General features: G+C 35.4%; 6 protein-coding genes across 6 annotated transcripts in view; 4 read left to right on the forward strand and 2 right to left on the reverse strand.

Moving 5' to 3' along the window:
• Positions 1 to 9,565: 9,565 nt before the first annotated feature.
• Positions 9,566 to 11,585, forward strand: LOC145605972 (uncharacterized). The gene is made up of 4 exons (XM_081662042.1): positions 9,566 to 9,862; positions 9,947 to 10,050; positions 10,144 to 11,185; positions 11,309 to 11,585. The coding sequence occupies exons 1-4, from the start codon at positions 9,767 to 9,769 to the stop codon at positions 11,402 to 11,404; spliced, it is 1,338 nt and encodes a 445-aa protein (XP_081518168.1). The 5' UTR covers positions 9,566 to 9,766; the 3' UTR covers positions 11,405 to 11,585.
• A 729-nt stretch (positions 11,586 to 12,314) lies between these two features.
• LOC145604975 (peroxisome biogenesis protein 12-like) lies at positions 12,315 to 19,315 on the reverse strand. Its single transcript, XM_081660972.1, has 10 exons — positions 19,109 to 19,315; positions 17,600 to 17,705; positions 16,865 to 17,013; positions 15,976 to 16,225; positions 14,679 to 14,788; positions 14,517 to 14,591; positions 13,314 to 13,400; positions 13,099 to 13,185; positions 12,816 to 12,953; positions 12,315 to 12,574 (listed from the first exon to the last, which is right to left on the reverse strand). Exons 1-10 carry the CDS (start codon positions 19,214 to 19,216, stop codon positions 12,503 to 12,505), a joined length of 1,182 nt encoding a protein of 393 aa, XP_081517098.1. The 5' UTR covers positions 19,217 to 19,315; the 3' UTR covers positions 12,315 to 12,502.
• Positions 19,316 to 20,382: 1,067 nt separating this feature from the next.
• On the reverse strand, positions 20,383 to 26,760 carry LOC145604652 (myb family transcription factor PHL13-like). The gene is made up of 8 exons (XM_081660559.1): positions 26,506 to 26,760; positions 24,149 to 24,908; positions 23,584 to 23,773; positions 22,979 to 23,055; positions 22,861 to 22,900; positions 21,827 to 21,884; positions 21,126 to 21,195; positions 20,383 to 20,849 (listed from the first exon to the last, which is right to left on the reverse strand). Exons 2-8 carry the CDS (start codon positions 24,788 to 24,790, stop codon positions 20,655 to 20,657), a joined length of 1,272 nt encoding a protein of 423 aa, XP_081516685.1. The 5' UTR covers positions 24,791 to 24,908; positions 26,506 to 26,760; the 3' UTR covers positions 20,383 to 20,654.
• On the forward strand, positions 25,806 to 34,018 carry LOC145603944 (peroxygenase-like). The gene is made up of 7 exons (XM_081659911.1): positions 25,806 to 25,871; positions 28,719 to 28,878; positions 31,158 to 31,307; positions 31,414 to 31,499; positions 32,562 to 32,656; positions 33,607 to 33,732; positions 33,862 to 34,018. The coding sequence occupies exons 1-7, from the start codon at positions 25,806 to 25,808 to the stop codon at positions 34,013 to 34,015; spliced, it is 837 nt and encodes a 278-aa protein (XP_081516037.1). The 3' UTR covers positions 34,016 to 34,018.
• A 4,236-nt stretch (positions 34,019 to 38,254) lies between these two features.
• LOC145603945 (zinc finger BED domain-containing protein RICESLEEPER 2-like) lies at positions 38,255 to 40,592 on the forward strand. The gene is made up of 3 exons (XM_081659912.1): positions 38,255 to 40,261; positions 40,361 to 40,463; positions 40,537 to 40,592. Exons 1-3 carry the CDS (start codon positions 38,255 to 38,257, stop codon positions 40,590 to 40,592), a joined length of 2,166 nt encoding a protein of 721 aa, XP_081516038.1.
• Positions 40,593 to 70,961: 30,369 nt separating this feature from the next.
• Positions 70,962 to 72,089, forward strand: part of LOC145605396 (uncharacterized) — a 7,275-nt gene continuing 6,147 nt past the window's right edge. Inside the window, exons 1-2 of the mRNA XM_081661436.1 lie at positions 70,962 to 71,317; positions 71,461 to 71,535. Coding sequence (XP_081517562.1) covers positions 71,526 to 71,535 — 10 coding nt within the window. The 5' untranslated portion in view covers positions 70,962 to 71,317; positions 71,461 to 71,525. The remainder of the gene's footprint in view (positions 71,318 to 71,460; positions 71,536 to 72,089) is intronic.

The following is a 72,089-nucleotide window of genomic DNA, read 5'->3' on the forward strand; positions in this document are numbered from 1 at the left end:
TTCTAGTTGAGTAAAGTACTAAAAGCAACGAGTGCATGATGAGATAAAGGAGGTGTAAGAGAAATGTTGCAAAGGAAGTAGATTCTATCAACTACAACTAATTAAGAATATATTCTTATAGTGGAGAAGAGGGGACCCCCCTAAATAGTTCTTTGCCAAAAACACTTACTTTGATAATAATTTGATAAATAGTATAAGCTGGCAATTGTTCATTGCTCAACTATAATTTTCGATAATGCCACTATAAAATGTCATTTTTATCATCAATAATTCACTTCTTGCTTAGCATAAAATGGACTGATTGTCTATCTCAGTCCACATGAAAATGTTCATTGGATGGTGATAGTCCATAGCTTTCTTCTTTGTTGTTAGTTGACAGAGTTTTGTGTATTTACAAGTTGTGCTGAAAATGATTTTGTCGCCTGTTTTTAAATAATAGTCCACGTCTCTATTTTATCACAGTCGCAACATTATACTTGTAATAATAATATGTCACTTTTTAATTCTAATAAATGAATATATAATGTGTTAAATACACTAAAAACTTATGATTCTAAGGTTTTAGAAAAAAAAAGAGGCATATTATCTTGGGTACGATTGCCTTAAACTAAGCTATTGTATAGAATTAAAAGTGATCAAGCAAGAATTATTAAAAGGTTAACCCAAATTCTTCAAAAAGACGAGTGTACGTTAATCTATTAGACAGGTTAAGGTTATGTTAAAAGTATTTAAAGTTATCTTCTATACTACAAAAGTTATTATAATGTATTAGATTAATCATATTAGCCTTTATAGTATGTAATCATGAATCTATAAGAAATTACACATTAAAATAAAATTAAAACCAACAACAAATTAAAATTTTATCCGTAATAAGGCGTTAAAGTTACCATAAAAATAGTTAAAGTTACCCTTAAATTGACCATCTTACAATAAAATTAACGTAAATCAATCTTATACAGGACTTATTAAAAGGTTAATCAATCATTCTCCAGTTTCTATTGTATAATAAGGTTAATCAATCAGGTTTAGTACAAGACTTATAAAAAGGTTCACGAAATCTTAATGATTATTTTTAAAAAAATTTATTGGTTTTGTGTATGTAAAGAGAACCGTAAAGGGTAATGATATAGACGAAATGTATCTCATTTATTAAGTGAAACTCGTAACACTTTAACCAATTAGTCTAGTTACCTTAATCATGTGGTTGCCCTAATATTTGTAGTCAAATGTATTAGTTATGGTATTAATAAGTTTTGAGGGACCGAATAATAAAGTCAATATTGCTAGACATAATCAACACCACATACATAATAACTAGTGTGAAGGTTCCATTAATTGTATCTTTATGAGTAAGACTGTAAGAGACTAATTTTGAAATATGAATATACTAATTGAAGATGGAACGGATAAACCTCTGATTTTACGTTCAATCTTAGAGAAATGAATTAAAATCTTCTTATTAGCATGTAAATATATTACTACGTACTTAACTTGGTTGCTTCACAATTTTTCAAAAGAGAAATTTTGCAATATGTATTAGGCAATTTTTTTTTTTTTTTTTTTTTTTTTGGGTTAGCGAACACTTTTATCCCCTGCAAGGATGAATTACGTTGGTCCTTGATTAGAGATTGACCTAAATTTTCTTTTCAAATAATAATAATAATAATAAGGGTAATGATATATGTAGCCCTTAGGGCTATGTATAAGCATTAAATATACTTCCCAAAATGGAATTAAGTTGTGAATTCATGACAAAATCACGCGTAAATCGGTGTAATTAATGTTAATTTTTTCTCAATCTTTCCTTTTTGAGCTTCTTATGCATAGCCCTAAGGGCTACATTTATCATAACAATAAGGCACCTTTTTCAAAAATAATAATAATAATAATAATAATAATAATAATAATAATAATAATAATAATAATAATAATAATAAGGTGCTTTATACTTACAGATAGAGGTGTCAATTTGGGTACTGAAATCGAGTTTGATCAGATCGGATCAGATCATATCTATTTTAAAATTAGTTTACTCATATTAAATTACTAGGTTAATTCCCGTGCCATGCACGGTAATTTTCAAATTCTTATTGGTGTAACACTATAATTATATTTATCGTTAGTGCTTGTAACATAATAATTCGTATTTAATATCAAAAATAAAATTGTCAAAAAGTAATATAAATCACATGAAAAATTTAACTACGATAAATTTATCTTCTTATTATTTCTAATATTTACTAAAATAAAACACGAAAAATCAAACGAAGTATAAAGAGTTTATTAACAAAATGAGTTTCGTAAAAATACTCCTTTGACTATGAGTGTTTTAAAATTCACAATAAAGTGATGCTCCGTACTATTTTTCTTTTTGACAAACAAATAATAATTTTATAAATATGTATATAGCTAGCCTTTCATGTACATTATCTTTATATACAGTTTTTTTTTTCATATAAAATTGACCACTTTTAAAATTTGAATATATAATTTAAAAAAGGTCATATTATCGCGTAGATAATATCACAATAGGATTTACAGTAGTAATAATTTGGGCATGTGGTGTAACATAAAAGCCGTGGTGTGTTGATACAAAAATATTATATAAAAAATATAACTTTTAACCCATATAATTCCAATTTTAAATACTTAAAAATTTATGATAATATGTTTAAAATATGATTTACAGTAATAATAATTTGAGCATGTTCACTTTAGCTTAATTTTAGTTCAGTTCAGCTCCAATCAGTTCAGTTCAGTTCAGCTCCTAATTTCCTTCTCTCATAAAATATTCATTTCAGCTCTATTCAGTTCAGCTCCAATCAGTTCAGTTCAGTTTAGTTCAGCTCCAATTAGTTCAGCTCAGTTCAGGAAATGTGAACAAGCCCTTAATATATGTAGTATGTAATTATTAGATAAAGATAGGAAATCAAAATTATACATATATAAAATAATTAAAGATACTTAACTTATCAAATAATGAAATAATTAATATTTGAGTATAATATATAAGGATATCAAATAATGAAATAATTAATATTTGAGTATAATATATAAGAAAGAAACATAATGATTATTTTGGAAGGAAAAAGTATTTTATTTTTATAAGAAAGGAATGAAAATATTATACTTTGTATTACGTATTGTAAATATTCTAAGAAGATTTTTTGACAAAAAACAAAAAAACAAAAAAACAAAAAAAAAATACTTTTGGCGGGAAAATTTTTAACCAAAAGATGACACGTGTCATCTTTGGTTTCGCCTTTAGTATATAGTTATAGATTATGTATATTAAATTATTATGTATACAGTTGAAATTTGGATCGAATTTTTTTGGGTCATATCAGTTCGGGTCTATCGGTCAGATTGTATATTTGTATTAAAGATGGGCACGGGCCGTGCCGGCACGCGGGCGGCACGGGCCCGGCACGACTCCGGCACGGTGGCCGGCACGGCACGGCACGGCGGCACGCCGGCGTGCCGTGGGCCGTGCCGTGAACAACTTTTTTGGGACCGGCACGGGCACGGCCCGTGGCACGGCGGACGGCACGGTGGCCGGCACGTGGGCCGGCACGCCGGCACGACCCGCCGGCACGGCACGTGGCACGGCCCGGCACGGCCAGGCACGGCTAGGCACGGCCCGGCACGGCCAGGCACGTAGTATTTTTTTTTTATTATATGCATTTTTGTTTTTAATTCGTTTTTTTTAACATTTATTTTTTTTTTTTAAGAAAAAAAAAAAAAAAAAAAAAAAAAAATTAAAAACGGCACGGTTTGGCCCGCGGCCCGGCACGGCACGGCCCGCTAGGCACGTGGGCCGTGCCGTGCCGTGGGCTGGGGTGTGCCAATCCCAGGCACGGCACGGCACGGCACGCCGCGGAGCCGGCACGGCACGGCACGGCACGGGCACCACCCCGGCACGGCCAGGCACGGCCCGCGGCGGCACGGGCACGGCCCGTGCCCATCTTTAATTTGTATCCACTCCAAGTGAGAATATATTCTTGTGAGGGGAGGGGACCCCTTTGAATAGTTCATTACCTAAAACTTGTGTTGATCAGCTGGCAGTTTATTCATTGTTCAGTTAAAAGTTTGGATGGTGCCTTTTTAAAATGTCATTTTATTTTATTTTATTTATTTTGTTTTTTATCATTAACAATCCATGTAATCAAATTATTAAACAGATCAGATTGGATGATGATAGCCTACAACTTGCTTTTAGTTGATAAGTTTGTGTTGAGTTGAACTTGAACACACATATACAATCTTGCTATTAAATAATAGAACACACTTTTTCGAATGTTACAGTCTCACCAGATCGTGCAACACGCTCTTACCTTCTGAGTGCAAGGCTTTGGTAAACGGGGTTTGTGAGGACAACACAATACAAGCAGTGTATGTAGTTGATCAACACGCTCATACCTTCTGAGTACAAGGCTTTCGTAAACGGGGTTTTGTAAACTAACAGGCGTACGTTCCTATTTTTTTTTTTTTGGTGACGAAGTGTATGTAGGTGATCAAGACTTGTAACGGTTGAGCTAGTCGAGGAGAACACAATCAGGATCGAATCAAGGGTTTCTTGTAGCATCTACATACTAAGTTTGGGGGCGCTAATATGCAAGCCATAACACAACATATCCACTACTTAGGTTTATCTATCATTCTAACTCCACCCTACTAAATTCTTTGATTTGCATGTCCAAACCTAACTAAATATTATTTGTTGGTTATATGAGTATCTGTTTTCTAAATGTATCATAATTAGCTAGGCTTAAGTAACGTGATTATCTCAATATGTAGCAATATGGGACACTAATGGTTGTAATGAGTTTATTTTCCTCGGTCCTTTTCCTCAAAGCCGTCTTACAACTTTGGCGGAAATTGACCTCCTTTAATGAAATTGGTGCGTGTCTTCAAAAAAAAAAAAAAAAAAAAGGTAATGTGATTATCTCAATATGTAATTATTATTTTTATTTTTTTTGACAAAAATATGTAATTATTTTCAAACTATTGCCATTATAATTTTTGTAAATATGTAAAAAGTTCTAAGACTAATGTGATTTATCTCAATATGTATTTAAACTATTGACTTTTTATTACTTTTGTGGGATGCGTAATTAGAGATATTAAATTTCAAAAACATTGACAAATAACTCGTATAAAAGGATAAACTTCATATTTCTTTGTGAATCATAGGAGGTATATCAATATTTTATAATAAGAAAATTGCATGCTAGTCAAATTACTTATCATCATCCCCTTAAAACACTTTGTAATTTTCTTAAGAAAATAAGAATCTTGTCCAAGCATTCATTCAATTATTCCTTGCCTCTTTTTTTTTTTTTTTTTCTTTTTACTTACTATACATAATTATATACTAAAATCAAATTACATATTTACATCAAAAGCAATTGATCATCCATACATACACTTTTTATATGTTGTTATAATTTGAAATAAATTACTTGAGCAAGAAAAAAAAAAAAAAAAAAAGGAACTTTAATTGGTAAAGACGCAAAGTAGAAAGATTGAACAAGAAGAACTAAATAAAGAAAAAAAAGAGGTGGAGTAACAAAATTAAAAAGCTAATTAACAATGATTAATGATAATTAGGTGGTTTTTCAACAATCGAGAAGGAATGTCTACAAGAATAAATCACAGCCGTCAAATTAGATGATAAAGAATAGAGATCACGTGATTTATACGCGACAAATTGGGGGACCATTAATGGTCCACACTCCACTTAAGTATACCATCAAAGGGTCAAGTCCAAATTTTGGTTTTATTACCAGTATTTTTTGGTTTAATTTATCAATTTATGTGTTTGGGGTTTTCTAGTCAGGTAAAAAGAATTGTAAGGTCAAGTACTTGTCTAATGTTTGTTTTCCTTCTTATCTTATCACCCACCTACTATTTCATCCAACATAAATAAAAAAATTCATAAAAATTATCCAATTTTTCGGAATTAATGAATAGCAAGAGTGTTAATGAGCCTAGCTAGCTAATATGTACTGTGTACAAAAAAAAAAAATATTAAACATTAGTGAGAACTGAGAAGCTTACAAAAAAATGACAGCATAGTTGTAAGTGTATCATAATTAAAAAAAAAAGTTCTAATTTTCAAAAATAAGGGTCTGTTCTCTTACGTTGAAATTCAGTTCAGTTCAGTTCAGCTGAGTTCAGTTCAGTTCAGTTCAGCTCAGTTCAGTTCAGCTCAGTTCAGCTCCTAATTTCCTTCTCTTATAAAATATTCATTTCAGTTCAGTTCAGTTCAGCTGAGTTCAGTTCACTTCAATTCAGCTGAGTTCAGTTCAATTCAGTTCAGCTGAGTTCAGTCAATGAGAACAGGCCCTAAATACAGTTTTATGGCAAAATAAACTTTGAGTTTCAATCTCAACAAAGCTTGTGACTGAGCTTGAGTTCGAATGAAAGCCTAGTCAGTCTAACTTAAAAACTTACGCTTGATCTTAGTTTGCATGCTCGAATACTATCCCTAATAATATGTTTATCCTTATAACTTTGTAAAGGAGAAGAGATTAAAAATATCTTTCAAAAAACCTCATGACATTTGATCCCTAAATTAGGATGATTTGAGATATGGGGAGTAAATGAGTAATGCAATCTTTGATAATGTAATGCAGTAATGCTAGCTCAACAAATGTGTCATTTAGGGGGTTTTGGTATGAAAATTTGTAATGTAGGAAACGTAAACAAATAAGTGTTTCCTTTTCTATTAGTTTGGTATGAGGTACAAGTAACAAATACCGTTTCCAAAGGGCAACAAAATTCCCCAAATTGTTACCCTTATCCAACTAGTGAAAACAAAATGTGTTTCCCTCCTCAATCATAAACTTCTCAATTTGTTTCCATTTCGTAAAGATACCAAACATAAATCAAAGGTAATGTGTATCATTACCCTTTCCCTTACTTATATAAATCCATTCCATTCCGTTTACGAAATTTATACCAAACGCCCCCTAAATGTCACAAAGAGATACAATTGGTCAATAGACAATAGTAATTCTTACGACAAAAGACCATAAGGGTGTTTCCAACATTTATACTAGTAAAAGTTTTTCTTGTTTGATGGGTAGGTGCCTTATCACAAAAGTTTACATAATACTATAGTATATTGATTTATGCACGCACCTGGATACATAGTGTTTATTGTGCACCCGATCAATAAATTCTTTATAACTTAATTATACTTGTGTATCGTGTTTAAATTTTAAAGAACGGATAAGGAAATAATAGTAATAATAGTAATATGGAGTAATAATTGACTAAGGAGTACTTGATTATCCAATCCAAAAAAAAAAAAAAAGAAAAAAAGAGGGCGACTTTTATAGTCATCCTAGCAGTTAGCAAGCGTGGGGTGTTGGATGGTGGAAAAGGAGATAGTAGTGTTAGTGCCGTCATGCTAGGATTCAATCATCAATGTGCTTTGTCTACCTACCATGGAGTACCATGGGAAAATTTAACACTTTATTATAAAAAGATGATAAAATTAGTTTGTTGATCATATAGGTGTGTATCACAGGGTTGTTGAAGGAAATTTTGTTGATTAAAGAGTAGATTGTCGTAGAATTATTAGTGGAAAATGCGGTTAATATATTTTATTAGGTTATTAAGTATAGTAAAATTCGACTTTACACCTCTAAAATATCAAGTAAACCTGTTACTTCAAAGTAAATCATTAGTGCGGGTATTTGGATATGGGGATCCTCTTGCCTCGCTCCTTACTTCAAAGTATCTAGTTTATTCTAGTCTACAAATACTACACCAAAAAACCCATGAAGGTTGATGTCCTTGATGAGGTCTAATTAGGGTCTTTCACTCTTTCTCTTTATCGTAAAACAAATCTAGATTAAGTTACGTATGAAAATTTAGGGTCTGTTCACATTTATTGAACTGAACTAAACTGATTGTGTTGGTAAAATACCTGTCGATTCCAATGGCAAAATAGAGAAGATGAAAGGGAAAAAAAACTAGATTGAAGATCTCAAAATCACAGTCGCGCCGTGGAACATAATCCACTGCCTTAGAAGCGAAATACGCCACCACTGGTACAGGTTTCCTGATGACGCAAGCCCCCCAAGTTTAACGCAACTCTCCTTCGTAATCTGTGTACCCAAACCCGAAGCGTGGAATTACTCAAGAACTGTTCAGATCTCAAAGGGTGGGTTTGTGTTTTGTTTTTTTTTTTTTTTTCCCTTTAAAAAGAACGTACGTGAAAAGTAGTAGTAGTATATTTATAGGGACTCAAAAAGAAACCTAATAAATTTAAAATTTCTCTTTGCTGCAGCCGTACACGGTCGTGTAGGAGAGGGTACACGACCGTGTAGAAAAAGCTTGTCCGTAGAAGTACACGGCAGTGTAGGAAAAAACACACGGCCGTGTAGTGGGGTTTATATGCAAGAGCTATCACATGATCGTGTAGGAGAGAACACACGGTCGTGTAGTCAGGTTCATATGCAAGAGCTATCATACAATCGTGTACTATTAGACACACGACCATGTATCAATTGCTGCAAAACGAGTCTACACTCCAATGAGCTCTAGCTCGGCTTTGAGCAATCCCCTAGACTTGCGATCTCCACCTTTCCCTCTCTAACTCTCTGCACACTCACTTGTTAAACTCCGATTTGCATTACTAGAATTGCATTGACTCCAACAGATTGAAGCTGAACTAAATTGAATTGAACTTAGTAGAGCTTAAATGAATATTTTATGAGAGAAGGAAATTATGAGCTAAACTGAACTAAACTGATTGGAGCTGAACTGAACTGAAATAAGCTGAAGTGAACAGGCCCTTAAAGTATGAATTGATAGGGTTTTTTTCCTTATATAATTACCCTTTTTTATGTATCCCTTACTAATAAATTCATACAATCTCATAAGTACATTTCATTTGTTTCATTTCACGTTCAAATCAATCTAAATAGAAGATTATGGAAAAATAAAACTATAAGTTATACTTCATAATAAAGAAGTTACTACGTGCGTCAAAAAGAAGAAAAAAATACCTTAAAGAAATGGCAATGTTTTATAGATGAAGCTGAGAGCTCAGGCATGGGGTGGATGTCAACTACTCAACTAGCTTAGTTAGCTAGAATTTTAAGTACCCAATCAAATCTCATCGACATAATTGCCTTACTAAAAGAAATAAATTACTTAAATTTTATTACTTCTTTTTTTTTGGTGAAGAAATTTTATTACTTCTTGAATGCATTTATATTGATTGTCGATTAATATGTAGTCAGTAGTTACCTACCAACGCCAAAATCCTGGCTCCACCACTGTTATGCATATTCGTACGAACTTATGAGTTATGATGGGCCTAGCTCGTTGTAAATCTATGAACAGCCAAAAACAAAACCCAAAATCAATAGCCCAATACAGCACCCCAACAAAAGAAAAAAGAAATAAATGGAAAAAGATTACGTGATACAATCGAGCCAGCAACGGCTCAATAGCTAGCCCCTACACTTTTCCAACGGTCATATTTCTAAACTCGAGAAAAAGACAATCTAATCCTTCAAACTCACTACCCAAAAACCTTCATCTCCTCCAAAACCCCAGAAATTATTCTTCATTTCTTCTTAATTCAACTCAATTCTTCATGAAAAACAATGTAATTCTTCTTCTTTCTTTCTCTGAATCTTAATTCAGATTAACCTCTCTTTTGGGTCTTCACTATTTTACCCTTTTAAACACTGATCAAGTTAAAATTCACAAGTTCTTAGCTCAATCAATTCTGGATAAAATGGGTTGTTTTTCCGCCTGCTTTGGCAATTGTAAGCGCTCTCGAAGACGTCGAAGGCGGCACGGAAACACCAACCCGTCTTCCCTTCTTCATCATGTATGTTCATTTTAAGGGGTTTTTTCATTGCATTTTGTTGATTTTGTTTTTTTATGTGTTGACTCATTGTTTATATTTTATCAGCTGGAGACATATGAATCTGTTGAAGGTTTTCAAGTGCCGCATTTGATCAATGAGGAAGATGAAGAAAAGGGTGAAAATCAAATTGAATTTACACCTGATTCAAAGTAAGTTTTTTCATATTTTTCTAGTAATTATTTGTTGATTTTTAATACCCAGGAAATCAATGGTTTTTTTTAATAGGCTGTTGTATTGTTTAGAGAAGAGAAATTGGAGAAGGCGAATTCCAGTGAGCGAAAGAAGGTTACATTTGATTTAAATGTGAAAATCTATGAAGATTTTCGTACAGAGGAAGAATTGAATGATGATTTCGAGGGAAACGAAGAGGAAGAGAAAGATGAGAGAGCAGAGATTAAAGAAGAGAAATCGGGTTTTGGTAGTCAATGTAATTCAGATTCAAGCTCTTCGAGCTTGTTTTCTTTTCCAACTGATCATCGGTATCGAAATTGTAGGGATAGTGATGATGAATTTGATGATTTATCATCTGATGAAAGTGAAATCGATGATGATTATACTGATGATGAAGAAGATGATGAAGTTGAGAGTGAAATTAAGAGTGAAAATCAGTTGAAATGTCAAGAACAATCATCAGAATCTCTGTTTTCTCTGTCTTTAGATTCCAGAAAACAGGGGTTTGAGTCAGAAACAGGGGATAAAGAAGTTAACAGCCCAATGCCAATCAAGAATTCATCTACTAAAGACTCGAATTCGAGTGAATTTGATCAAAATACGAGTAAATACGTCGATTCGGTATTGAACCCGGTTGAGAATCTTAGTCAGTGGAAGTTTATTAAGGCAAGATCAAAGCTTGCAACAAAGGATCAGTCTCAAGCAAAGGAGAATGTAGTTTCATCAGGCCAAGATTTCAGCTTTCCTGTGAAAAAGGCGGTTGTTTCGGACCGAGAAATCGGGGTTGATACAAGCCTTTCTAGCTGGCTAATGTGTTCAGAAGGAACACACAAGAATAACAGCAGAAGCAGCTCCGTTTCAGTGGGAAATTCACCTTCTGACAGAAAAACATGTTCCTGTTCTCCCAATAAATTTGAGGATAGACCCATATTAGGGGCTTTAACTCTTGAGGAATTAAGGCAGCATTCGGCTACTTCCTCGCCGAGGAAATCGCCAAGCAAGAATCCTGATGATATCCCCATTATTGGAACTGTTGGAAGTTACTGGAGTCATACAGAAAAGACTACTAATTCTGGGTCAAGCACAAAAAGTACCAAAAGCAGATTCAGAGAGGTTAGTCTGACAGTTAACTGTCTTTGATAAATTCTGTTACATCTTACAATAATTGTTGGATTTTTTTTTTGTGCTTAATGTCTTTGATTATGGTATTGCTGTGAATTGGTAATTTGATTGCAGAGTGCCGAAGTGATTTGGGATGCAACACCGTTCGAAACGAGGTTGGAGAAAGCACTTGAAAAAGAAGGCAGTGGTGAACAGATTGTAGCAATGTGATGGAATGAAATGCTGTAAAACAGAAAATGTAGGAAAGAAAGAACAAAAATCTCCCCCATCCCCAATTCTTTATTTATTTGCCGTATAAGTGTGGTCAATTGACCATGTCTAATACTGTGTGATCTATTGTAACTACTTGAATTTGGTTGTGTGAGTTGCAATAAAATGTGTGTTGATTTTTTGAAGGTCCTATTATCCTTTATTTTGATTAAACAGCTGAAACATAATCTAGTTAAAAGTGGGAATACGTGCGCGATTCTGATCATTGAAGATTTATGCAATTTAGCTTACAATGTGTGATATATATCAGGGTCAATTTGAGGAAAAAAGGCATTAAAATTGGAAGAACAATGTGTGATATATATTGAGATTTAGTGAGACATCGGTGGTACAGAGTGACAGTAGTCCAGATGTGAGATATTCAAGTTTATTTACATCTTGTTTGTGAAGTGTTATACATAAACTATGAAGTGTCCAGAACTTCAAATTTTTGAAGCAGATTTAGAAACCAATCCTAATGGTTCAGTTTATAAATCATCATCATATATCCAGTAAACACCCTGTTGTGTGTACTCATCCCAATGCCTCTCCGAGTACAGATTTTGGCCGGGCTGGTTTCTTTCAACTCGAAGGTGTTGCCTTGGTTATTCTCTTCATGCTAAAGTCTTTACCTGCTTTCATGCATCCGTCGGACAAGGCAAGGGGTTTCCTAATGTTGGTGATTGCAATGGTTCCTATACTTTGATGATACATTGGCAAAAATTCTTAAGTGGTGGTTATTATTGTTTTATGTAGGCTACAGACGTGATTGCAATGGTTCCTACAGATGTTTATTGTATCAACCAGCAACAACTTTCACTGTGGTCTCTCTCACAAAACTACACATACTTTGCCAATTTGCCTCAAACATAAATCCAGGACTACAAATCAAAAGGAAAGAGATTTACACAAATCTATATCTTTATAAAATGCAATATTATCGGGATAAAACTATTTACAGCATACTTCTTAATGAACACTGAAACATCTTTCAGGTCAGAAATTAAAAGAAACACGGCCAAGAAAAGCACATTGGCAATTACCATGTTTTCACATAGTCTACATGTCATGGAAGAGCCGTCTAATGTCCTCGACTTCAGCAGGGATGAGTGTGACTGGGCACCGCTTATACTGCAAAAGCATCAGCCAAAAGGTTAAGCATGAATTCCATAGTCATGATATACCACACGAAAAGAAAGCCTAAAATATCAAATTCGTAAAAAAAAAAAAATTAATAAATAAATAAATAAAAATAAAAATAACAGGACCTCTATACTGGAAATGTATTTCAAAACAGCAGACAAAGCCACAAGTCAGTGTGTCAAAACAGAATCCTGACATCTGAGAAGCAATGCAAGGGTTCAAGCCTTACCTGAGAAACATACTTAAATATGCAACCATAACAGAAAACAAATCCTGATACTGTAACAACTGAAGGATTTGCACGTCTTTCCGAACACAAAGGACAAACTGTTCTGTCTGATGGCAGTGGAATACCCTCTTTAGCCGCCTGTATAAAGTAATTAGTAAGCTCCAATATTCACAATAGAGGAAAAATGAGCAACTGTAGATTTGGGTAGACAAGCACTCTCCTTCCATAATTTTGAGAGAGGGGGGGGGAATGCTTAGGATGTAGGTACAAAGATATTGCTTACTTTTGGGGCTGGAGGTGGTGGTGGTGGGGGATAAATTGTCGGTGCAGACATCCTTTCCTCTGCTGACTGGTACCACCACTCCATCATCTACAATCATGATCATTAGGAATGAAGGACAAAGATGATCAGTTATACTCAACAAGGCTAAGCTTCTCTAGATTAGAGCTTCAAAATTGTCAGATCACTGTCATAACACTTAACAGGAATATATTTACCTTGAATACAAATACGGCAGCAATTAAGCCTGTCTGTGAATAATCAAGTGCTGCATACATACAGCTGAGCAATGCTCCTTGCAATTTCTGAAACATCATGCAAGACAAATCATGATCACGTAGTCAGATGTAGATCGAAAAAACTAACACAACCACTTCACATAATTTTTCAATAGAGCAAAAAAAAAAATCAAAATCCCATATACACAATGTCAACATAAAATTATCACAATAGGTGCCATATATTACGTTACTCTGACTCTTCATTTCACCTTAAGTACCGTGTTAGATCCTCAACAATTTGACATGGGAACAAGCACTTGACACTATATCTTAGGATCAAAAGAACAAGGAACCTTATCATGAATGAGCAGAATGAGCCAAGTCCAACACTTGCACATGTGACCATATCCAACATAAGTATGAGGAAATATTGAGTAGCATAAGTGATGAAAAGCAACATAAGGAATATTGTTTTCTTTTATTTTTATTGATTCAACTCAAACTGAAAAAAGACAGAGGTAAGAGTGCTAGTACAATATATGCCCTAGATTCTTCTTGTGTTTTTGAAATGGATGGGGTACTTTGTTAGCTGTAGCATGTTGATTTCTCAAGCCTTGTATTGGAAAACATGCCCTTTGAATGTTTAGACAGTATTTTACAGGCTATATTCCATTTTGCAATAGCTCCGAAACACTTGAGCAAATGAGCAGAATAACTTTTTGTATTTGAATTAGCTGTTTAGAATTACTGATTGAAATGTGAAAACTAGAAAGTGAATGCTCCTGATAAATGCGTAGCTCAAGTTTCTTTTGCTGCCTTTTCTCTAGCTGCTTGAGGAGAACATTACAATGATTTCAAATAATATGAAATCTCGAGTGAACGAAACATATGGAATTCGTTTGCAAAGGGAGATAGTTACAGACAGTTGAAATTCAACGAGACTTTTCCACCTTTTGGGTGACACTGGGATTAGCTTTCAGCTACTGTCTTTAATGACTTAATTAGTATATGTAAGCCTTTCTGAAATTTAGTAACATCAATACACCTCTCTAGCCACCCAATTCCACACAGACCACAGTCACCACACCCACTGCTCATAAAGTGGAAAAATAGATACAGAAGATATACTTGTGTATGGGTAGCAAGAAATTGTGCTTTTTTTCTCATCTGTAACTCCGTAAGTATTGGACAGAGCATTACCTTCAACCATGGAGGACCACGAAGTCTCTCACGTTCACGACTTCTCATCCTTGATATTCTTGAAGAAGCATCCATCTACCTTGACATTAAAAGGTTAAGCTCAACATAAGAATATACAGAATCTGTTTCACTGATACAAAGACTCGTGATCAAAAGTAATACCAGTTCCTGTCCAGTAGCCCGACAGACTTGGATCCCTAAAGCATGCAATCCAAGAGAATAAAACCCAGTAGCATCCAACAGATACAATGTTTGATAAGCAAATGTTAATCCTGCATGTTGATAATCATTCACTTAAATGACTAACCAATCATTAAAAAGACCATTGTACAAAAAGTTCTTCAGAAGACAAATCAATGACAAGAATTTATTCTCAAACACAGAAACATTTCTACCCTGATTGGAAAATATATTAATTTAATACTCACCTGACCCAAAAGCAGCATTGCCAGTATGATTATTAAAAATAATTGTAAGCATTACTACTATGAATATAATGAAGAATAGCAGCATAAGGCAAATTCATGACCTACACTGATATATTATTGCACAACTGCGCCTCACAAGAGACGTGTGTGTGTGTGTGTGTGTGTGTGTGTGTGTGTTTGGTGTTAGGGGGGGGGGGGGGAAGGAAACTTTTTTTCTTTGTTCAATTCGTATATACTATATAGTACTGTGAGTGTACTACCTTAGGTTAACTAAGTCAACCAAAGTAACAATAGGACTTCTAGTTCCCTTTCAAAGGGAATAAGATAAATACAAGCACATGGTTATCCATCAAAAGCCACCAAATTTCATCTTCTCCTGCCTTCCCAACCCCTTTTCCCAACTCATTATCCACCAAGCTCACAAAAACAGATATGTGCACGCACAGCGATAAAATACACTCCAACACAGACACACACATGCGCAGTTCACATCACCATTGACAAGTCTCACAACCAGTCTACTAGCAACCATGCCCGCAGAGAGAGAAAGAGAAATGGAATAATTGTCATTCTGTGCTTAATAGCTAAATTCTCCATCATTACCCTCAGATAGCAAATTTTACCTCACATTGCACTGATTCGATTCATGTCCTTCAGTAATTTGCTGATCTTCTTCAACTTGTAATTGATGATAAAGGATAAAAAGCAGGTAAAAGCGCTATTAACAATGGCAATGGATGGCTATTATGGACTCCATTGATGTTCAGGGAGAGAAAAGTAAAAGTAGTTTTTGTTGGCTTTGAGGGGGCTAAAGGTGGTATTCAACAACGGATACCTTTTCCTAATACAAAAAAGCTAGATACCATAACATAGCAGGACAAACATAGGTGAACCATATTGACACTCAGAACAACAATAGATCATATTGACTTTTGTCGGTTTATAACGTGATCACATCCTTATCAGAAAATTACAAAGCAAAAAGCACCATCAAAAGTTAATAAGCAACTCAGCTTTTAGATATGTAGTACCTTCATGGCCAGTATGTATCCAGGGGTAACAAGCAGCTATAATTTTCTTTGCTCCCTGCAAGATTCGTTCTCTTGATGACAGATCCTGATCTGAAGTTCTACTCTGATCAACTGGATTCTCTGCCACATCTAGATAGTCAGCATCATCAAGGCTTTCATCACCTGGTCCCCATAAGCTTGCACGCACTGCAGTTTCCCTTTCTCTGCTATATATTGAATGCAATTTTGACTTAAAATACGGTAACACAACCTACAAAGTTTTAAAAAAATGGAGAGAAACAATCACATTTTCAGATGCAAAGAATGTTCAATCCTTACAAAATTAAGTTTGTGAGGAACTAAAGAATTTTAAATGAACTAAAGACCCTCTAAAAGGATCAGCTAGTAAAGAATAACAAATTTCTAGGGCAAGTTTTCCATCGCATTTCATTTTGCCTTTTTTTCTAAAATAAGGTATAAGAAAACTTTCTTATATTTGAATTTCCAAATACAACTTAATGGTTACGCCCATTTTATGTGTCGTGAGCAGTACGTCTCAGCACAGAAAGGAGAAATTCAAGGAGGATTGCAATCTATAATATAATTACAGAGTCAATTAATGAGATTTCTCCAAAACCTCAATCCTCAACTCTCATGAATTTAGGTTTTTTTTTTTTTTTTTTTTTTTTGCTATAACCTCCATTTTTTTTAATAACTTGCACCTCTCCTATTCTTTTTCTTTCTAAATATACATGCTACGTATATATCGTGCGTTAGCACGGATACATTCTAGTATATGACATTTAACTACTTCTTACAAAAATTAAAATTACTCAGTATTTACAGTCAGTGCCGATACAAATGATTTGCAAAATATATAAATAAAAGCCAAACGTAATTGAAAGCATACCAGAAAGACAACAGAAAGGACTCTTTGGTGCTTTTCTATCCCAGAAAGCTGAATCCCATCTGTGGAGTTGGAATGAATAGCATCTTTTTTCAATTTCAATCTTACTGTTCTTCTTCGCAAGCCATATAATGACTCTGAGAAAGATGCATCTGAAAACATACCAAGCAAGAGAAAAACTTCAGGGGATCCTAAGAAAGTAATGTCAAGTTTTTTAAAAAATAAGACAACAGATCCTTCATTATTAGGATGACGTTAAGAGGAACGAATGTCAACAAAAGTCATAGGAGTAAACGGTTTAATCTTACTAGTTACCACCAAGAACATTATGATCACTGTCCTAACACACTTTCCTTATCAATCCCCTTTTTAAAAGAACACAATCGCTTGAAATGGATCCTACATTAACTATTCTGGAAGTTTAGACTTTAGAGAGGTCAAGAATTCAACATATAGGTAGCCTTCCCCCTAAGGATCTTAAAATTGAGACTCAGCCCTATACATTGGCAAAATAATTGCTAGATCAAGTATATGTTAAAAAACAATCTGACACCAGATCAATGGGTCACTTCAAGATGGGCTCTGCAAGCAATGTACTTCCGGGGATTGCCAGATCAAGTATAAGTTCACACATATTTTAACACTTTTAAGAGAGCTCCAATATCCTTTTAAATTTATTTTATCATGTGAAAGCACATTGAAAGCAAGGAGAATGCAAAAATGTTACATAAAGATTACCCGTAGTTCTCATGCTATGAGTCTCCAAAACTAGCATCAACAAGGCAAAGAACTCATTCTCATAGTCCAACACTTTATGTAGAACTGGCCTTCTTAGAGCCATTACCTGTAAGATCACATACAATCAGACACTTTTACTCATATAAACAAAGACAAGCAACACACCAATGAGTAACTGGTCATAAACACAGAAGTAACAACAGCACAGTTTCTTCATTAAATCATTGTGGAAACATGTCTACAAGGTAGAATTTACAGAAGGTGCCATATTACCATGTAGAAAAATAACTTGATCACGAATACATTGCAGGGACAAAAAAGATCATAACGTAATATCATGATTGACCCCTTACAGAAACACCAGATTGACGCCATTCTTCAGAGCACTATTAATGGTGTATTGGTGTTAGAAACATTAAAGCGAACCAGAATAATAGCGAATTTTACAATGATCTAAAACATATTTTCAGTAAGGACCAAATGGAAGAGCATGATTACCACAAAAATCCGTCCATCAAGAAATGCATGTCATGGAAGAAATTGCATTTGTACTTCAAACACCATCCTAATCTAACACATAGCACGACTAGTACCAGGTTGGACAGAGGAGGAAGAAGGATCAGTTTCTTATATTGATAGCCCAGAAATAGAAACAAGGTGGGGAAGTAAGTAGTCTAATATTATTCGTGCCAAGTTGCCAACCACTTCAGATTTCTCTGACACATGGAGAATATTACCTTCAAAAACAACTAAAGCTAGTAATGTGTTCCCTAGTAATATTGGCCAACAAAAAGCACATTATTGTAATGATAAACGAACACTTAATCCAAGTGATACCACCATAGGAATAATCAAGACATATAATGGTCTTATCCCCCTTGTATATCTTCACCTCAGGAGATAACAAAAAATGAAGTCCTTTAGTGCACTCTCTAGTACCCAATTTCTAAGAATAAGTGACAAACTACTTAGAGCAGCAACCTAACACCACCAGTAAATCATGTATCATAGTCCAAAACACCCCCTATCATCCTTCTTCGAAATCCTCTTATAAACGCTCTTCTTTTAAGCAAACGCCATTTACGGAATTCGTTAATAGATAGCTATCACCTATCATAATCTAAAAAATCCCACTAAATCAGACATTCTTTCATCCTTAAATGTCTTTCTGCCAATTGCCACAAATGTAATCACAACTAATAGATTGGGTCAATAATTGAAATTATACTAAAAGAATATAGGGTCAATACACTCACTCAACAACATATATGCACTACAAATTACAAGCACAATCTATTTAATCTGATCAAATCAGTAGAACTCAATCATCATCTCTAATACCCAAAATCTAACACATTTGATTAAAACCCATCAAAATTTAAACCAATAGAACACCTCAAAACAACAAAGTCAGCAAATTTCAATAAAAAATCATCAAATAATAGACCCAGAAAGAAGTAATTGAATAAAAAGTAGAGATAATTAAAGCAAGAAAAGAAAGAAGCATACGCCAATAGAGTAAGTGAGGGCGGCGCGAAGACTGGAAGGAAGCTGCTGAGCAGCCGCCATCTCGAAGAATGTGGGGCGAGTGCCCTGCCCACCCACCTGGAACAACATCTTCAATCTCCGATGAGTTGGGGTTTCAGTTCATGAACAAGTTTAACCAAGCAATGGTTGGTTGGAGGAAATTGTGAAATTTTAAATGCTTAGGAAATTAATGCTAAATGTAAAATACTGTTGTCCCAAAATATTGTTCTCGACTTTAAAAAAAAAAAATTGTCTTTATTCATTTCAATGCCCAAAGTACCCTCACAATTCTTCTTATTATTTGAACCTGTTTGATATTAGGCTTAGCTGATAGCTGATTAGTATAACTGGTTGTATTAGCTGATTTGACTAGCTGTGATTATAATAACTGAGCTGATTGTGTAAAGTATTTGATAAATTACTACCAATGACTGACTATTACATGATTAATCTATTACTTTATACGGAGTATTAACTCTAGTCTTTTTTTTTTTTTTTTAAATCTAACTATAGTAATCTATTATTCTTAGCTATCTATACAGCATGTTAACTTTCTTGACAAAACCTAGCTCTTGAGCCTTTGAAGTAACATACTTTGTATGTTTTTTTGTTTTTATCGTATCAGATTAAAATCTCTTACAAGTCAATTCGACCAAACGTATGATAGATATTTTAAGAGTAGGAGAGAAGGGTAAGGGAAATCTCTACCTTCAAAATGCCTCTAATATGGGATGTAAACTCCCAATTTCAAGGTTGGAAGGCTTAATCGTTCACTAGACCAAGCTTTATTCGGTAAGGTAATAGCTTATATGCGAAGTGATTGGACTTGAATATAGTGCTCGTACATCAATGTGTATGTGAAGCTAAGTAATACGGAGTACTATATGATATCTTATTGGATCTCAAGATCATACAATCACATTATCGTGATATTTCAATTATCAAAATTGTACAATCAAATTATGCTTGAATATGATACTATACAGTGTCAAGTTTTAAGTTTAGAGTTTTCATTTCAACCTCTTATCATTTACCTTATTTTATTTTTTTAACTTTTCTACCTTGCTTATAATTACAATAGTGCCACTTGTTGACATGTTTTGTCAATCAATGAGATTAGAGATTAGCTCGAATTTTCTCAATAGTAGATGAGTAAACCTTTGCAAGGTACAATTTTATTGGCCGTCGTAATTCAAGCGTTTCGTTTGATTCCGAAAATAAAGCAACGCAGATGGCATTAACACAATAACATACAATCAGGCAACCTGAAATCGGAATCAGTAATATACAGTAAATGAACTAAATTATACAACTTTATCACCATTTATCAGTTCTCATCAAACTCGACAATCTCCCTCATAGAGGGAACCTAGAAAAGAAGACAAATCTGTATCAGAAATCCAGACTACTTGCTATAGTTAAGAGATAGAGAGAAAAGAGTACAATTCATCCTAACATCATGGGCACAACTTACTGCCCCTTAACAATGGTCAATCTAAAAAGGGCAAGAGCCCGAAGATAAATTATACTAATGCACCGAATCATCTGTCCTAGAACGCTTCAATGGAGGAGAATCTGACCCGCCAGCTTCACTGGCAGAAGCCTCTGATTTGTCTTTAGGAGGGGATTTCGATTTTTCCTTCTCCGCCTTATTCTGATTCTCAAGCATTTGTAACAGGTACTTCCCCTGTTCTTCGATTTGCAACTGCAGTTTCCGTTGTATCTGAAACAAAGATGCAGATATTTAAGCATTGCAAAAGAAAATAGGAATGTTAAAAAAAAAAAAAAGTGATACCGTGTTTTAGTAAGATGGAGCGATTATCAACTGTACTGGGCTTCCCAGGAAAGGGGGGGGGGGGGGGGGAGGGGGGGTGCACAAAGAGCAAGTACTAAGCAAATGGTGTGTTTCATGCTTAAGTGGGGGTCTAATTACGGTAATTAGGCCCTATAATTCAAAGAAGTTGTAGCTGTGTCAAAAAACACTTCAACATTTACATACCTCAAGTTGTTCATGGAGCTGCTTCTGAACTTCCATTTGCATTCGCAAAGCTTCAGTAATTGTAACGCTCCTGTTATCAAATAGATAAGTCTTCCAAATCAGAAAAAATACAAAACTCTGGATATCAAAACATTGAAAATGAAAAGCCCAAATATAGGCGACAAGAAATCTGCATCAGGATTCAGGAATGTGGGTGTAGGTGTGTGTGTGTGAGGAGGGGGGGGGGGGGGGATAAAAGCAACAACAAAGCAAAAAATTCTGACATGTAAATATGTTATCCTGTTATTATAGAGAGGTTGAACAGAATCAAGAGGCTCTAATGCTAAAAATGTGTGATGCCGTGATATAAACAGTATTCAATGACAGAGGACAACTAATAATAGTAGGCAAAGAAAGCTCAGAATTAATGTGCAAGCATACACGGAGTATGAAGTTAACTCTATGGAAAAACAAGATGTTTGATCTTTGATAGACAACCAACATCAGAAACTACAATGATAGCCTCTAGATTCTAATTAATGTGTTCAAGCATATATGGCCAAATATTCTTAAGATCTGTAGCTAATATTATGCTTTAACAATCATAAATTCATAATTTTATTAACCAAGCATCTCAAACCGTACGTGATACTTTATCATAACTAGATGTAAACATCGAAAAGAATGATATAATTTAATCTTAGTTATGTGAAAATACTTACGTTTTCAAGTCTACAGATGACACCTGCTCAATGGAACCGCTTTTCTTCTCTAAATCTCCTGCAAAAAACCACCATCAACACGGTCAAAACAGCTTTATACCACTACCTTACCAAGATAAAATTACGATAAAAAGGAGGCCATGGTACAACAGATAAGCACTCAAGGTCATTAATTTGCAAACCGCAAATTGTCAATTTGGTGCAGTATAAAAAAGTCAATCGCGAACTACAACTGCGTGACTCAAGAAAAAGTATCGAACAGGGGTACACATCTGAGTGTCCGATACAGGCATACAGCCATTTAAAAAATATGTTATGGAGACGAAGTTTACAAGGATGAAACGAATGAGAGGTTGAGACTACTTCCTTTCAGTATTACCCTTTCTAAGATTAAATAATACACTTTTTTGGATAATAATAAAAGAGGCATTGAGGCTATGCTCAATTGAACTTATTTAAAAAAAAATATTTGCTTAAATCAGAAATTATCAGACTAGACTAGAATTACTAATCATACCAGATCTTCTATTTGCGTTTTCTTATCACTACAGAACTTTAATTCCATGATTAAAATAAATGAAAAGGTACATATAAATATTAAATAAGAATCTAACATCTCATTTAGTAATACTTTTTTAAGAGTGTACAAATAAAGTCAAAGTTTAGTCAACTCATTACAAAAAACAAATCAGATAAGAAAATTTCATGTCAAATCAAGTAAACTGAACATAGCCCGAGACCACATACAAAATTCCAAGCTCTTAATTATTCACCTTCCATTAAATGAGGTCGCGTACCTTTCCTTTTTTTTTTTTTTTTTGGATTAAGCAGAAGTTAACTTTTGATAAGAGCACAGTTTTAAGAAATTAGAAAATTATCACTTCAAAACAAGACTGTAAGAATGAATGAATGAATGATGTGGCCAGCCACTGGCTTTAGCCCATTGTCAATTAACATTTCAGACTACACGAGGTTATAAGAGGAGAAGGAAGCTAGGACTATCAGCAAATGAAAGAAATAATTATTAGACTTACTTTCTGGTGATTCTGGTCTGACCCTTGCAGTCCTATATTTCTGAAATTGAAAAAACACAAATCCTAAGCCATATATCCATGTAATATAACTAGTTAATTAACAAATACAAACTCATACCTGCAGGTGGCTTTTCACATGGTATATAGTTAAGCCTTCAACATTCATGAGCTTGAGGACACCTTTTGGAGTAGCTCCTGAAAATACAAAACACGTGTCAACATAGAGGTGGAAAAACTAGAGGGATGCCTCAACACGAAACCAAGCCAAATTTTACTGGCCAGGCTAAGTTTAACTTGACTTGTTGATACTAGTGACTCAAGCTAGGAATAGAGTTTGTGGAACTATTGATCAGTTCAAGGAAGCCCACAGACTTGACCCAACACACATTGGAAAAATTTTGCTTGTAGAGAAGCAGTATGCAGGCTAGTGCTGATTTTTGGGGTTATTGGCTTATTGCTTCAATGTTCAGACTGTTAACCTAATTAATGAACTGCATGGTACAATGTGGACTAGCTCCATTAGTTGATGAAACAATACAATGGCTGAGCCAGCTCAAAGCATGTTGGCTCGGCCCACATTTGTCATAAACCAAACTGACTCTGTAGCTGGCTCAGCCCAGACAGGGCCACTTGCCACCACAACGTCTGCACAGTCAGTCTAAATAATCCTTACTAATACTAATCATGCTATCAAAATTAAATGGCAGAAAGTTAGACACGCACTTTCACTACCACCAAGCTGATTCACAGCATCAACAAAGGATTCATGAAGTTCTGGTGTCCAGCGCATACGAGCCTTATTTTGTGAACTAGATGTTGGATTAGCAGAAACAGACGCTTCTCTAGAAGGCAATGGATGTTGCTGCTGAGTTTGTGGCTGAGGCACTACTGTATCTGTGGAGGACTGCGACACCTACAAGTAGGAATCAAAATAAAAGATTCATATTTTTTAATTCTTCACTGAGCAAGATAAAGCATAGTCACACGTGGGAAAGCATTCACTTTCTAAGGACAAAGTGAATACAGCAAGAAACACGAACATGCTAAATAGGAAGTGTGTGATTCATACATCATTACGGGAACTGTCCATGGGCAAGAATATAGACATAAAAATCTCTCTTTTTTTTGCGAGTGTGTGTGCGTGCCGCGGGGGGGGAGTAAAAATATGTGAATATTAGAATCCTTACATATAGACTATATTAGCCAACCAAAGCTAGAGGCTTCCTTTTGACATGTTATAAATGACAACAGTAACAGTATAGCAGTCTACACAAGAACAAAACTATACCTTTGGTTGCTGGTCTAATGTGTTTGAATCAGCCAAAAGCTCATTCCAGTTTGGCTCAATGGAGTCAGCATAAAGATCCATCTCTTGCCAACCAATTCTTTTTAAATGGTTCTCACTCGACATTACCTCTGTACTATTTCCCACTTGACCATTTACAATGGAAACACCTTCAGGAAGATCAAGTAGATCCTGGAGATGACCACTATTCCAAGAATTGTCGTCATCATCTTTCTGATAGTTGATGAACCCAGTCGACTGAAAATCAGATACAGTACCGTGATTTGGCGGATAATTCGCTCCGCCACCAACTGACTGAGAAATGAAAGGAGAATTCTGAGGTAGCCTTTCACTAGGTGTGAATGAAGGGAAATGCAGATCAGCAGGGAATCCGCCTACAAATGGAGAAGCACTACTGGAAGATCCAATATGAGAAACTGCAGGGTCAGCCTGCATTTGTAAGGGGCTGGCAATCATTTCCCTTGCTGATGATACAAAGAACGGATCAGGTGATTTTGGAAAATCTTCTAAAGGATTAGCCAGAACTGGTAGAGGAGATGTGTATGATCCAGGAACTTTCAATTCATTGTAACAATTTCCACTTGATGTCTGCATGGGTAAAGCAGAACGCATATTCATCTCCATCCATAAATCGATAAAACCAGCTCCAAAGGAATTCAGTTAATCAACTATCTCCAAAGAACCGATTTTACAGTTCCAAATGAACAGATCAACTGACTCTCATTGGTATCTCAATTCTCAACTGCCAACATGCATATCAATAAGTTAGAGAATCTGCAGGACAGCAGGAAAAAGAAACAACAAAAAACTTCTAATTAATACTCTGTATATATCAGGATGAAGTATATCAAACAAAGTTCAACAGGATATATTAAAATGGGTCATCAAATTTCCCATTGTTTCAAACAAATTTCAGCAGTAAAAGTTTGTTTGGTGTGTCTGTGTTGATTTTTTTTTTCTTTTTTGGGAAACTGCACAAATGTAAGTACATAGAGGATAAGATATCCCCACAAAGTAACACAAACACACAGCTACAAACTAATCGAGGAAGCACTAGCCGCCTTTTAACTCATAAAGAACCTAACAGGGTAACTTTAACCCACAGCATCACTTCATATGATATATTGTTTCAGTTGGATTGTCTTCGTAACATATAGGGTAAGGTTGTGTACATCCAGCCCTCCTTGAATAGGCTAGGGCAGGAACCTTCTTAGAGGCATTTGGACCATGTTGATGTGAAGAACAATACTTACCCCCTTACTACATAGAATCATAGAACAGCACAAACATCCTAATTTTTTTTTCTTTTTTTACTTAATAATTAATGTATGTATCCTTCAACAAATCATAATGATCTATCCATTATAGTTCGAAAAAGCTTCACATTCATTTATGATAGGGAGGAGGGTTAGAAAGTACGTGAAAAGAGTTCACAGTTCAAAAACATACAATCCACCATCTATTCTACCACAGAACAAGATACTTAGATAGTAAAGTTCACCCAGTTGATCAAATTAACAGACATCTCCAGGCATTTATTGATGCAAATACAAAAAATGGCCAACTACAACAAAAATTCATAAAAACTAACCTTAAAACAAAAAACCTTGCATATACGATCAAAACTAACCAAATCCAAATGGGGATCCAATACTATGTCTCGAAAATCGCCTTCAATCAACAAAACCCGAAAGATACTACTGAGGCAATATACAAACAGAAGAACATCACATAGCTACTTGAAACCTATCAAGCTCTCCATCCATCTTTAAACTAAAGTGAGAATAATCATAATGCAGGTCCCACACTAATTAACCATTTCAAATCATTACCAATCAATTGACTCCATAAAAAACCACTAAGATCATATGCAATCAATAGAACTTCTCAATAATGATCAAAATCATCCAAAATATAATCTTACACCCTAAATCAAACTCTGGCAAAGTAGGTCCCACATGTATGCCCCAAAATCATCTCCCAAATAAAATTTCACATCCAATTTTATAATTTATTTTTTTATTTTTTATAATAAATCACTGAACTACCCCCTTTATCAATCACTCAAAACAGAATCAATCCAACAGTAAAGGGAATAATTAGATTAAACCCCCCAAAAATTCAACTTTTTAAAAAGGGGACAAAAATTCAACTTCAAATATACTCATTAACAACGAATAACAAAATGATTACATGAAGAAAAATAAAACCCCACGAAAAATCAATTGATTGAGTAAACAAATTCATACAGATACAATAAATTGCAACAAAAAAAACCCAAAATTTTAATTTAGAACAGAAATTAAAAGAGACCCAGATTAAGAAAGTTAGAATCTTACCTGGGAATTCACAATTAACAAAAAAAAAATAATTGAGATTCGACTCCCAGAAGCTTGAAACCCAATACCCAAAAATCCAATCTTTTTTGCTATTCACAATAATTATAATTATTTCAAGAACAGCATGATATATTGAAATTAATTTTCCGTACTATTATTCTGACTTACAATCGGAAATCTTTTTTGGGCCAAAAATTTAGAGAGAGAAAAAAAAAAGATAGACGAAAGAATGGCTCCAGCAAACCAAGAGAGCCGCCTTCTCCTTTTTTTCAGGTTCTTTTAAATAAAAAAAAAATATATATATATATATATATATATATATATATATATATATATATATATATATATATATATATATATATATATATATATATATATATTTTAATTGGTTTTCTGAGTAAGATAGAGAAAAAAAAAAATCAGGAATTTTTTATTTTTATAAATTTTCAATTTAATTTTCAACCGTTGATTTTCTCTTTAATTTGTCCCATTATGAGATAGTGATTTATATTTTATTTTTTATTTATTTTTTGAGAAAAGAGAAAGTGATTTTTTATTTGGTGCGACCATATAATATAAAGTTTTTTTAATTGGACTTTATATTATACAGATTAGTGTTTTGTTGTTATGTCAAATTGCCAAACATAGAAGTATGGGTCCCACATTAGAGGTTTTGTGAAAATATAAAACAAAATACAAATAAAGTAACTAAATATGATGACTTAAGCAGACCTGAAATTAAAGAAATCAATCATGGGATGTTGAATTTTCTTACTCTTTTTTTTTTTTTTTTTTTTAAATTGAGAAGAGATGTTGAATGAAGGTTGAGAATTTGAGATAGAAGTTGAGTAAAGATATTAGTTTTAGCCTTTTAGGTCATTATCACTTGTTTTTCTAAAATTATACGCAGGTTTAGCATATAGCACACTATTTCGTCTCTTGTTTTATTGTCAAAATTGTAATGCATATATAATTAACATATTTTAAATTACATACTATAAACAATTGTTAAAAATTACATGTTAAATGTGAACCAAATTCAACGAAATCTCACAACAATAATTTAAAGTAATGAAAATATAGAGAGAGGTATAGCCGGTATTGTTGAAGATGAATGAAAAAGAAAGGTTGTTAAACACATCACAATATATAGAATCATACTCTCTTAAATATATGATCGAAATTTGAAATGATATGTGATACGATTACAAAAAAAAAATGCAAATCTAATATATATATATAAAGGGGAGTTTTTTCTCGAGATTTTAGAGCGCCACGTAGGATTTTTATTTTTAAAAAATTATTAGAGCGCCACATAGGATTAATATTTTTAAAACGCTACAATAGGATTATGCCACCTAATATAAGATTAGTTAACGTGCCATGTAGGATTATAAATTATAGTTTATCCAATAAATAATTTAAGTGCCACATAAGCATAATTGACCAATGAGATTTTAATGGTTACATCAATTAAATACGAAATATTATCTTTTGAGATTAGGAATTTAATCTAATATTTTTAAATAAATACGGAGAAAATGATATATTACGTACAACTAATAAAATAACAAATGTAATCACATAAATATGAAAAATATTTTTTAAAAAAAAAAATAGATCGACCCGTGCATCGCACGGGCTTCATCTAGTGATTACAATAGTACAGTTTTAATTATTATTATTATTATTATTATTATTATTATTATTATTATTATTATTATTATTATAAATGATATATATCTCGTAAAAAATAAAATTATAAATGATAAATCACAATTCTTTGCGCTTTAAACAACAAATTATTTAAATTTTCATTTGCTCACTTATGCATTATGCGGTTTAAGCCTAGTGATAAAAGAGATTTTTTTTTTTTTTTAATTTTCTAATATATATTGTTATAGATTGCTCATTGGGTGACTTTTATAATCATACATTTATTATATAAATTGTAAATAATGAATGATTTATTTACAGTTTCATGTAACAAAATTTAATGTATCATATCCTTGCATACATAAATTGATAAAATAAGAATTTTTCAATCAAAAGAAAAAAAGAGAAAAAAGAGGAGAGCTATTGATAAGTGGTAACACACAAGGCAATATGGCAAACACTCCTTTCATCTAGGAGCTATTAATGATGTATGCCTTCTACATATAGTTCGCTTAACTAAATGAGCATTCACCTCTACATTTTCAAACTTTTATCAGAGTGAAAACACAAATTGCGAGGTAGATCAAGGAGGTAGAGAAACAAATTTAATGGGGGAAGGGTCAAAAGACATAGCAATCGAAACAGTAGCCCAAAAGGCGCCAGTCACATTAGAGAGGCCAATCAAAACTGATTTAGAAACAAAGCTTCCTAAACCTTGTAAGTGCCTCTTTTCAAGTCATCACGCCTAGTAATTTACACCGGTCCAAAATTGGACTGGACCATAACCAAAATTGTGAGACCAGATAGGAATATGTCATATTGAACTAGTATGGTCTATTTATGTTTGGTTTTAGATTTGCACGCCCATATATACCCCTTTCCACCGCATCCTACCCTACCTCACCTTATGTTTCTTTTCCCTTGATGTATGTGTATTATTGCATATATATACACATACACACACACACCCCCGACTTGATAAATTAGTTTTCCCTCAACTATCAAGTAAATTAATATATACAATTGTTGTGCTCTAAATTCTTAAGATATCATTTTACATTTTTTTCAAATTGGATCTACTTTATTTGTAGTAAATAATAATGAATTTCATACAAATAATTTGGATACATAGGCATTGGAATTAATTAAAGTTCTAATAATAAATAAATTAAAACCTAATAAAATCATGATGTCTCATTAAGTATCCTTTGTAGTGATTTTTAGTTATTAAGTTTTGAGGAAATTATTTATTTATAGGAACATAGGTAAGTAATGTAAAATAAATCTATACTAATCTATCTTTACTAAGTAGAAAACACAAACCAATCCAGCACATGTACTCCTCTCCTTTAACTTTCTTTACAAATTAACCTTTTTCTTTTCTTGATTCTTTAATTTCTATAACCTTGATTTTAATTTAACTCAACAAATTGAATTCTTCCTCTTCATCTCACTCTCTCTAGCTCCATCTTTTATTTTTAATTTAGTTGAATGTGTCATTCATTCATTAATGTCAAAATGAAAAATAAAATTTAAGAAGATTGAGTCATGATCAATCAGAGGTACGATCATTAATTATATGTGAGCCATTGCCCAAGCCATAATACTAGTTGAACTTTAAAAATCAACTCTTTTATAAAATGCATCAATTGTCACCAAAAACACTAATGGTTATTACTTAACTATATATGATTACTCAAGAGGGATATTTGCTACCTAAAATTAGGTAATCGCAACTCTAAAATTGTTGTTTCTTTGCCTTATCACTCTAGCAATCAACTCCACTATGTGGTACCGGGTAACTTCTTATTCAAATATATATTTAACATATTCCAAATAATTTTCATATAAGCTAACCTAAAAACTTCTAAGTTATGCTTAATTCCATAATATCTTTTGACCTTTTGGTAATTCAAAATTCAAAAAAATTCTATATTTGAGCTTTCTCTAAAGCCTTTAAGACTTAACAGCTCAGTATGTTAAGGAGATGGAGTTAAAATGATCAAAGACTAGTAATCCAAATTAAAAATAATTTCCTATGACATATACTCGTCATAAGAAAATAGAAATAATATCGAACCCGTGACTTTTAGGTGATTGCGTTGTGAATTTTTTCTTCCATAATCCATAATTGGTGCATGTATGTAGTTTTTCATTTTTGAATTTAAATTGCCTCTTTTTCCAATGAAACCATCACTTTGACTTTCTTCTTTATTGTATACTACGAGTAATATATTAGTAACACCATCTATTTTTATCATTGTTATGTACTATTATTTTTTTTTTACGAGAACGTACTAATATATTAATTACTCCATATCATCCCTTTTTTTTTCACCAACTCACTTTTCATTTGAGGACTTTTTTTTTTTTTATAATTCTAGTCACCTTTTTATCGTATTTTTGGCACATCCTTTTTACCATCTTATCTATTCAACCTCCACAATTATTATACTTTTCATATTCTCTCTTTTACTTTATATATACACCTTCTTCTTACACAAACACATCTTTTTAAATTATCTCTCTTACTTTATCTTACACTCACTTATAATATTCTTAATTTATTTTTCTTAATTAGATTGCTTATAGTAATTGAGTAGAACATAAAAGAACGAAAGAATAAGTATATTGATGGTCAAAGTTAAGATTTAAATAGTGTATGTAAAAAAAATAAAGGAAGTATTTCAACTTTTTATTATATGGAACATAGAACCCTCCATCTCTTATTTAGCATTTTTCTTAATGAGATTGAATGTTCTCCATATCTTAATTCTCACTAGTAAAATATTTAATACTCTCATTATACAAGCAATCTAATACTATAGATATATGGACACATATAAAATTCTTAAAACCCTTTGTTTTCTCACTCTACCTTTAATTTAATAGCATAACTAGCTGTATAATATTTTGAATGTTAAGAGTAATCTTATTCTTTATTTCTATCCCAAGAATTTGCAAATAAATAATCTATAATTAATTATATAAATTAGATGTGGCTCGAGCAATGATTGCCCCAGATACAAACAATGTAAATGGCACTATGAGTCATAAACATGAAAATATGTCGGTGCTACAACAACATGTCGCCTTCTTTGATGAAAATGGAGATGGAATTATTTACCCTATTGAAACTTTTAAAGGTATTTCACTTTCCTTTTAGAGCGTAAGTAATACCAATACATTTATTTAGATTCTTATCATATGCTCTACATGACAAATTCAATATTTTTTTTTTTATATTTTTAGGATTTCGTTGTCTCGGATTTAATCTTTTTGCTTCAATTTTCTTCGTGATACTTGTTCACTTAACCATGAGTTATGCTACATCTCCAGTAAGTTCTCTTATCAAGTTCTTTTCCCTAGCCTAATGATAATATGGAATATGGAGATTATTTTATATGTGTGTGTGTTCCTTTATACTACATCAATGTCATACGGAGTATTATTTATCATTATGAATTCAAATAGAAATTAGTTAAAATCTCAATCTTGATTCTTTGATTAGGATTTTAATTTCTTTGGATCACTCTTAGTTTTCACTCTTGAATTTAATTTAAAGCTTTGAATATCATCACTCCGTACCATGCACGGTTATTATAATTACCCATATTTTCTTTTGACAAATTAATTTAATTATAGCATAAAATACATAAAATGTAAAAATATCTTAAACAAAATTGTAACATGGAATATATGATCAAGATCATATCCTTAAAAAATATTCCACCAAAATTACCTCTTCTTGGAAAAGATTATATATTTCCTTATTATTCTATAATTAATTGCGTATCAAAATAAGAATGGTAAATATTATTGCTTGTTTATATAGTTGACAAAAACAAAACAAACTTTTTTTGAAATAACTTCCTAAAATTAAATTTAGTAATTAATTATTAAAAAATTATATACTAAGGACACACCAGAAATTGACATGTGTCATTGCTGGTGTGTCTTTTAATAATAATATTCACAAGAAATATTTTTTTTGTATCAATTCTCTCTAACCCTTAGCTTGACTAAGATTAGACATCTTTTGTTTATATATAATAATAAATATATAGAACTAATATATCCATTAGACCCTAAACAAAGCCAACTTACATCCTATACCATGTAAAACCCACAAACTGAAGAGTAAAGATAAAACCATGAGCTTATTAATTAAATACCACTCCAAGTAAGACAAAGAAATTTCAGTGTTGGAAATTATGCAAGTGTCTATTGTATTTTAACAAGAGTTCATCATAGGTTGTTAGTTAGGGTTATCTAAGAGTTCATTTGACAAGGCTAGGGTCAATTGATTTCTTGTACATTATATTATGAGAAGTTTGCATTTTGTTGTTGTAAATTACTAATGAAAAGTTCGGAAATTGTACTATATTATCTTCTTGCAGACATGGCTACCTTCACTTTTCTTTCCCATATATATACAAAATATACATAAGGCTAAACATGGAAGTGATTCAACAGTTTATGACACTGAGGGAAGGTAAGAGCTTTTTATTTATTCGGTTTTTTCACCAAATACCCCTGAGTTTTTTGTTTATTCACTATATACCCATGAAAATTTTCAAATTCACCATATACCCCTAAGTTGTTACAAAAATTCACCATGTACCACTAATGAAAATAAGATGAGTGGAATTTAGTTAATTATACATTGAAACCACCTTAGATCTCCCCCCCCCCCCATCCACAAAACCATACCTCTCCTTTCTCCAACCCCTAAAACCACTCCAAATCTCCATACTCATATCCGTATAATTAATTTTGTGGATGAGAAAAGGAAATTTAGGTTGGTTTTAGGGGTGGGAAAAAAAGAATGTGGGTGGTTTGGGGAGTAGAGAAATGTATTTAGGGTGGTTTCAGTTCATTATTAACCCTAATGATCGACGAAATTAACAATCATTAGTCATCAAGAATATATGGTGTATTCTTGTGAAAACTCGGGGGTATATATATGATGAATTTAAAAAAGTTCAAGGGTATATGGTGAATAAACGAAAAGCTCAGGAGCATATGGAAACCTGTTATTTTTTTTATCCTTTTAGGTCATGAGGTAAGGATTATGGTTTTCAAGCACTTCATTATTGATCCTACATTGATTGAATAATAATATAGATTATCATTCTTATTATGATCACACGTCTAGTATTGAATCGAGTGATTATCATTACTGTTGTGAAAGGTTTTAAAGATGTACTCAGTAGAATATATAGAAGTTAAATGTATTCTTTTTATAAGTTATACTTTTTAATTTAAAAAAAAAAAACACTATACTTATGAAAGGTAAAATTATCTTAACTTATAAAGCACAACGTTTTTTTTTTATTATTATTTTCTTTTTTTTGTAAATTTATGTTTTGAGAAGCTTTAATTTATATGCTAAACTCTTGATAGATTTATACCACATATTAAAGTTGTAAACATAACATGTAGGTTTACCCCCGCAAATCTCGAGAACATATTCAGCAAATATAGTCGTTCTATGCCTGATAAATTAACTCTCAGGGAGATTTGGGAAATGACTGAAGCAAATCGCAATGCATTCGACTTCTTTGGCTGGTTTTATCATTATCTTTATTCTTATATATCACTTTCATTCTCAATCATATACTATTATGATAATTACTATTCTCTATGACAATAATTGACTACTACTTTCTAATAATAATAACAATTTATGTGTTATAGGGTTGCAAGTAAAATGGAATGGATATCACTTTATTATCTTGCTAAAGATAACGAAGGTTTTCTATCCAAAGAGTCTGTAAGACGATGCTTTGATGGAAGCTTGTTCGAGTATTGTGCTAAGATTCAAAAGAATACTTCAGATAAAGTGGCCTGACCTAAGCATTATTAGTTTTAACACACTTTTTTTTTTTTTTTGTAAGATTACAATAATTCTAGCTTTATATGGCTTACAATTTTCAAATTTTGAATGCCAAAAAAAAAAAGAGGCATTAAACGAAATATGCAGTTAATATTTTGGTTATAGCATGTATTTACTGAATATAAAGTGTTGGGAGGAATACCTAAACAATTTCTATCTGTCTTCATCATGTCTTTTGTGGCTTTCGAATTGAAAAAAGAGGAAATCATTGTGCTTGAGCAGTTTAATGGGATAAAATTATATTGCTTTTGATTCTTTTTATTTGCACCATATACTCCATATATATGGAAACTACACATAATGTATAACAAACAAAAACTTTTTTGATTTGGATAGGAAGCTTTTGATTAGCTGATTTGGTTTGCTCTGTTCTTGGGTTAGTTAGCACCCTTCTTAGAAGCTGGCTGTCAAGCCTGAGTTAAGAGTTGTTTTGTTCCTTGATCTAGGATGAACTCTTCCTAGAAGGTGGCATCCTTGATTTAGGAACTGTGTGTTGGCTTTGGCCTTTGTATGTGTCGTTGTAGTTTTGGGGGTTACATTTTAGCTTGCTGTAATATGTAACCTTTGGTTTTTCCCTCTTTGGTAATAACATTTTATTTACCAAAAAAAAAAAAAAATTAAACTAAAACTTTCTTTTTTAAGTAAATTTTTTAAATGAAATTACCAACACACACTTAAATAAATTCAAATTCAATTAATACATTTAATCAAATGTTCTAAAGTCATTAACCTAACTTAATTTATCTTTCATTAAAAGTAAAAACCCCTAACTCACATTCTTTGATCTCTCCTCATTCCTAAGAATCCCAGTCACCAATACCATCTCTTTTCTCTCACAACCACTAGACCACCACTGTTTTCTCTCCTCTCTATTCTCTCTTCTCCCATAACCACCAAAATAGCACCACTATATCCCCCCCCCCTAATTATACAACCACCACCATCACCAGATTTCGGGCAAGCCCTAGTTTCTATTCTTGAAAACATTCTTGTACATTAAAGCAAAACTATCAATATTTTATTAACTTTTTTGGATGCCGACTTACCCCTCTTCCTCCCTCCTTTCTTCCTCCTCCCCCTTTTCCTCTTTCCTTCTTCTTGGTTTCTCAAAATAACAATGGTAGTTTTTACAACGACCACAACACAATACCACAACAGACGCTAACCTCAACTCAGCGGTTTTGCCGCCGAATTCAACGAACACTATAAGAAATCAACTAATTTCCGACGAATAGGTTCCAACGGACACATATTTTCGTCGGAAACACTAAATTTTCCGAAGAATTTCATTCCGTTGTATATTTCCGCCAAATTCATTAAATCCGTCGAAAATTTCCGACAGAACTTAAATCCGTCGAAAAATTGGTAATTTACGACGAATTTAAGTTCCGTCGAAAAATCTCGACGAACAAAATCCGTCGGAAATTAATTTAATTTCGACGGAATTGAAACTCGTTGATGGTTCCCGACGGATTTTTCGTTGGAACCATTAAAATATTATTAGATACAAACCTTAACCCTAGATGAGGCGCCGTTTTCTTTCTTTCTCTTTCCTTCTTTCTCACGTTGTTCTCCTCTCTCCTCTTTCTCTCTCCTCCTTCTCCTCTGTTTGCTCTCCCTCTCTCCTCCTTCTCCTTTGTCTTTCTCTTTCCTCCTTCTCCCTCATCTTTTCTATTTCCTCTTCTCCTTCCCCTCTTCTTTTTTTCTTTCTTTCTCGCGGTTATCCCTCCTCTCTTCTTCTCCTCTTTCAAAATTAACACCACGTCACAATATTGGTGGTTTTCATGGTCAAATTGGTGGTTTTCGTCACAATATTTGCGAAATTCGGCCTAAATGAAGGTTTCTCGATTTGGTCAAAACGAAGTGTTTCGGGGTTTTTTGAGTCCCTTGGGAGAGTTACAACACTAAGACTGGACGCTCGCTTGGATGCTTGTACCTGCAAAACAACGGGGCACCGAATGGTCGGTGGTCCGCCTCCGAAGCTTAAGTTAGTCAAAGTCCGAAGAATAAGGTGCGGAACGTAAAGGATATCTGCTCGGATTCCGAGCTCAAGTGTACTGTACTCTTGGGAGTGACAGTTCTAACAATGATTGGTAATCACTGAGTGTAAAGTGTATCAACAATGTGACATCACGTATCAAAAAACCGTCCTCATAAATGAGGAGGTCAACTCCTACTTATAGGCTCCTCGAAAAGCGTGCACTCCCTAGGGTTTTGTGCAGCTTTGCAGACCTCGGGATTTGGGCCTAAAAGCCGCCAATCCCAGATCCCTTTATCTGTCTGCTACGTGTCGTTCCCTGATTGGTCCAAGGTGGCGCCCCTTTCAGTGACACGTGGCGGACTCTGAGTGGGCCAACTGGCCTTGGGTATTTTTACCCGAATCATTTGCCCCTCACAGGTTACACGCGCTTGCCACGTGCTGCCTGTGACAGGTGTCAGCATCCGGTATGTCGGATTCAAATTACTGTGGAGGGAAAGTGAATTTTTCAAACCTCCTATAAATAGAAAGTTTTCACCCCCCTGGATTTGTTACACCGTTGCGAATCTTTGGAGAATCTCTGACTTTTGACTTTAAGAATCTCAAAATTCCCTAAGTGTTTATCTTTCAAGCATCCGACACTCGGCCTACTTGTCCGACCGTTCTTCAGTCGACCAAGCGTCTTTTACCCTTCTTCTAAAGGTAACGCCTGTTTCTTCTTTTATTTTTCGTTTTTTCTGTTTTCGAAAAAATGGTTTCCCAATCGCATGCGGCACAGTATAGGATAGTGATCAGCCGGTCACCGGGGACGGCTGAATCTAGAACTTGCAGTGTCAACTGCTTGGCCAGCGACTGTGCTTTGCGAACTTCTCCGAATCCGACTGGTTTCGTGTCTGTGCAGGACACAATGGCCAAAACAAAAAGAGCAGCCAGATTATCTGACTCCGACAGATCTTTTTTCCCGTCGGATGGTTCAACTCTTTATTCTGACGGCTCAATGAGGGTGCCTCGAAGTGAGGTGTCAGAACACTTTGATAGCCCTTCTTATCTTCCTCCTACCCCCACCTATTACCATTCGCCCACTTCAAGCGGTACTCCTAGTGATAGGATACTGGAGGAGGCGGATGAAACTTATGCAGCCGGGCCTTCTGGACAGGCGCCGGAGGAGAGTCTAAGGGAGGACCCTGCCAGTAGGGCTGTGCACTTTTAGACCTGGACCGTAAAAACGACCGGGACCGGACCGGACCCGGACCGGACCGTAGCCTTCCGGGTCGGTCCTCGGTCCTTTGAAATCAGTCATTCCGGGTTCCCGGTCCGGTCCGGGTAAAACCCGGTAAATTCCGGGCTGGACCGGAAACCCGGGAAAATGTATAATTATTTTTTTTTTTAAATTTCCTAAAAACCCTAATTTCTATAATCTCATTCACAGCCTCTTGCCCTCTTCAAGTTCAGTCTTTAGTTCTTCACTCTCACTCTCTGTCCTCCTCTAAGCTCTAACCTCTTTCCCGTTCTCAGTCTCTGCCCGAAGCAGTCGCGGCACCGCCCTCATCTCCGCAGGCCGCACCGCCCTCATCTCCGCAGGCCGCACCGCCGCAACACCGCCCTCCTCTTCGACTTCCAGCCTCCAGCCCTCTAGCCTCTAGGTATGTTCCAGCCTCCTCATCTCTTCGTTTTTTTTTTGTGTAATTAAATTCAATTAGTATGACTCAGCCTCCTCCTCCGATGACTCCAGCCGTCGACGCCTAACAGCCCTCACCGGAAATTGCTCCTGTTCTAGTTCGAAAGTCAGGTTTTTGATTTTTTTTTTAATTTTTTTTCCTGTTTTTGTTACTTAATAAATTGATAGGCATTTTTGGATGTAAATCATGTAATTGTGTGTATTTAATTTGTTTTCAGAGTATTACCATTCAATTGTTCAACAACGGATTCATATTCATGCAATGTAAGTTGCTTGCATCAGTTGCATGTTCAATTCTTTTACAAAAATGTTTTTGATTTTAATATGTTTTTATTCATATGATTCTGCCATATTTTTGGGATATATAATCAAATATAATGTTGTATTCTGCGGTTTCTGCCATATAATGTTATATAATGTCAGAGTGTTAAATATAATGTTGTATTCAGTTGCATGTTCAATATAATGTTTTATGATTCTGCGGTTCCGCCATATAATGCATTCTATTCTTAACATATAATTAAATATAATGTTGTAGATGGCGAGCTCCCAATCCAAAAGGGCACCTATATACTCTTCTGATCAAACGGCACATACACTTTCGGATGCTGCTAACAACACTGATATTGATTTATTGCGGCAATCCTTGCCTCCGGACAAGACACTTACGGAGGGACGGAAGTATTTGGTTAGAACAAAAACCAAGAGGAAGGCTGAATATTGGAAGAACTACATTGAGTACTTAGATGATGATGGCAAACTACGTGCTGAATGTAAGTTTTGTACAAAAACTTTTGCTGCTGATGGCAATGTTAATGGTACTAAAAATGTTAAAAATCATTCTGAAAATTGTTTTGGTAATCCTGAAAATAAAGACAAGGGTAAGGGTAAGCAAAGTCAATTGAATTTTCAACCCGGGGATAATGAAAATGAGGCTGGAAAACTGAAGTGTGGGGTTGTTAATTTTAAAGAGGTTAGAGAAGCATTGATTCGTATGGTCATTACTGATGAATTGCCATTCAAACATGTTGAAAAACCTGGTTTTAAGTATTTTGTGGAAGTTGCTTGTCCTGGGTTTACCATTCCTAGTCGTACTACTATTGCTCGTGATTGTTTACGCCTTTATTATCGTGAAAAAGAAATACTTAAAAAATCATTTGAGGGATGTCAAAAAATTTGTGTCACAACTGATACTTGGACCTCAATTCAAAGAATCAACTATATGTGTCTCACAGCTCATTACATAGATAGTGATTGGAAATTGAATAAAAAAATTATAAATTTTTGTCCTATTTCTAGTCATAAGGGTGAGGCCATTGGTAAAGCAGTGGAGGCATGTTTAGAGTATTGGGGTATTGAGGATAAGTTGTACACTGTTACAGTTGATAATGCTAGCTCTAATGATCTTGCTTGTGCACATTTGAAAAAAATGGTTCAACGAACCGGATGTGTTAATAATGGAAATTCTCTTCATGTTCGATGCATAGCTCATATTATTAATCTTATTGTTTGGGATGGTATTAGAGAGCATGGTGTGTGCATTGATAGGGTTAGACATGCTGTAAAATATATCAAGAATTCTCCTGCTAGAATTGCTAGGTTCAAAGATCTTGCTCAAAAGGCTAATATACAAAGCAACTCTTCTTTATGCTTTGATGTTCCTACTCGATGGAATTCAACTTACATGATGTTGGAAACAGCTTTGAAATTTCAAAAAGTTATTGATGGGGTGTCACTTCCCGATGGAGAAGGTGTGAAAGATAATGAAAAACCTCCTGACCATGATGATTGGGTCAAGGTGGGAAGGTTAGTTTTGTTTTTGGAGGAGTTTTATCATTTGACTCGTAATGTCTCTGGTTCTCTTTATGTGACAAGTAATAAAGGTTTGTTTGACATTGCATATGTTTTTGATTTGCTAAAGGAATGGGAAAAAAGTGATGATTTGAATTTTCAAGCTATGGCCATTTCAATGAAGAAAAAATTTGATAAGTATTGGGGAAAAGTGGCTAACATGAATATGTTTATATATGTTGCTGCCATTCTTGATCATCAATCCAAATTTCGTATTGTTGAGGAAATACTTAGGGATATGTATGGAGAGGAAGAAGGGACAAGACTTGGTGTTAAAGTAAAGCAATTTACTTACTCTTTATTTGAAGAGTATAAAAATTTGTATTCTTCCTTCATTCCTCAAAGTGGCAACAGTGAAGATCATGTGCCAATTGATGTAGATGTTGATGTGGCGGATAAGAGTAAGAATAAGGCGTATTTTGCAAAAGTTAAGGGTAGAGTTAATAAAAAGATGAGAGCGGATAATGCATTTGCAAATAGTGAGTTTGATAGATACATCAATGAACAATTAGGGCCGGAGGAAGAAGAAATGGATGCTTTATCTTGGTGGGCACAAAATGGACATCGTTATCCTATTGTTTCACGTATGGCACGTGACATATTAGCCATTCCATTGTCTACCGTTGCATCGAAATCCGCCTTTAGTACGGGAGGTCGCCATCTCGATCCTTTTCGGAGTTCTTTGACACCTAAGGTAATGTTTTTTGCTTTAAGTTATTTTATTTTTACATATGGATATTCTCATATTCTATGTTGGCTTTGTTATTTAATATTTATTTTTTTTATATGAAAGATGGTTCAAGCTTTGATTTGCTCTCAAGATTGGCTTAAACCAAAGGGAATGATGGAAGTTGATGTTGAAGAAAAAGTAAAAGATTTAGAGGAGATTGAGAAAGGTATTTCTTACACTATTACTTGCATTTTCAATTTTTTTGAAATTTTAAATATTTATTTTTTTCATTTGATTAGAGGTGGAAGTTGATGATGGGGATCATGAGGTCATTTTTGTGGACTATTTTGCATGATTTAAGATTTGGAGGTAATGTTTCCAACTTTTATTTTCATTTAAAGTATCTTTAAACTTCTAATCTCTAACGTTGATGATTTTTTTTTTTTTTTTTTTTTTGCTAGAGCGGTGATGGAGAATTGATAGAAAAATGGAGAGGAGAAATTATCAAAGATTGAAGAACTTAGCTCTTTTTCATTAAACTTGTATTACTTTGGTGTTGTATTTAACTTGGGACTTGTTTTGGTTTGTATTTGGATAAATCGGATATTCGGATGTATTGACTATTGAGTGTGTATGATGTTTGGTTTTTTTTTTTAATTTTGTGATTTATATATTTTTGGGGAAAAAGTACACAGGTTAAAAAAAATGATAGAAAAAGTATACAGGTTAAACCGTTAAAAAACAGGTTAAAATGCAGGGGGAAAAAAAGGTACAGTCGGTCCCAACCGGTCCAAAACCGGAATGGACCGTATTAAACAGGTCCAGACCGGAACCGGACCGGCAGAATACGGTCCGGTTTCCGGTTCTTAAAAATTGCTTATTCCGGGTTCCGGTCCATGCCGGTCCTGGTCCGGACCGGTGCACAGCCCTACCTGCCGGCCCTATTTGGCAGTCCCTTAGCTCTGATGACAGTTCTGATGACGGGTCGGCCTCGTCATCTTCTTCAGATAATGCCTCTGCCTTTTCAGGGGAGGCAAGGTCAAGACTAAATGATGCCACAGAATCCCTGGCATCTGAGAAGGGGGAATCTTGGGCCGAGCCAAGTGCTTCCAGGCGCTTGGAGAAAGCCCCTTTCTACCATCATGTTCCGCAGAGCAGGCGGAACACCATGGCAAACGGCCTTGCAAATTTTAGACGCAAGGTTGTGCTGGGCCATGGCTTCACTTTGTGTGTCCCAAATAAGGAGAACACTATTACTTGGCTGAGCCTGACCAGCTACCAAGACCGAGCATTCGGTTGCTATGAGGCGGCCTTTCAGGCTGGCTTGCGCTTCCCTCTCCATCCGGCTGTGGAGAGAATTTTGGATGGATACCAACTTGGTATCTGGCAACTTGTACCCAATTCCTGGATAAACATTCTGGGGTACGTTGCCGCCTGCGAGATGCTAGAGGTGGAGGCGAGCTTTGAAGCATTCGCCCACATGCATTATCTTAGCAGGGCGCCTGCTAGAGGTGGCGAGGGCTGGTACACCTTGACTACTTGCAAGGGGTACATGATGGCTGTCGGCAAAGAGAACAAATGGAAAGACTGGAGAACTAAGTTCTTCATAGTCAAAACTGCCGACCGCCGCCTGAACCAAAAGTATAATAGGTGGAACAAGGATCCACCTCTCCTAGCAGGCAGGAGTGCATTGCCAGCTCTTCCTAGACGAGCAAAGGAGGAGATCATGGACGCGGGTTTGTTTACCGTGTCTGTGAAGACGAATGATGCGGGGGACAAAATAGTCACCCCCCAAAGCTATCTCCCTTTGTAAAAATGGTTTGAGGAAGGGACATTCTTGGCCGCTTGTGGGCTAAGTACTGAGATGCCGAGAGGTAGTCGGCCGTCTGTTTAATATGCCATATTTTATTTTTCTTGTCTTCACTTGTCAAATGTTTAACACTTGATTCTTTTTTGCAGACAAAGCAATGGAGAAACTCTCGGCCTCCAGGAAGCCGGCTGTATCTGCTGCCAGATACAGATCAAATGCCCTCAACAGGGCAGAAGCCACCACTGCTAGGGTGGAAGAGCAGCAACCAGCCGGTACCCCAGGGGTGAGATTTTCATACTTAGCACCCACCTGACTAATGCTGAGTTTGTGCCGAATGTTTTCTGACTTTGTTTTGTCTTCAATGATACAGGGTACCTCCTCCAAATCCCCGTCCAAACCATCCGACCCTAAGCTCCAAAAGACTAGGGCGGGTGATGTGAGCGCATCCGGCAAGGGTGGCCGGAAACATGTTGCTCATAAGCCCAAGAGGCCCTCAGACGCCCCTGCTGGCGAGAAGAGGTCTCTGGGGGAAAAACTCCCCTCCTCTTCCGGTAAGGAGAGGTTTCTTGGGAAAAGGCCCGCCTCTTCTACTGGTCAGAAGAGGTTTCTGGGGGAAGAGGAGTTGGATGAGGGCGACGGTAAAGACCATTCGTCCTCCCTTTCTTTTCTGCAAGTTATCCATAATATTTTTTCTAACTTTTTCCTCTTGCAGTTCCTGTGCAGAGGCCGACTGTAGTTCAAATGGCCAAGTCCATGCTGAGGGCGATTGATCCGGATGATAAAGCATCCGTCAGATGAGTCGGCACCCTAGACCTTGATGGCATTCTAGGGAACCTTTGTGAGGTATAGACTTAGCTTCGAATCTCTTTTACATTCGGCTCTTTCTCAAATCCGCCTGGTTCTTAACCATCCGGCTTCATTTTTGCAGGCCATGCTGCGCGTCCAAGGGCTCGGAAGACCCCTCAAGGAGAAGTCCAAAGAGGTAAAAGCTGCTAAGGCTCAGGCCGAGTCCGCCTTGGATAGAGCTCAATTTGATATTGCTCAGAATGAATTACTGACGCTTGATATGATGTATTCGCAGTCGGAGGCCAATCTGCAGATGAAGAAGGACCTGGACTCGGCCCGCCTTCAGGTCTCCAACCTTAGGAAGGAGATTAAATCTCTCAAGGAGGAACTCGAGCCTCTCCAGGAGGCCAAGGATGAGGCCGAGAGAGCCAAGCAGACGGTGACCCGCCTGCAACATCGCCTCTCAAATCAAGAGCATCAGCTGAAGGTCAAGTTTGAGTCCCTTGCCGAACAGGAACGATCTGAACTGGTCAAACAAATGATCAGGGATAATGAGATCGTCATGCGGGACACTTGGGAGGCTGTTCAGCCAGGCTCGGACTATCAAATTTGGAAGTCCAAGTTTGATGAGCTTAGCAAAGCTTTCGACGATCGCCTCCTTGAGGAGATGGAGGAAGCTTCCAAGGCTGATGCTGAGGCCGAGGCTGCTGAAGGCTCTGGGTCCGACTCTTCTGAGGAGTCGTCCTCTGGGGAGAAGGAGGGAGATCAGGCGGAGGAGCGAGAGAAAAATGATGAAGAGCAGCCGAAGGGCAACAGGCCGGCTGCCAACAAAGAGGCTCTCCCCTGAACACTTAAGCTTTTATTCTTTTTCTGCGGCCGAATGGCCAAGTACTTGCTTTTCCGGCCTGCGTGCCGAGTATTTCTGTATTTTTACCGACCGAGGGGTCGGGTAATTTGACAATTCCTCTGGCTCTACCAGATAACTATTTCAACCAATCGTCTGGTGGCGATTGGTCATTTTAATTTGAATCATTCGGCCATTTGGCTTATTTTTTCATATTCTGCCCTTTGACAAATCTTGAAATTTTTGCATGTTTTTTGGCCAAGTATTATAACCTGTATACCATGCGAATGTTCTTACCCCTGGACGGATGTCGAGTGGTTTCGGTTTATGAGATTGATTGACTTGGAAATTATTGATACTTAGAAGAGTATTTATGGTTTCTGAGTCAATCAATCACTATGGTGATTGCCCCAAACCACGCGGCAGACGTCCATCCAGAATTTGGCAAAAATAAGTGTTCATTCGGCCATTGGCTCGAACAGAATTCAAATTTCCAACTTAGCTGTCATGCTAAGGAAAAATCCCCGCCTGTTCTGCCCCATAGGCAAAAACAGGCGCATCCGGCCATTGGCCTCATTGAGATTAAAGTGGTAAGTCTTGGGACTTAATTTTTTGTCGTTAAAACAATTCATCCGCCTGTATTGCCCCATAGGTTAGGATCAGGCGGCATCCGGCTAAAAGCCTCAAATAAGTGCTAAGTAGTCAACTTAACGCATTTTATTAAATCATTCCGCCTGTTTTGCCCCTGAGCTAAAACAGGCGCATCCGGCTTGATGCCTCAGCCTCTACTTATGAAACAGTGACCATTTCTGAACTGTGTTTGAACAGATAGAAAGTTTTGGCCTTTTAGATTCCACTTTCGATTAAAACAAACGATTGCGAGTGCTATCTTAGCATTCGGTAGGGCCGCTTGATATATTCGTAGAGCAATGTGCCACCCAAATGGGAGATGCTCTCCTCGACGAATTCGCCCAAATGGACGTCGCCGGTTATCTGACTCATGTTGGAGCAGACGGCCATACTCATTTTGGAGCAGACTGTGACCATTCGGTCTCTTTTATAATAATATCCGGCCATTGGCCTCACGTCACTTGGACGTTAGTTTAGCTATTAAGTATCGGACTAAGTTTATTATCCGGCCATTGGCCTCGATAGCCTCTAATCATGAAACAGTAGCCGTTTTCCATTCGTACTAGAACAGTTGGAAAACTTATGCTTTTTAGATTTCATGTTTAGATTAAGTCAAACAACTGCGAGTGCTGCCTCAGCATTCGGTAGGGCTGCTTGATGTTTTAGTAGAGCAATGTGCCACCCAAATGGGAGATGCTCTCCTCGACGAATTCGCCCAAATGGACGTCGCCGGATATCTGACTCATGTTGGAGCAAACAGTCATACTCATGTTGGAGAAGACTGTGACCATTCGGTCTCTTTTTATCTGGCCTTAGGCCTCGTTCTTTACTAAGTAAAGGTTGGTATAAACTTAATAAAGTTTGTCGTAGGAGCGACTGTTAAGAACAATCGGATCCTTCAATCGGTTGGGACGTCTGCTGTTGAGACAGTCGCCTTACAAATATATTGGCCGTCTGTAACCGGTACAGACGGTGCTGAAAATAATAAATTTGAAAAAGGGAAGCATGTTCTCATTAACAAAAGGGAAGTATTTACACTCGTACTTAGAAGTAGTACTTCTTCAAGTTGTCTACATTCCAAGTTCTGGGCAGCTGCCTGCCGTCTGGTTCTTCTAGGCGATAGGTGCCGTCTCTTATTTCCTCATAGATTCGGTAGGGGCCTTCCCAATTTGGGGTTAGCTTTCCCTGCTCATTCGCCCTACCGACTGCTTTCATTTTTCGTAGCACAAAGTCCCCCACTTTGAGAGGACGCTTGTGTACTCTTTTGTTGTAAGCCCGAGTCATTCTCAGACGGTATATCTCATGGCGCAGGGCAGCATTGCCCCTGCGCTCTGGTAGTGAGTCCAATGCTAGACGCATGGCCTCCCAGTTTACCTCCTCGTCATACAACATGATTCGAAGAGTCGGCTCATAGTGCTCAATGGGCAAAACTGCTTCTGCACCATACACCATAAGAAATGGGGTTTCTCCAGTTGCCCCTTTAGCAGTCGTCCTGATGGACCAGAGGACGTGTGGTAATTCATCCGCCCAAAGGCCACCAGCTCGCTCAATTTTCTTTTTAATCCCGTCTGAGATCAACTTGTTAAAAGCCTCGACCTGGCCGTTTGCTTGAGGCCGGCCGACTGATGCGAAGAAACTGGAGATCCCTTGGTCTTTCAGCCAAGTCTTGAGTTGAGACGTTTCAAATTGAGGACCATTGTCAAACACCATGGACATGGGCACCCCGAACCGAGTGATTATGTTTTTCCAAATGAAGAAAATGACATCTTTTGTCTTAATGTTTTTTACTGCCTCCGCCTCTACCCACTTAGTAAAGTAGTCCACAGTCACCAGTATGTAGCGCCTGCCGCCTGGTGCGGCTGTATATGGCCCAAGAATGTCCATGCCCCATTTGGCAAAGGGTATTGGGCTGTGGATGGCCGACAGGTCTGTAGCCGGATGATGAATGAGCTTGCCAAATTTCTGACATTTGTCGCATTTTTTCACCAATTCCATTGCATCCGACTCCAGTGTAGGCCAGAAGTAAAGCCGCCTGGCTTTGGCAGCAAGGGATCTGCCCCCTATATGAGAGGCGCAGAATCCTGCATGCAACTTCTTCGAGGACTTCCTTACCCTTCTCAGGGGTAACACACTTCAACAGAGGCTTTAGAAAACCAGCCCTGAAGAGTTCTTCTTGTCGCAACTCGAAGTTAGCCGCTCGTTTTTTCAAAACAGCCGCCTCCTGTGGTGAGTCAGGGAGCGTGCCGTCTGTAAGGTAAGTCCGGATGCTGTCCATCCAGGTTGAGCTTCGATCAAGAATTCCAATGGGGTCTTCAGAGATACTCCTCTTTTCCATGACCTCCCAGAAGACTGACCGAGGTGTTTCACAAGAGGCGGATGATGCCAGTTTGGACAGAGCATCCGCCTGATTGTTGGAAGACCTGGGCACTTGACTTAGAGTAAATTCTTCAAGTGTCCCAACTTCAGTTTTGACCGCCTGCAAATATTTTATCATGGCCGGATGAGTGGCCTCGTACGTTCCATTGACTTGGAGTACGACCAGTTGAGAGTCTGAGCAGGCGTCAATTTTCTTTGCCCCTGCTGCCTTACAGTACCGAATGCCAGCAAGCAGGGCTTCATATTCGGCCTCATTATTGGAGACCTGGAACTTGAAACGTAGTGCATATTCATATTTGTCCCCTTCAGGAGACTGACAGATAATCCCTGCACCACAGCCGTTCACAGTGGAGCTCCCGTCCACGTACACTTTCCAAACCTGACTAGTATCGTCCGGAACAACCGGCCTTGTCATTTCCACAATAAAATCGGCGAATGCTTGCCCCTTTATTGCTTTCCTGGGTTCGTAAGTGATTTCCAATCCTTGCATTTCAATCGCCCATTTGAGCATTCGGCCAGAAGACTCCAAGGTTGTCAGAGGCCGCTTGATCGGCTGGTCAGTATAGACTACTACCGCATGTGCCAAGAAATAAGGTTTTAACTTTTTGATGGCCATGTAGAGAGCAAGACCACACTTTTCAACCATGGGGTATCGAAGCTCAGCGTTTCTGAGAACATGGCTGATGAAATAGACTGGGAGCTGAGTGCCGTCTCTTTCAGCTAAGAGAACAGCGCTGAGGGCATGATCGGAGACGGCCAGATACATGAAGAGCGTCTCTTTGGGCAAAGGGCTAACAAGCCTCGGCAAAGAGTGTAGGTGAGTTTTCAACTTTTGAAAGGCCGCCTCTGCATCATCACCCTATTCAAAGTTAGTCTTCTTCCTGATTGCTTGGAAAAAGTAGAGACACTTATCGCCTGACCGACTGAGGAATCTCCCCAAGGCCGCCAGACAACCTGTAAGCTTTTGAACCTCTTTCACAGTACGGGGCGACTGCATGTCGATGACCGCCTGTATTTTCTCAGGGTTGGCCTCTATTCCCCTTTGATCAATCAGGAATCCGAGAAACTTCCCAGACTCAACACCAAAGACACACTTTTTTGGATTTAGCATGACCTTGTGCCGCCTGAGTGTGGCGAATGTTTCTCGGAGATCAGCAAGGTGATCCGCTTGTAGTTTGGATTTGACTATCATGTCGTCAATGTATGCTTCTACATTTCTCCCAATCTGATGAATGAAGACCGTATTGATCATTCGTTGGAAAGTAGCAGGCGCATTCTTCAAACCAAACGGCATCACAGTATAACAGAACAACCCCTGATCAGTGACAAAAGCAGTCTTTTCTTGATCTTTTTTCCACAAGGGTATCTGGTGGAAGCCTGAATAGGCGTCCATAAAACTCATCAGGGCATGGCCGGCTGTTGAATCGACCAGACTGTCGATTTTTGGCAATGGATAACTATCCTTTGGACATGCCTTGTTCAGGTCGGTGTAGTCAACACACATTCGCCAAGTACCATTCGGCTTTTTTACCAACACAACGTTGGCTACCCAATCAGGAAAATTGCATGGCCGAATGAACTTAGCATTCAGCAGCTTTTGAACTTCAGCTGCTGCCGCCTGACTTCTGTCTTCGCTGTGATTTCTTTTCTTTTGCCGAATGGGCTTCTTTTTGGGATCCACGGCGAGTTTGTGGACAGCAAGACCCGGGCTTATGCCAGGCATCTCTTCCACTTCAAAGGCAAAGATGTCTTTGAATTCTTTCAGGAGCTGGTGCAAACTGTCACCTAGCTTGGCAAAAGCAATCGTCCCTACTTTAACAGTCCGCTCTGGCCGAGCGTCGTCCAGGGGGATATTAATGTGTTCACCAGCCGGCTGAGGACGGAGATTATCCGGCCGTTCCCCAGTCAGTGACTGCTATTGTCTCTTTTTTTTTGACCGCCACCAGTCGATCCATTTTTCTCTTTTTCTCAGCTGGTGGGGTCGCTTGGTCTTCCCTGATATTATCAAGGTCGACTGTTTGTTTGCCCCGGAAGATTGCTGCGACCGCGGGCTTGATGTCCGAGAGATAACATTCCCCACAGACGGCGCCAAATGTTTCGGGGTTTTTTGAGTCCCTTGGGAGAGTTACAACACTAAGACTGGACGCTCGCTTGGATGCCTGTACCTGCAAAACAACGGGGCACCGAATGGTCGGTGGTCCGCCTCCGAAGCTTAAGTTAGTCAAAGTCCGAAGAATAAGGTACGGAACGTAAAGGATATCTGCTCGGATTCCGAGCTCAAGTGTACTGTACTCTTGGGAGTGACAGTTCTAACAATGATTGGTAATCACTGAGTGTAAAGTGTATCAACAATGTGACATCACGTATCAAAAAACCGTCCTCATAAATGAGGAGGTCAACTCCTACTTATAGGCTCCTCGAAAAGCGTGCACTCCCTAGGGTTTCGTGCAGCTTTGCAGACCTCGGGATTTGGGCCTAAAAGCCGCCAATCCCAGATCCCTTTATATGTCTGCCACGTGTCGTTCCCTGATTGGTCCAAGGTGGCGCCCCTTTCAGTGACACGTGGCGGACTCTGAGTGGGCCAACTGGCCTTGGGTACTTTTACCCAAATCACGAAGGTTTCATGGTCAAATTTCTGACGGATTTGTGTCCGTCGGAAGTTTTCAAAGGACTTTTCTGGGCTGGAGAAACCTCTACCGACGTCTAAATTCTGTCGGAAAAGTGTTTCCGACGGGAATTCCGTCAGAAAATGCCGTTTTTCCTACAAAAACTTTTCCGACGAAATTTTCCAACAAAATTCCATCGGAAACACGATTTCCGATGGAAAACAGGGTATTTTCGACGGAATTTTTCCGTCGAAAATCGCTTGTTTTTTAGTAGTGGAAAATCCTTAGAATACGTGAGAAATTAAGGGCATTGTTAACCATAAAGGGTATGTGTTTTCCTCCTTCGATGAATTTGCTATATGCTAGATTAAGAAATGAGCGTTTGACAATTTATTCAATGGTGGTAGGAAACTCAAAGGTTGCTTCAATGGTTGAGTAAGAACTCAAAGGCAGCTTCAATGGAGTATATGGCGGGAAGAGAGAAAACTCAAATGCGTCTTTTATGGAAAACTGTGGCGGAGAGAGAAAAAAATTGAGGACGTGTTGTGGAGCTCGCCCCCATTGATCTTCTTGATCAATTTAACTTGTCAATCAAAAAGGCTCTTTTGTAAATAAAGTGAACAACAAACGTCCACACACGGGGGGCTATGAATGCTGGCACTTGCTCAGCTGCTGAGTAGGTAGGTAGCCAATTAACGCTCGTTAGATTGTTGTAGCAAGAGGCGTTAGTCTTGTAGCCGAGCGTCAACAAATGTCAAGTTCTTATCCCATAGATTTGTCTTATTTATTATATCCACATATCATGTGGAATTCAAAATCCACACTTGCTTCTGCTCCATTGTTCTTATCCCATAGACCTCTAGCAAGTGATCTCGCCACGAGAAGCTTGATGTGAGTGAATTTGGTATTGAATCAATCGGGTTGTTGGGTAAGTCGAATACAAATTAAGTTCATTTTTTATTTTAAATTTGATTGATTTCAAAAACTTTGTTGATCCTCCCTCACACAAAAATGTAAGCAATTTAGTTAGATAATAATGAATTTACTTTATTTATATCATCCTTATTAACAAAACAATTCATGTTTTTTGAATTGTGGATAATATTTTCGTGGCGTATGTAACTACGATTATTGTTTTACTTTTTAGCATATCAGGTTGTAGATTTGCGCGAATGAAGAATGTAGATATTATTGCAATTTTAATCAGTTTCAAAGCCTATGGCCCATATCAAAGCCTAAACGGACAATAGCAGTTTCACAATTTAAAGTGGGTTAGGTGCATTGATGATTTATGGGGTATGGGTCATCTATAACGGACAAAATTGACATAACGGTGCGAGAATGAAACTGGGGAAACGTCGTTACTAGCCATACACACGTAGACGTGCATATGTGGCAAGGTTGCTGAGGCAAACTACATACAATTACCCAAATGCCCTAGGTTTAATGATGGAAAAGACTATTTTACTGTAATACCCCATATTTTTTTGTATTTTTATAAAGTATTTAAGTATTAATAAAATGTATTGTTAAGGGCTCAAGTATTTTGATTTAATATTTTGAAGGGTTAAAATATTTTAAAAATAAGGTTTAATAAAAGTAAAATATATTTTGGGCCAAACGTTTTTTAACTTTTGGGCAATGTAAATTATTCCTACATACCTTTATTGGAATAACCCATTCCAAAACCCATAACTTAAGCCCTATCCCATAACTTAAGCCCACATTTTTATAACCCCAATTTAACCCTACACACTCTTCTCTATAAATAACCCATGAATCCCCAAAAATTTCCCACACAAAAAGGTTAGTCTTATTTTCTTCTCTTTTGTTTTATTAATTTGTGTAATTATAATAATTGATTTATAGGTTTTGATTTTATTGTTTAAAATTAATTTAATTAGTATCAAATTGTATTGTTGATGATTAAACTTTATCATTTCAGATTTAATAAATGTCATAATTTTCAGTTTTGTAAATTTTATAACCTAGGGTTTTTTTAATTATTGAAAATCATGATTTTAGGGTTTTTATGAACAATTGATTTAGGGCTTTTATAGTAATGATGTTTTGAAATTTTAGTGATTATAACTACTAATTAGTTTAACTTAATTCCAGATTATTTTGAACACTTAAATTCGTGTTTTAATTTTTAGATTTCCGTTCGTTAATATTAATCCCGTTTTAATCCCGACCAGGTTCTAAACTCATCCGATTTTGATAAAAAAAAAGTAGTGTTTTCCATGTGAAAATAACGTTTTAAGAAAGACTCACTACCTTTGGTAGTGAGCACCACCCTCTCGTGGCCAAATTTAGCCTCTAAATATGGTTTTCGGGCACTTTTTGGTTTTTAACAAAGTTTTTTTTTATTGCTTTAAATTTTATCCTTGAGTTTAAAGGGTAAGAGATAATTTAATTTTTTCTATGGATAATTTAAGTATAAAGATGTATTTTGATGAATTTTTAAAGGGGATTTTGATTAGTTTAAAATGCTGGAATCTAATATATATAAATAAAGTAGGCATTTTTGGAGAGCATTCGGTGCGCCACATAAGATTAGGTCTTATTTTGTCCAATGAAAAATTCGATTAATAATTTATTTTAGAATTAATAAATTTACTCGCCACTTAAGCAAAAATGACGAATAAAAATTAAGAATTTTGACACATAGGTAAAAACATCAAATAAAGAATAATTAAATTTTAAATTATATTTAAAAACCAATAATTATCTTCTCACAAAAAAATAAAAAGGTAATATCTTTTTTACATTTATGGATGCAAATTTTTGATCGCAAATATCTTTAATCTCTCCCTAGCAAATATTATAAAACTTTGATTTTAATATTGTACTCATCGAGACGAATAAAACTAAATCTTAGATGAATATTTTCCCATAATTTTTAATAGTTAAACAATTATACAGTACATGAGACTAACATTTTAAATAGAACGAGTATATTTAATAAACACATAAGCAAAATACTTATTTTGGTCAATAAAAAAAACAAGATTTGTCATTACATTTTTGAATTATAAATTTAACTTGTCACATAAGCAAAATTAGTGAATAAGGTTTGAGATTTTAAATCCAAGCATCACGTAAAATAAATAAAACAACAAAAGATAACAATAGTGTTAAAATTAAAAAATTATCTTATGATATTAAGAATTTTATCCATAAATCTAATGAATGATCTTCATAAATATACAAAATTTTAAATTAAATTAAAATGATTTATTAGAACCGTGCATCGCACGGGCTTACATCTAGTTTTATTTAAAGTAGTATAATTGCGATTTTAATAAAAGGGTGTGGTTACCTATTAAAAAGGAGTTTAATTAGGGGTTTTTAAATAATTTTCAGATTATTTTAAATGGTTTAAAGTGAGTTTAAGTTGCTGGAAATTGTGTATACAAGGGTAATTAATTTAGTATTATTGTTCCTTTATGTAGGAGACTTGATTCGGGAATTGTTGTAGTGTTTTCGGCCACTTTAAGGGCTTTATTGAGGTACGTTCGCGTACTTAGCATATTTTGATGATGTAGAATCATGCTAGGCTTGATTTCAATCAATTACAAGAGTAGTATCATGCTAAGGTTTATGTATTGAATTGTGAATTATTGGTGTTGGTGATTGAATTGTGAAACTTGAATTATTTGTGATGGTTTATGGATTGGAAAATTATATTTTGGCATGATTATATGGACTACACTTTTATTTATGGCATGTTAGAGTGCATGTTTAATTAAACTACATGTTTAATTTGGCTTGGAATATTGGAAAGGAATTTTATTATGGTTCATATAATTTTTATTGATGCTTTAAGTATGAGGAAGGAGCTATAAAAGTGTCTATGTACACGAGGAATAAATTGTATGTTGGTGTCTTTGTGCACTTAAGGTGTTTTAACACCGAGGGATAGGATTTTTGGCGCTTTATGCGTTTAAGGTGTCTTTGACACTGAGGTAGAATTAAAAAAGGGTTCAACATTAAATAATATGTGGTCACTAATTATTCTAGAATTAAATTGTTATGTTTGGTTGATTGAATAACTATTGTTGATTGATTTATTATGCTTTGAGAGTCATCACCAAGTCCAATAATATGTAAATAACGTAAAGTGAAAGAGATTACGCACCAAAACTCTTGGAACGTATATACCTTAAGTATGAACAATGGGGGGAGTTATGTGGTTTTATATTTAACCATAACTTCTAATGGAGTACAGGACGCTGTATATTCCTTTTTATTTATTATTATGCGCAGGAATTCCGCCACCTTTGAGTGGTTTTGTCGCTGGCACGGTTAGCTCCCGTGTCAGTTAACCTCAATTTATTTGGGGGAGGTATAGTTGGAAACCCGTTCGATGCGTAATCAACGCTAAATGAATTATTTAGTGTCTAGTTAAAGTGTCTTGTTGATTGTTGTGTGTACTTGTAAACACATGCATTGAGGTAAGTGTGTGTTGATAGGTGAAAGCATGTGAGTGTGTTTAATTACGCTTATGTACTCAGCTTTGCTGATTGTGTGTGTTTGTGTGTTTGGCCATGTCTTTATCTTGGCCCTATGATGACCCATTTTTAATGGAGAGTAGTGGGGACAAGTAGAGATAAATTTTTCAGGTTGAAGCATATTCATGACGGGGCATGAGTGAAGAGTGAATCATGCTAGTTTACGATGTGTTTTATGCTTTATTTATTTATGATACATTTTGTGTGGACTAACGCAAAGGTTTGGTTTTGGAACGGTTTTGAATAAGGGCCTTTAATGGTTCCAAGTTGTAGTTTGATTTTATTTGACTTCGTTTGTTTTGGTTTTAAACTTTACTTACGTTTAGTTGTCTTTAAGTTGACTTGTTTTTAACGGGTTTGATTTTAAGTCTTCCGCTGTGTATCTTTGATAATTGCCTTAGCCGTTTTCACGGTGGCGGTAATGTCTTAGATATTCCTAAATCGTATTTTAAAAGAGTAATTTGGGTATTTAAAGGAAAGGAATTTCTAGGGTGTTACATTTACCCTGTTGATTGACAAGTTAAATTGATCAAATTGATCAACTTGTATTTTGCGCTTGTTGTGAATGGAGAAAAGGGAAAGAGAAAATTAAATTACACTTTTATCCCTATTTAGTGGTTGAAAACACAATTTAAGCCCCTTGATCTGAGATACATGAGATGTTTATCAATAAGAGAAACTTGTATTTGCCCCCACATTTCCCCCTAACCTACAAATCACATATTAACAACAACCATGTATGCATTGTAGATTTCTTGCATCGTACCTAGCCCGCAATGCAACTCCTTGCATTATTTGATTTGCCTCCCACTCGAAACTACCTTTCTCACCGCATAGTCTTTTTTTTTTTTTTTTTTTCTATCTTATTTTTATACAACTCCCTAACATGAGATAATCCCTTCCAAAATTTTCTATAGTATACTAGAAATTGTTTAAACAATCTCCAAAGCAATAATTTGATCATTAATTGTCTTTAATTACATATTAATAAAAATTATAAGTTAAAATTGCTTTAATTAATCTTAAACTAGTGTGTGGCCCGGGCTTTGCACCGAGTTACCACTTTGATTAACTTGTTTCTTTATGAAATATACTATCATCCATTATATATGTTGCATAAATGTTAAATATAATGTTACTAATTAACAAAGAGTATAGAAAGACAATTGTTAACACTATATTGTTTGAGAAATGTTGATTTTAATTCTGTTAATATTTTTTCAAATTGTTTATCTCTTTTTTCTTTTTTGATTGGTGTGTGTCATATAAAGTTATATTTATTTGTATAGATGATGTGAATTATTACTGGCTAAGATGGTAAGGAGTTAGATCTTGTTTTCTCGAGGTCTAGTGTTCGAAACCCATCGAATGCTTTTTAATATTAATCCATCAATAATAGTTGAAATGATTTGTTAATTGGTAATGATGTGTCATTAAAATATGATGTGGCACAATGTTATTAGAGGGAATGACGTGGCACATAAACAATTTTAGGAACGCTTTTTAATAGATAAGTACTAGGTTAGTTCCCGTGCCATGCACGGTACTTTTCAATAATTGATTTTAAAAACATGACAAAATCTAAAAATGATAAAATTATTTTTTGTTGATTTAATATTCACATTTTATTATTTAAGCCTGTAGCTTCTATTACATGGTTAAAAAACCAAGAACTTAATATATAATTTTTTTTTTTTTTTGTAATAAACATATACTTCTTATAATTTATAATAGGTCTTTCATTCCTTAAAAAAATTGTCCACAGCCACATGTCACAAATTACTTGTACGTTAAGAATATTATTTTTAATTTTTTTGCTTAACTTATTAGTTGTCAATATTTTTTTTTGGAAAGCTAAATCAAATCTTCTACAATAGTATATTTCATATGTAATTATTACTTATATGTAGAAAGATTTTTTCCATATATAACTTTTTTTCAAAAAAAAAAAATAAAAATAAATAAATAAATAAAAATAAAATAAAAAGATAATGGACACACCAGGAAATGACACGTGTCATTGCTGGTGTGTCTTTTAGTATATAGTATTGATAGATATAGAAGTATAGATTTGGTCAGTTCTCTTATATTATTAATCCCAAAAAACATCAATTTTATATATAATCATCAATCAATAACTATATACTAAAAGACACACCAACAATGACACGTGTCATCTCCTGGTGTGTCTTTAGTTTTTTTTTTTTTAAACAAAAAATATTTTAAAAGATTCTAAACTAAAATAATATGATTATTTTCATTAATGTAGTAGTTACCTAAAATAAAAGTTTTATTATACTCCATATTTTTATACATACCATATTGACAACCATAAATACAAAAGATACTCTATAAATATATTTTATATACATATTTTGTGACATATTGTACTACAAAAAAATATCACTATTGTTAAGATTTGCCTAAATATCTATCTAATATGTATCATTAAATTAATACTAACTAAAAGACACACCAGCAATGACACGTGTCAATTTTTGGTGTGTCCTTATTTTATTTAAGGAAGTTATTTATAAAATAAATTGATTTAATCAACTATATAAATGAGCAATAATATATACCTTTCTTATATTAATATGCAATTAACTATGCAGAATAAGGAAACAAATAATCTTATTTAAGAAGATGTAGTTTTGGTGGAATATTTTATAAGATTTTATTTTTTATTTTTTATTTTTTTTTAAACGGTAAAGAATACTATCTTTTTTTTGGTGTTTAGAGAGCCACAAAGGGCGGGTGATGAGAATCGATCCCAAGATCTCTTGGAATCGGGAGGTAAGCTCTAACCACTTGAGCTATCCTTCACTCTCGTAAAGAATACTATCTTGATTAAATATACAATAAACATTTGTAAAATTTTCAATTCATATTTTTTTTCTAGAAATTACTACTACTATATAACTCAAATACATAAATCAACTACAGTTCTTCAACTTAAAAAAAAAATGAACTACACTCTTCATAATCAATTTTTTAGTCCAATAAAATATGCTCTTTTCATTTGAGTAAATTGTAGAGTAATGTAATGAATCATTTGTAAAATTTTCAATTCATATTTTTTTTCTAGAAATCACTACTACTATATAACTCAAATACATAAATCAACTACAGTTCTTCAACTTAAAAAAAAATGAACTACACTCTTCATAATCAATTTTTTAGTCCAATAAAATATGCTCTTTTCATTTGAGTAAATTGTAGAGTAATGTAATGAATCAATTCGTCTACATCAAACTGATTTTCTATGGACTACATAGAGAGAGTATAAATTAATTAAGAGTGTATTTTTTTTGGTTTCTTATATTTTAAGTTTATACATGGCAAATCATGTTTTATTTGATGACATTCGAAAGGATAGCTAACTATTTGATAATCGTGCTTTTTGTCACAAAATATTGAAACTCTAGCAAAATTTGATCTACATTAATAAAATGGTTTGTGCTATCTTTCCTTGAAATAAAAAAATTTAACGTAATATTTCATTATGTTTCAATGAATATGTATACAGTAATAATTAAAACAACCGTGCATGGCACGGAACCTAACCTAGTTAGAATTTTATAGGGGACTTCACTTCTTCACCCAATAAATAATCATAAAATTGTTGTAGTTGATTTTTAAACCATGTGTCATCACTTAATTGATTAATAAAAATTAAGTTTTAATTTTCATAAATTTTTTGTAAATAATACCCTAACTCTTGCCTTACTACCTTCCCCTCCACCACCATCCAGTTGGTCACCTTTTCTTCCACCACCGATCACCCATTTGGCCATTTCCCTCCGATCCCCTTCACCATTACCAAAAACAATCTTTGATCCCTCCCTTCACCAACCATCAACAAATACTCTCCTCCGATCCTCCCCTCGCCCCCCCCCCCCCCACCACAAGTAAGCCACTCCCTTTCGTCCATCACTACTACCAAAACCCTCTCCCTTCTCTTAACATTTTTTTGACCCTTCTCCCCACCACCACCGATAAACAACCTTGGTCTATTACTTAATCCAAATTAAGTTAATTATAAAGAATCATAAAATAGTTCAGTACATGAATACTAAAAACACACCATACCTTTGATAATGTGTAGTCAAAACCCTAAAATTCACATCGTCAAGCAAACATGTGCAATACTACTACTCAAATAATACATATTCAATAATTAGATCATCACAAGGTCATTGAAAGCAAAGGTCATGACCAATAGAAAGCACTCACAAAAGCATACAAACAGCAAAGCTAAATACGTATAGTCTATCAAAATTCTAAACCTAGCATGCTCTACTAAATATCAATTAGACACATACAACGACAATTCATTTATCAATGGCTCCTCAATTAAAGATTTTGATTAATTTAGCATTACTCACTAATCAGATTAAAGGTCCTTTGGGAGGTGTTTGTCATGGTTTGGCACAATTAGCACTATATGGAAAGATGATCACTTGTCTCGAAGGTTTTCGGAGGGCTAAAACTAGGTTGCTCTAGACCATTACAATTTACACAGATTTGGTCCTTTTGGTCTAGAACCTAGATACTAAGGTAGGATCACATATGTTAGCATTTGGTGAACGGTAGAATATAGTCAACACGTTAATAAACAATTTGTTAGGTGGAACATTCATAAGGTCGACATCCCAACAGAAGCTATGTTCACAAAGCACATATCCTTACAACCACGCCCAAAGAGGATTTATCATTTAATACTTAATATTGTTGAATATGTTTTGTTAAGCTCATGTAAAAAAATGGAGTAAACATTAAGGGGACATTGGTATGAATATTGGAAATAGAGTGGAAATGAAACAAATAAGAAATCATTGAACCCCTACCTTTTCATGTGTTTGGTTTAGCCATTAGAAAAGAATTACTTAAACATAACTTCATCTCTTTTTATTTAAGTAGGGTAAGGGTAATTGTTATTTTAGGCTTAAGAATGGTATGGTATAACTAGGGGAAAAAAATCATGCTAATATAGTTTTGTAACCCATGAATTTGCAATTCCTACATTTCCACTTTACATTTGCACTTTTTTGCCCAACCAAACAAACCTCCCATTTTCAAATTCACATGATTTTTCAATTTTTTTTTATTTTTTTTGGTGTTCTACCTAGTTCACCTATTGGGCTAATCCGAATTCGAGATCAGTTATGCGTGGTTAAGTTCCAGTCCTTTTCTAATTATTGTGATAGGCATTATATTTATGATAACATTTGTCGCAGATTAGGATAGATTTTATGTATATTTTGTATCCTTATCGTACTAGGTTTTCTAACGTGATTAGGACTAGTATTGTAAACTCTATATATATTGTTCAATGGTACAGACTCCAACTTGAGGAGTTTTCCCTAAATCTAACATATTGTTGCGGGGATCGAACACATATCCTCCTAACAAGTGTAGTCTAAATCACCACTACACCAGCATCCAATTGGCACATGATTTTCCAATTCTTAATATGAGTACCGAGGAATTTTAAAGGGAGGAAAGTTAGGCATTTGTAAATGCATAACATTGATTAAAATATTTTTAAAACACATGATAGAGAGAGATAAGAGGAGAGAGATAGGAAGAGAGAGGTCTGTAGGTGGACTACACCTATTTTTTAGTCGGATTGTATCACGTGATGGGGGACCACATGTTGATTGTTCCACTGAAAGTTTATATGGTTCCATTGGAGTAATATGCAATTGAAGGTACTAATGTTTGGCAAAAGTTGCAAAGTGGGTACTAATGTTTCAATTGTTGCAAAGAGAGTATTGAACCCATTGTTGTAGGTTAACAATCCGGTGGCAATTGCCTGTAACTGGTTACCACCTTTTTCCAATAAAAAAAAAGAAAAAGCTTATTTTAATGCTCAGTTGTACTTTGGGAAGCGAGAATCATCATTACACTTTCCTCATCCCCTCCCCTTAAACTTTCTTTCTCCTCCCTTCCATGGCAGGGCAACCCTAACTGCTTCCTTCACCACGAGATGTAGATAAATTCAACTAAAATCCCATGAGATATAAAAATATAATCTTGCATGAATAAGAGCTAGCACCTAAATCGACCAATTTCTCAAACTCAACCACAAGTAAATCATAATATCAACAGCCTAAACCCCAAATAAATTCAACCCCAAATCACCTAAAAAAATGGCTGTCATAACAAACCTATCAAGTATTCAAGGTCTTCCACCAATGATCTGGGGCTTTATGGCTAGAAATCAGAGGGCTAGGGTATCGAATGTGAATAGTGTGATTAGCGGCAGTGATTGAAGGCTGTTGTACATTAGTAGGTAATAGCAGTACCACATTGAATCAATTGCTTCCACTTACAAAAAATTGACAATTGCACAAAGTTTTCTTAATTAACTTCTAGCAATTGCCTGAAGAAAGTGATAAATGAGTATAATCTGTTGTTGCTCACTCTTTTCTTTTTGATTTGTGTTTTCCGTGGGCTTTGTTGTGGGTCGACGCCGACAGAGGAGGGCGGTGGGTCGGCTAGGGAAGAGATTCGGTTGTCGGCGGTGGGTGGAGAAGGCTGGTTGGTGGTTTCTGTAGGGTTCTATAGGTACTACGCAGCGGATATAACATATATGAATCATATTCAATAAAGTACCTAATCCCAAGAATCGCATGCATAACACACAAGACACATAATCATACCTTTGAAGCGTGAATTCCACGAAGCTATTCGACAGGCAAATCAGGGAGAGAATAGAGCCCCAAGTGTTGCTCCTCTACTTAGTCCACGAGATTCGAACGAACCGTCCACCAATACTAGATTGGTCGAGTGATTGAGGAAAACCGCGATCACCACCTTTTCGGACAACCGACCACCGCACGAACCACCACCACCGCGAGACACCATCAGCGCCGGGAGGAGGAGAGTGACGTGAGAGAGGGAGTATGAGAGGGGTTGGTTTCGTGTTTGCTAATTAGGGTTTGATCTAAATGATCAGTTAATTCCTTACGTGCAAACCTAGGCACCTAGTCTATTTATAATCTCATTATAATTAGACTAGGGCACGAAGCCCAATAGCCTCTCAAAGCCCCATATGGCCGGCCACCTAGAGAGATGAGGCCCATGATGGGCCTCGTCCTCTAATGCTCGATCTAGCCCCTTTGTGTGACCTTATAGGATCCGTCCAATTGGGCTTTGGCCTATTTTACTAGTCCAAAGATCGTAAGTACCTCTAGCTATGGCAAAACGACGACCCAAATGTCCGGACTTAATTATCTCCATAATTTGATCCAATTATATATCTAGTAATTGCACACGACGAAGACATAACTCCTTCAATCTCCCACTTGTCTGAGACAAGGGTGCAATGTTCAAATTCCTTAAGTCAATGTATATGTCGATTTGATAATATGATTGCATCACATGTCGAGATCATATTAATCTACAAATCGTTTCTTGAAATCTGAGTTAGAATTACAAAACCAAATGATTACTGAGTAATGCATTTGAACGCGGCCACGTATTTTCTGAATTCTCCCTCTTCAAGCGGCCATGACATATTTCCTAATTTAATAGGTAGACTCTATCCAATCTTGTGGCAACAAGCCTCCCACTCAACATCTGAAATAACCGGGAAACATCCTTTATAATCTCCAGTTACGGGTAGACGTTTGAATGTACCACAGTTATAACATCCATTGAATGAAATCAATGTTCCACTCATGTCAAAGGAATCCACTAATATATACGGAAGCTCTATACTTGAACTTCAAAGTAGGTCAATAGTTCAATCATGCATCATTCATGCATATCCAAGTGATTGATCGAGCATCACTATGCCCCTATAGCCCATGAAACCGAGCTATCCAATCAATCTTACATGCTAGTCTATTTATTGAAATCATTTATGTCCACTTTAATGATTTCGTTGAATTTAAATAATACACGGATTTTGTTCACCTGTGGGGTTTCATACACCAGGTCTCTATCAGATAGATAACCTGATGAGCCCATCAATCCATAATTATTTTGGACATTTTATTTAATTTCAAAACCATAATTAAATAAGAGAAATAATAATTTCTGTTTTAAACATAATTCTGCAAATTGATGTATTTTCTCATGTAATATGTTTCAACAAACATACACAACTTAAAATTACATAATTTGCTTCAATCCAAGACTTTAATATGACTTTCATACCTTTGTCTATGGAAGGGGTTTAGTGATTTCTCACTTATAATAAAACTTTGCAGAACGTGACCTTCCGCCGGTCAATGATCTCATAACTGAGGCGATATCTTATATCCATTTGTTTGGATTTGTGATGTGACCCTGGCTCCTTTGTTCTTGGGCAAAGGTAACCCTTTAGTCATATGACATTTTAATCCGAACTTCCTCTAAAACTATCCGACTATAGTTTAATACACATATTCTGACATTGAGCATGCAATAGTGCTCTGCTTTGAACTCTTCAAGCTCACTGTACTTCTCCATACTGACAAAATTGTGCGTCTAGATCAAAATCTAGAGTCATCTTGCCTGTTTGGAAAGAACTCGCATTCGTAAAACTTTTGACAAACTTGTTTACCTTTAACACCATAAACTAGAAAAATTCCTTTAGTGCTTCTCAAGTACTCAAGGATTCGTTCTTGGTAACTTTCCGTATGCTTATTCTGTATTTGCTTGAAATTTGCTACACATGCACAAGTCATATGTAACAACTTGCTTTGTACATTTCATGGTACATGTAATGGTCCCTTTTGCAAAAGCATTAGGTACATTACCTTTACGACTCAACTCAACTAGCTTTTAAGGCACTGAGTTTTACTGAGTGTAAAACCATGAAACATGGGAAAAGATCCTCTCTTAGAATCTTGCATCTTGAACTCGTCAAGAAACTTATCAACACAAGTCTCTTGATTAGGCCCAGTCATCCTTCAAGATTCACTTTGTGGATTTTGATTCCCAATATGTACTCAACATCTCCTAAGTCTCCCATATAGAAACAATCTTTCTAACCATTGCTTGACTTATTCAAGCATTGATATATCGTTTCATATGAACTGTATGTCAACTACATACTAGACTAAGAAGACCAATTGCTCCCACTAAACTTCTTGTTTCTACAAGATTTCTTTTCATTCTTCCAAGGTAATCAAACTGTTTGACTTCCTAATGAATATTTCAACTCCTTAATGCTTACTTCAATCCATAAATGAATTTCTGAAGTTTGCAAAACTTTCTAGGAATTTCTGGAATTCAAAACTCTTAGGTTGTATCATATACATGCCATCCATCAAGAACATTTCATGAAGGTGATTTTAATTTCCATAACTAGAAATAATCCGAGTAGGCTTACATGACTAATAGGTTTGACCCTATTTGTAAGACTATCATGGACTAGCACATCTTTACAGGCATGGAGTCCATTCTGGATTTCTTGGCTTTAAGCCACTTCCTGAGTTGGCACTTGTCCAAAGCTTGCTTGTAGGTATGGATTCCAACCATTCCAATAGGAAAATTTTAGAATCCACCTTTTACTAGAATTCCAACAAACTGTTTGTTTTAATCCTAAGTAACCTACGATAGGTGTGAGCGACAATAGAATTATTCTCTTCAACTCATTGAAGCCTTTCATTCTAGTAGGACGATAGAAGTCTCGCTAGTTGAATTAGCTTGCTTCGACACATGTTTTATCAAATTAGCTGATTTCATGCGCATTCGTCTCTGATGTAGTGTTATCTACATCCCTTTGTTGCTCGTCTCGAATCTCATCGAGATCTAACTTTACTCCCACTTGGCTTTGTAGGAAGACATTTCTTTCTATAAAGACACTATCGCGAGCAACAAACATTTTGTTTTACGCGATTGTAGGAATAATACCTCTGATTTAGGGTTTATTATGTCATCTTTGTAAACATTTTACATAAATTTCATATTCCCTCAATCCTGTTTAGAAAAGATATCTTTGGAACATTTCCATCCTTTCTATTGCTTTGGTTAAGTTTCTATTTAGTATATTCGCAATTGTTGTTGTTCTAATGCATATCCTCAAAACGATATTCGTAAATCATTAAATCTTGGATCGAACCATGGCAAGCAAAGTTTGATTCCTACTTTATACATACATTTTAATTGTAATGTTCCTGGATTGTGAACTAATTCAACAATTCCTTTAGATGATCATTTGTTTTGAGTTAAACATTTATCACAACAATCATATTGTGGTGCTAAATTGTTTATCTCAAACATTTCATTTTTGGAATTTTGAACATTTCAATGATTCCAACTTTTATTTCATTAAGTAATTATCGACATATTTACTTAAATCGTTAATAAGAGCAATGAAATAGTTAAATCCTTTTGCTATATCTTGAACTTATGGTACACACACATCATATGTTTGTGTTCCAAAAGGTCATTTTAGCTCTTTTACCCTTTCAACTAAAAGGTAACTTGGTCATTATACCTTATCAAGCATGACTTCTAATTCTTAAGTGATTCATAATCATATAAGAGTAAGAGTCCATCCATAACCTTGGATGTGCAAATGGTTTATGTGACCTAACTTTACTTTGTTATAAGTATGTTTGCTTTGAATCATCTAAATTTACTTTTGTGATCTACTTATATCAATGTCATAAATAAAATTAACTCATATCTAGCAAAATGAAAACAATTTATTACCTTGGTCATGGATCAACATTTGTCCAAGCCAAGTAAAACAAATCAGTATTCAAAACAAGAAAACTGAAATATTGTCTCATCAAACACTGGAAATAGTTCTAAATGTCATGATAAACTAATCAGAAATTAAAACTATGAAGCTATCTCCGGCCACTCAAATACTTCTAGTGCACCTTCAAGCTCCATCTCCATGCTAGCTTCACTTGCTTGCAGTTCCTGTGCAACATCATAATGTTAAGCACTGCAACTTGGTATCACATACCTTAGTGAAGGTTAAAATGTTTATAACATAATACCTGAGGTTGATGCTCCATTCTTCTTCTTGAGGAAATCAAGGTATTTCTGGCAATTGCGTTTCCAATGCCCCTTCTTCTTGCAGTAAAAGCATTCACTCTCACTTGCAACTTTGGGTTTTGGATTCGCCTTAGGCTTTTCAGGAGCCTTGGCAACTTGCTTGCCTTTGCTCTTGGCACTAGCCTTTTGCCCCTTCTTCTTGAACCCCTTTCCCCTTTTGGATCATAAGAACTTCCTTCTTAGGTTCCTTAGGGATTTGTTTCTCAGCACTCACCAGCATTGCATGCAATTGACTCATAGTCTTTGCACTCGCAGTCATGTTAAAGTTCATGATAAACTGGTTGAAACTTTCTGGAAGTGAGTGGAGAATGATGTCTGTTGCCAAATCATCACTAATTGGGTACCCCAGTTTCTCCATACTTTGAATTAGGCCGATCATTTTGAAAACATGATCATGAACTGTGGCACCCTTCTCCATTCTACAATCCATAATCTCACGATGAAGCTCATACCTTTCAACTCTAGCTTGTTTCTTAAACAAAACTTTGAGCTCTTCCATGATTGAATAGGCATCCAGGTCCTCAAAACGCTTTTGAAGACTAGGTTCCATAGTAGCAATCATTAAGCAAGTGATAGGCATAGCTCTATCATGAGCTTCCTTGTGCTTCTTGATATCTGGCGCAGTTGGATTTTCTAGCAGAGGTCCTGGTAATGGGGTATCTATGATATCCTCCTTACCTTCAGATTTCAGAACAAGCCTTAGCATTCTTTCCCAGTTGGAAAAGTTTTCCCCTGTCAACCTATCCTTTTCAAGGAATGGTCGCAAATTGTAAACGCTGTTGTCATTGTTATTACGGCTACTCATATATGTCAAAATAAGGCAAAGTTTAATAATTATGTTTAATAAATTAAAGTACCACAAAAACATATTCATTTGGTAACTTTAAAACACTTTATTCAATAATTAAATGATCCCAATTGAATTTTAAGTGATTCCAAGATCCTTTATTTGTGCAATAATTAACCAGAGTGATTCCCCGCATCAACCATTACATTTTCAAGGTGAGTAAACTCTTTACTGATTACAACTCTTGTAATTCTTGGTTGAATAATTAACCATCGCATGTTTAATTATTACTCTTAGCTTCAAGGTTCTAAACGATTTAGGTAACCTTGTTGAATATAACCAATTAAAAGTGTAGTTATGCAGTTCTACCCCCACTTCCCCAAGATATATTATGATGCTCTGCTGAGAGCTGACCCATCACAAACGATCAAGGTTTTCGTCGGGTTTTTAATTGGAAAAGCTGCATCAATATTGCTGGGATCTAGATTTATTATGCTGTGATTATATAGTGAACTCTAGCGCATCATCAAACAACATAAATAAACCTAAAACATGCATAATCTACTAATGCAATAAAACATGACATAGTATGGCCCCTTAGTCCTAAGAAAAACTAGAAATGAAAATGCTCCCACTTGAATCATCATGGATCTTCATCCACCTTGCTCCTTTGGGCCTTCACTTCATGGGCTTCTTTTGGGCTAACACCATTTAAATAACTATTCTATTTACATTAAATAAAAGTTATAAAAATACTCAACGGTACGCAGACCGTGTTTAGATTACAAAAATACATCACGATACGCAGATCGTATTTAAGAATCTATGGGCCATACTAGTCTATATATAGCAACATAATATCATATATTAGAAAAGTGCCATATAATAAATCACTCAACATGCTTGTCTAAATTACAACATCGAATGTTTATAATAAAGTCAACGCATTTCCTAAAATATCTTATATTTTAATCATAATTAGATAATATCATATATTATTCATGACTGTTTATAAAATATCATATATTTAATTTAGTCATGAGATAGAATCAAATCATATTTTAATCTAGAAAGATAAAATCATATTTAATCTTCCATGATTATCCTAACTAATTTAGGAGATTCTATCCTAATTACTAGCCAATCAAATAATTTTAAAATCAATTACATCCTAATCTAATTATGGGATAATCACATTATTTAAATCAATTATTATCCTTTTGGAATATGCTCAGAATATCCTCATCAATCTTATCCTTAATTAACCACTTTAATTTAGGATAATTATCAAAATAACAAACTAAATATGGATAATATCAAATATAACAACTTTTGAATATTTGATTTTATCCTAAAACAAAAGATTTTATCAAAATAAAACCAACTTTATCTTTTAAAATAAAAGATCATATTTTGAAAATATTTGAACTTATCCAAAATAAAACCAATTTTATCCCAAAATAATTCGTAATTATCCTGAAATAATTTATCTTATCCCAAAATAATTTGTAATTATCTTGAAATATTTTTCAAAACAAATTTTTTTTTTTTTTTGAAAAAACCGTGACTGCACGGTTGCTGGCCACCGTGGTTGGCTAGCCGAGGCTAGCCACGGTGGCTGGCTGCTTCGCAGCAGCCACTGCCGCAAGGCAGCAGCACCCCGTAGCAGTGGCAGCCACGGCAGCAGCGTGCAACGCTTGCACAGCTGCTGCCCCAGCCACCTAGGACCGCCGCCCTCCCTTACCCTCCCTCTGGACTGACCACCTTGGTCGGCAGCCGCCGTGGCTGCGCCACCCAGCCGCGGCTGCCGGCCTTAAAATAATTTTTTTTTTTTTTTTTGTGTTTTAATTTAATTAAAATAACATTTATCAAAATTAAATTAAATCAGTCCATAAAATTAAAATTAAATCCCATTCAACTTTAAAATTTGGGTTCATCATAAAATTAATCTCAATTTAATTCTAACTTTTAAAATTAAATCATTGATCATACATAAAACATTTTTATGCATAGATCAATCCGATTAAAATTATGAATCATAAAACAAATCGAATTAAATCAAAAATCAAGCACAAAATCATATTTTTTTAGGCTATAATTTTCGAAAAACCGAAAGTATTGGGGTTTGGGGTTCGAAAATTTCGAAACTTTAGGGCTTAATTCGGTCCTCTTCATGGCTATTTTGAGCATCATTAAATCGCATTTAATCAATTCCAAAAGTTTAATCACATTAAATATAACAATTGAACCATAATTAAATTATTTCTCCCTCTTAATTGATTATAAAATTAACGTGGACATCAAATAATCGTATTATTATGATCTAGCGCGTTAATGCAAGAGGCTAACTGATACCACTGTAGGGTTCTATAGGTACTACGCAGCGGATATAACATATATGAATCATATTCAATAAAGTACCTAATCCCAAGAATCGCATGCATAACACACAAGACACATAATCATACCTTTGAAGCGTGAATTCCACGAAGCTATTCGACAGGCAAATCAGGGAGAGAATAGAGCCCCAAGTGTTGCTCCTCTACTTAGTCCACGAGATTCGAACGAACCGTCCACCAATACTAGATTGGTCGAGTGATTGAGGAAAAACGCGATCACCACCTTTTCGGACAACCGACCACCGCACGAACCACCACCACCGCGAGACACCATCGGCGCCGGGAGGAGGAGAGTGACGTGAGAGAGGGAGTATGAGAGGGGTTGGTTTCGTGTTTGCTAATTAGGGTTTGATCTAAATGATCAGTTAATTCCTTACGTGCAAACCTAGGCACCTAGTCTATTTATAATCTCATTATAATTAGATTAGGGCACGAAGCCCAATAGCCTCTCAAAGCCCCATATGGCCGGCCACCTAGAGAGATGAGGCCCATGATGGGCCTCGTCCTCTAATGCTCGATCTAGCCCCTTTGTGTGACCTTATAGGATCCGTCCAATTAGGCTTTGGCCTATTTTACTAGTCCAAAGATCGTAAGTACCTCTAGCTATGGCAAAACGACGACCCAAATGTCCGGACTTAATTATCTCCATAATTTGATCCAATTATATATCTAGTAATTGCACACGACGAAGACATAACTCCTTCAGTTTCGTGGTTGCCGATATTTTTTTTTTTTGGTATGGGTGGTGTTATATATGCACAGGGCTGTGCAGAGTACGGTCTAGACCGCACCAAACCGCAATATTGCGGTTTGGTGCGGTTTGCGGTTTGAAAATTACGGTGCGATTTTCAAATTTGACCAAACCGCGGTTTTGCGGTTTGGTGCGGTTTTAAAAAAAATTCAAACCAAACCGCACCGCAAACCGCAAAATCAATAGATATACTAAAATTTAAAAATAAACTAAAAAAACACAACTATAAAAATAAAAGACCCTAAAATTTTGTAGGGTTACTGATTTTATTTTGCAATACATTAGTAGCCCACATCTTCATCTCTAATTCTCATCTATCCTTCCTCTCCCTCATTGTTCTTCCTCTCTAACTCTTTGTATCAATTTCACTATTTCTACATCTCTTTCTCCTTCAAATCTTAATTTTTGAGAGATCAAGACCATTGATTTTCAAACAATCGACCACCACATACAATCAGATTGTTAATTGCTCGTCTCCAATACTAAATTCACAAAGAAATCTGAGTTGATGTGGGAAGGAAACATGGAAAATAGATTCTTATATTGTATCTATATGTACTGAATTGTGTGGGTCATTATTAAGAAAACCAAAAGTTTTCCTTTCTTACTGTACGTTTCTTGTGCTTTGGAGTTGTAAGGCTTTTTCATTTGTGATATAACTTTTGGTTTTTGTATCAGTTAAGTTATAATGGAGTGGTTATGGTTTACTTAATAATTTTGCTTCATGTTTGCCTTGGCATGTTACTTGGGTCACTATTAGTAAAGCACTACCTCTGATCTGTATTGAATCATCTGCATAGTTGTACAGTTTTCAAGTAAAAATTTCATAAGAGAAGATTAGCAAATAAACATTTTTTGTGAGGTAAGAAAACTGTGGAAAAACCGCAAACTGCACCGCACCAAACTGTATATTGCGGTGCGGTTTAGTGCGGTTTGTATATAATTGCGGTTTGGTGCGGTTTGAAAAATCACAAACCGCAATTATGCGGTTTGGTGCGGTTTGAGATCCAAACCGCACCGTGCACAGCCCTATATATGCATATGAGGATTGAAGAGTGAGGGTAAATTTTTTTTTTCTCTAACTTTTGTAACAGATAAATATTAAAACTCTCCAAACTTTAGTACCTTTTGATAAATGTGTCAGCATTTTAATTTTTCTTTTTTTTTTGGCAAATGGTAACCTGTTGTAGTAGGCTAATTAAGGGTTGAGTACGCTACCTGCAACAATTGAAACGTTAGTACCTTAACTGCAACTTTTGCCAAACATTAGTACATTCAATTGCATATTACTCGGTACCATTGAATTTTCAGTGGTACAATTTATGCATAAATTTTGTACAACTGAATGCATATATAATACTATTATATGCATATATAGTATCACTGTATATTCAATGGTATCATTTGATCATCTAATGATACCAGAATATGCGTTCGTTTGTACATATGTATAATTAAATGAATACTCCTTGTTATGCATTTATATATGCTAACTTTCCTCCATTTCTAGTTCCTCACGAGTACCATACAAAATTACGTTAGGGTGAAAATTACGCGCCAAAATCAACAAGAAAAGAAGAGTAAGTCAAATCATTTTCAGTGGGTCCTACAGTCAATGCTTTGCTGGAACCGACCACTTTCAGCTTTTAGTATGGCACATTTATTTTCTCGTTATATTGCTTCTTTTCTTAATTTTTTTTCTATTTTTTTCCTTGAAAAAATCAAGAAAATACAATATGTTACTCCCTCTGTTCCTAAATGGTTTTTACATTTCCATTTAGGGGGTTCCTTTTTATTCTTTACATTTAGTATCTTTCCTATTATGGTCATAAATTTTGGACTAAATTACCTTTGTTTTACAATTTATTACTCAAAAGTCCTTACTTTTCCATGTGCTATGGTACTTTTTGTACCATTTTAATAGTTTTTCAACACTTATTACTCGTATTACTTTCTCTCTCCTCTCTCCTCTAATTTCTCCACCCCACATGCTCAACATTGTATTTTTCAATAAATTTGTACTTTCAATCATTGAAATATTCCAATATGTCTCAACTTTACACAATTTCTTAATTACCGCGCATAATTCCAAACGTAAAAAACATTAGGGAACGGAGGGAGTACGTATTAATTTTATTTAATTAATTTTCTTGGGTATGTGTTTATTTTTTTATTTAATCAACAATTCCTTTTTGAAGAGCACGAGATGTCTGTCATAATGGTGTTGAAATAAGTAGTATCTTACATGTGTGTTCTTGTTTTTTTCCTTCTTTAATTATTCATTTTTTCTGGGTTTTAGGAATTCTCAAAATTCCCCCTTTTTTTTCATACACTGAGTTACTTCACTTAAAAATCTAAGAAAAATACAAATAAAAATTGTTAAAAAAAGTTGAAAACCCGTAAAAAAAAATTCTGGGTTTTCTTAGATTTTAATTGGGGAATACGGAGTAGCATTTTCAGGTTGATTTTGAGTAAAGGGTGTTTTTAATTTTTCATATATACCTTACATTTTTCATGCATTTAGATGTTCGTGGTCCTAATTTCCAAATCGAAAGCTGCAATTTTTAGTAAGTTTTCTTTCCTAATTTTAAGTTTTAGTAATGGGTTTAATGTGATAAGGTTCTGTGAGGTGTTAATAATGTAGACGAGATTTGATCCCGGGTCTTGAAATAAGATTTTCTGACATGGGAAATTTTGTTATACAATGCAGGAATTTGTGGCATTAGAGTTGCTGTTATTCTTCCTCTTTGAAGCTAATTTTGTTGGAATTTAGCAATGAGATTAGGTGAGTTTGATATTTGCTCATTCTAAGTATAAATTATATCATTTGTTTTGCAAAAATCCAAGTGGTAAGATTGTTTCAGTGGTTTTTTGGTACACAGATTGTTTCAGTGTTAATTGTCAGTTAAGCATTTTATGGAGCACTAAATTACAGTAAATTAGCAGAAATTAAATTTTTCATGATTCTTTTTATGTAACCTTATCAGCATTGTGTTGAGTTTTTGTTTCAATGTAGTAAGGGTTTAAGGCTTTGTGTGTTTTGAGGAACAGCTTTAAGGTGAGGAAAATTAAGGATATCCTATTTGATAGAGAGTAGTTTTTGTAGAGTTTGGTGATATTGGTTTGAGAACCCTGGATTTGAAAATTGCATCATATTGTGTTGGATGATCTGTGAGTTTGGCCTGCATTTCTGGTATTTTGGGGGCAGTAAAGCCAGCAATCGCCTCTCGTTCAAGGTTAATGTTCAGTATTCACTCTCTATTTGAGGTTAGAGAGTCTTAAATGGTAGTAATGTAGATAAATTTTGATCCAGACTCTTAGGTGCCATGGCCAAAACTT

This window comes from Chenopodium album, chromosome 22, assembly GCF_948465745.1.
Source record: "Chenopodium album chromosome 22, dcCheAlbu1.1, whole genome shotgun sequence".
NCBI lineage: Eukaryota > Viridiplantae > Streptophyta > Magnoliopsida > Caryophyllales > Amaranthaceae > Chenopodium > Chenopodium album.

Coding starts and splice junctions, on each gene's coding strand:
- LOC145605972 (XM_081662042.1), top strand. CDS start 9,767: ATGGGTTGTTTTTCCGCCTGCTTTGGCAATTGTAAGCGCTCTCGAAGA. Junction 9,863..9,946: donor CGTCTTCCCTTCTTCATCAT/GTATGTTCATTT, acceptor ATATTTTATCAG/CTGGAGACATATGAATCTGT. Junction 11,186..11,308: donor CCAAAAGCAGATTCAGAGAG/GTTAGTCTGACA, acceptor ATTTGATTGCAG/AGTGCCGAAGTGATTTGGGA.
- LOC145604975 (XM_081660972.1), bottom strand. CDS start 19,216: ATGTTGTTCCAGGTGGGTGGGCAGGGCACTCGCCCCACATTCTTCGAG. Junction 17,706..19,108: donor CCCTCACTTACTCTATTGGC/GTATGCTTCTTT, acceptor GTGATCTTACAG/GTAATGGCTCTAAGAAGGCC. Junction 12,954..13,098: donor CACCACCTCCAGCCCCAAAA/GTAAGCAATATC, acceptor TACTTTATACAG/GCGGCTAAAGAGGGTATTCC.
- LOC145604652 (XM_081660559.1), bottom strand. CDS start 24,790: ATGGAGATGAATATGCGTTCTGCTTTACCCATGCAGACATCAAGTGGA. Junction 22,901..22,978: donor ATGTGAAAAGCCACCTGCAG/GTATGAGTTTGT, acceptor TTTCAATTTCAG/AAATATAGGACTGCAAGGGT. Junction 20,850..21,125: donor AGCTCCATGAACAACTTGAG/GTATGTAAATGT, acceptor TCTTTGTTTCAG/ATACAACGGAAACTGCAGTT.
- LOC145603944 (XM_081659911.1), top strand. CDS start 25,806: ATGGGGATCCAATACTATGTCTCGAAAATCGCCTTCAATCAACAAAAC. Junction 25,872..28,718: donor ACCCGAAAGATACTACTGAG/GCAATATACAAA, acceptor AACTTTTATCAG/AGTGAAAACACAAATTGCGA. Junction 31,500..32,561: donor TGAGTTATGCTACATCTCCA/GTAAGTTCTCTT, acceptor ATCTTCTTGCAG/ACATGGCTACCTTCACTTTT.
- LOC145603945 (XM_081659912.1), top strand. CDS start 38,255: ATGGCGAGCTCCCAATCCAAAAGGGCACCTATATACTCTTCTGATCAA. Junction 40,262..40,360: donor GGAGTTCTTTGACACCTAAG/GTAATGTTTTTT, acceptor TTTATATGAAAG/ATGGTTCAAGCTTTGATTTG. Junction 40,464..40,536: donor TTTAGAGGAGATTGAGAAAG/GTATTTCTTACA, acceptor TCATTTGATTAG/AGGTGGAAGTTGATGATGGG.